At 49.4% G+C, this 70030-nt stretch overlaps 3 protein-coding genes across 8 annotated transcripts; 2 read left to right on the forward strand and 1 right to left on the reverse strand.

The window, feature by feature from the left end:
• The first annotated feature begins 567 nt into the window (after nt 1-567).
• Nucleotides 568-25201, forward strand: tubgcp6 (tubulin gamma complex component 6). Of its 3 annotated transcripts, none has more exons than XM_061229214.1 (25): nt 568-620; nt 1247-2082; nt 3518-3681; nt 5429-5642; nt 6948-7109; nt 7946-8067; nt 8186-8252; nt 8386-8495; nt 9336-9427; nt 10594-10733; nt 11299-11448; nt 11578-11659; nt 12260-12348; nt 12865-12980; nt 13717-13855; nt 14466-14549; nt 14705-16520; nt 16994-17128; nt 18823-18991; nt 19283-19424; nt 19609-19803; nt 20685-20811; nt 22052-22265; nt 23005-23198; nt 24672-25201. In XM_061229214.1, the coding sequence occupies exons 2-25, from the start codon at nt 1282-1284 to the stop codon at nt 24761-24763; spliced, it is 5616 nt and encodes a 1871-aa protein (XP_061085198.1). In that variant the 5' UTR covers nt 568-620; nt 1247-1281; the 3' UTR covers nt 24764-25201. The 3 variants fall into 3 exon arrangements, with proteins under 3 accessions (XP_061085198.1, XP_061085196.1, XP_061085197.1); XM_061229212.1 differs by having other exon boundaries at nt 583-779; XM_061229213.1 differs by lacking the exon at nt 568-620 and adding an exon at nt 638-955.
• A 128-nt stretch (nt 25202-25329) lies between these two features.
• Nucleotides 25330-48606, reverse strand: appl2 (adaptor protein, phosphotyrosine interaction, PH domain and leucine zipper containing 2). Of its 4 annotated transcripts, none has more exons than XM_061229893.1 (21): nt 48442-48606; nt 46924-47022; nt 44584-44643; nt 43712-43783; nt 40682-40769; nt 39926-39967; nt 39650-39708; nt 38755-38901; nt 37201-37283; nt 36569-36721; nt 35303-35491; nt 34346-34388; nt 33628-33684; nt 30941-31035; nt 30410-30565; nt 30100-30152; nt 29609-29783; nt 28844-28880; nt 28616-28756; nt 27914-27961; nt 25330-27377 (listed from the first exon to the last, which is right to left on the reverse strand). In XM_061229893.1, the coding sequence occupies exons 1-21, from the start codon at nt 48493-48495 to the stop codon at nt 27246-27248; spliced, it is 1983 nt and encodes a 660-aa protein (XP_061085877.1). In that variant the 5' UTR covers nt 48496-48606; the 3' UTR covers nt 25330-27245. The 4 variants fall into 4 exon arrangements, with proteins under 4 accessions (XP_061085877.1, XP_061085878.1, XP_061085879.1 ...); XM_061229894.1 differs by lacking the exon at nt 48442-48606 and adding an exon at nt 47131-47245; XM_061229895.1 differs by lacking the exons at nt 46924-47022; nt 48442-48606 and adding an exon at nt 45962-46019.
• A 1662-nt stretch (nt 48607-50268) lies between these two features.
• LOC133119357 (overexpressed in colon carcinoma 1 protein homolog) lies at nt 50269-57617 on the forward strand. The gene is made up of 5 exons (XM_061229898.1): nt 50269-50497; nt 53034-53058; nt 54099-54134; nt 54412-54491; nt 56717-57617. The coding sequence occupies exons 1-5, from the start codon at nt 50455-50457 to the stop codon at nt 56719-56721; spliced, it is 189 nt and encodes a 62-aa protein (XP_061085882.1). The 5' UTR covers nt 50269-50454; the 3' UTR covers nt 56722-57617.
• The last annotated feature ends 12413 nt before the right edge of the window (nt 57618-70030 follow it).

Here is a 70030-nt window from a genome sequence, read left to right on the forward strand (position 1 = left end):
CTCCGACAGTGTACATATTGAGTTTAAGATTGACAATTTTACTGTAAGCCAACAAACTTGGCAGTAAATATGGGTTTTTGTAAAAAAAATTCATTAAAAATGAATTGACACAAGGTGATGGAATGTGGCATTAAAATTGAAAGCCACACCAAACCTTAAACCAGCAGCCCAGTTTAACATTTTCCTTATGAATTGATTTAAATTGCCATTTGGAAAATTGGTAGTGAACTATAATTATAGGCCTATGATTGCAAATTTGCCATTAAAGTGTATGACAAATGTTACTCCCAATGGAAATGACCGCGGAGCTAGCACAGGAATTGTGAGGATATAAATAATAATACTCTGTGCCAATAGTGTCACCAACAAATGTGTAACTAGAGCCAATAAAATAAAATAAATGGGACTGCGCCCGGCTGCCTATTAATCGAAATACAACCTTTCACCGCTGAGCGCGAAAATTACGGCAGACGTTTGTCACACACGTGGGATCCGTTTTGTCCAATCAAGGATCAATGTTGTGAACGTTCTGACCAATGAGCTGGAATAAACTAGAATATAGGCGGAGCCGTAGTCAAGGAAGTGGCATTGGTTCTGGAACTGGTTTCAGCAATTTAGCGGTCAGTACGGTTTGCTAACGGTTTAACATGAAATAGTAAACCAATTATGAGCATATTATTTCGATGCCAGTATCGTAGTCGGAATAATGGAAAATGTTCACCGCAGTGATACGAGAAACGCCTCCAGGAGCGACGTTAACGTTAGCTTGAGCTGGTCAGGTAACGTTCGCTAGCTGGTTGTATACAGCTAACGGTAGCATGCTAGTTCATTCATTTATGAAGCTGAACCTCTTTATTTTGATGACAGAAATGTACAGTTTCTGTGTGCATTGAATATAGCTTACTTTTGGTTGAATGCGCCTTCAGCAAATTTCATCGAATCATCATGGCGTTAGGTAACTTGGCAAACCTTGCTAGCTATTGCAGTTTACTTGTAAACGTGCTGATACTCTTTTAGTGTAATGTCTGTGAAAGTAATAATTGATCAGTTAGCTAGCTCTTTATTTTAGTAACCTGAATTGAAACTAGTAACAAATTGTTTTACTTCGAGAACACCCTTGGCTTTTCGGCTGAGCAGACGGCTTTGCCTTTGACGTACTGTGAATTGACGTACAGTAAACCGTGTTAATGTCCCAGCTGTATGTACTGAAGTATAAGGAATAAAACAAAAACGTCTTCATCGCCAGGTGAGACTGACGTTGCAGACGGATACCCGAAGACCATGAATCGCGGTCCTGGTGTGCCCGCTTCCGCCAGCTGCAGCTACAGCAGCAGTAGCAGCATCACGGAACTACTGGGCGCGCTTTGCGACACTTTCGTTTCGGGAGTGTCGTGGACTTTGCCCGCCTTGCGCTCGGGTTCGGGCTCGGGCTCCGTCGAGCGGTTCCGGAGGGACTTGAGAAGACGGGCCTATGGCGTGCTGCTGTCCACGCTCTTTCAGGACGGCTCTCCGAAGGGGCTACCCGGCCCGCTCGCTTCCACTCCCCCCAGAAACAAAGTGCTGATGCTCTCCTTCAACCTGCGGGTCTCCGGGAGGCAGGAGGAGGCCGAGCGGCTGGAGGAGCTGCTGGGGGCGCTGGGGGACGGCCGGGGCTCAGGCCTGGCCGAGTTGAACTCCGTGCTGGAGCTCCTGGTCCAGCTGGCGGGCTCCGTTCCCCCTCCCCCCACCTCCTTCAGCCGGGACTACGGCCGGTGGGAGCGGCCGGTTACCCGCAGGCCTCCCGTCGGAAGCTACCTGAGCGCGGAGCTCCTGCGTCTGGAGGCCCGCACCTGGGCCCTGGTGACGGCGGAGGAGTCGGGCGCCATGGGGTGCCTGGGGGGGAGCCTGGGCCTCATGGACGCGCCGCCGGGGAGCGGCCTCCTATTCCTGGGGCGCCGCGGGGACGCGGAGGAGCGCTTCGAGAAGGAGACCCGCACGTCTCTGTTCGGGGCGCTGCAGCACAGCCGCACCTCAGACCTGGACGTCCGGCTGGACCTGCCCCCCGTTCCCAGCAACGCTGACGTCGCAGGCCTGGCCTTACGGGTCAGGAGCAGCTTCACATAATATTATGATTGTTGTTGTTGTTATAATAATGACTAATAATAATAATAATAAAAAGAATCATAATAATGAACTCATGCTTTTATTCAAAGTGACTTACAGTTGACTAAGCAGGGGCTAGGGGCCTTGCTCAAGCGCCCAACAGCTGTGCGGCCTGTAGCGTAGTAGTTAAGGTAAATGACTGGGACACACAAGGTTGGTGGTTCTAATCCCGGTGTAGTCACAATAAGATCCGCACAGCCGTTGGGCCCTTGAGCAATGCCCTTAACCCTGCATTGCTCCAGGGGCAAAGGAGGATAGGATTGTCTCCTGCTTAGTCTAATCAACTGTACGTCGCTCTGGATAAGAGCGTCTGCCAAATGCCAATAATGTAATGTAATGTAATGTGCGGATCTTACGGCTTCATCCGGCAACCAGGTCCCCGGCCCCTCGGGCCTGCACATTGGGCAGGCTTTACAGTGGCTCCTGTTCCACTGGAGCTTTGAGGATTGAGCCTTGTACTTGTCAAATAGTTTTGTTTCCTGTTTCTGTGTTTGAGACTGTCTCTATTAAAAGCTCTGTGCCAATAAAATTCAATTAAGAGGCGCATTTGAAACTTTTAAACGTGTGCTAAATCAATCCAATCAATCAATCAATCAATCAATCAATCAATCAATGGTTGGGTCCGGGTTCAGACCTGTGAACATTGCTTCTCCAGCACTCCTGGTCATCATCATCATTTTTCATCGTGTTTACTTGCCCGCCCTCCTCTGGTTATCCAAAATCAGGAGCACTAATTACGCGAGTGAAAAGAGAACCCAGGGCTGGATTCGGATTGGAGGGCCAGAGTTGATCCCTGTTCTACAGCGATTCAGTCAGGGCTGCCTGTAGCTTAGTGGCTAAGGTTCATGACCGTGACCTGGAAGGTTGGTGCTTCACCGCCCCAATGTAGCCACGATAAGGTCTGCCCTTGAGCAAGGCCCTTGCCCCCGCATTGCTCCAGCGTCGGTTTGGATAAAAACATCTGTTACATAACTCATTATTAAATGGTAAATGGTTGGCATTTATATAGCGTCGTTATCCACAGCCTACAATTGATGCTGGGGCGACATTGGCTCGGGTGGTAAGAGCGGTCGTCTGGCAGTCGGAGGGTTGCCGGTTCGATCCCGCCCCGGGTGTGTCAAAGTGTCCTTGAGCAAGAATCCTAAACCCCCCCCCCCCCCAAATGCTCCTGACGAGCTGGTCGGCGCCTCGCATGGCAGCCAATGTGCGTTGGTGCGTGAGTGCGTGTCTGAACGGGTGAATGAGAAGCATAAATTGCACAGCGCTTTGGATAAAGGCCCTATATAAATGCCTGCCGTTCATACGCGCACACCGACACACATTGGCTGCCATGCGTTTTGATTGCTGTTGCTGTTATTACGGTTTCTCCCCCCAGGTCCCGCCCGCTCTGGATCAGTCGGAGGACGAGGGCTTCCGGTCGGACTCGAACCCGACCCCGGACTCTCAGTCGGCGCCGAGCCCCGGGCCGGACCTGGACGTGTGGGAGGCGCTGCACGACTTCCAGCCCAGCCACCGCCGCTGCTGGGAGATGGTGGGCTGGTGAGCGTTTCGTATTCTTACTGAACGTTATTATTTTATGAATGCGCTGCAGGGGGGACTGCAGAGCGGCTTACGGGACGTTTGGGGTGACCTTGGCTCAGGAGGTGAGAGGCGTCGTCTCATTGGCTCCGGAGGTGAGAGGCGTCGTCTCATTGGCTCAGGAGGTGAGAGGCGTCGTCTCATTGGCTCAGGAGGTGAGAGCCGTCGTCCCATTGGCTCAGGCGGCAGGAGCAGTCGTCTGGCAGTCGGAGGGTTGCCGGTTCGATCCCGCCCTGTGTTTATCGAAGTGTCCCTGAGCAAGACACCTAACCTCTTTTACACAATGAAAAAAAACAATGGGATGGAAATGAAATAAAAAGATGTCACCTGGAATTGTGTAAAAGTATATTACGTGTCCACAGAAATGCCCCAAATAATGTGTGCAGGGCCAAATTAGGCCACTTCCCCCTCCTGCTGCCAGTAGAGAAAAGAGCACTCAAATTCTGGGCTCATTTGAATCAGGCCGACCCACACTGCCACCAGCACAAGGCTGACCCACACTGCTACCAGCACGAGGCTGACCCACACTGCTACCAGCACGAGGCTGACCCACACTGCTACCAGCACGAGGCTGACCCACACTGCTACCAGCACGAGGCTGACCCACACTGCTACCAGCACGAGGCTGACCCACACTGCTACCAGCACAAGGCTGAGCCACACTGCTACCAGCACGAGGCTGCCCACACTGCTACCAGCACGAGGCTGACCCACCCTGCTACCAGCACGAGGCTGACCCACCCTGCTACCAGCACGAGGCTGACCCACACTGCTCCCAGCACGAGGCTGACCCACACTGCTACCAGCACGAGGCTGACCCACACTGCTACCAGCACGAGGCACTGAAGAGCAACCAACTCTACCCAGAGAAAGACCCTCTGGGACAACTGGCCATCAAAAAACTATTTTTACCCAATATACAAGAAAATATTACAACCACAACATTGAAAAAATTGACAAAATCTACAAAAATCTGTACATTGACAATTTGCTTGAAGAAACTAAATTAAAAAACAAATTGGAAATTTACCGTACCCTAGGCCGAGATTACTCCCTGTCAGAATACCTCACGAAAGTTAAAAACCCAAAACAAAGGCACACGTTAACAATGTACAGACTCAGTGACCACAGCCCTGCTGTTGAAACTGGTCGCCACAAAAAGACCTGGCTGCCAAAAGAGTGTGCTCACTGCAACCTGGTAGAGGTGGAGGCCCACTTTCTACTTACCTGCCCCAAGTACCTCTTGATAAGAAATCAATATTTTCCCAAATTCATTGCCCACAATAAGCAATTTCAATGCCTATCAGATCCAAATAAATTAAAAATACTTCTGGGGGAAGAGGAAACAACAATAGAGGCGGCAGCTCTCTGCCTCTGCCTGCCATAATTTATGAGAGGGTATAAGAGAGGGTGCCGTAAATTAACCTGGATTTATGTGTGCGTGTGTGTTTGTATGTATGTGTGTTTTGGGGGGGTTGGGGGGTTGGGTTAGTCATGTTTATGTTTTTCTTTCTTGGGTGTGGAGGTTTGTTGTTTATCATTTATCTAGGTCAATGCTTTTGCAACACAAATGTACTTATGCAAATAAAGCACATTTGAATTTGGATTTGAATTCGAGAAGCATCAGTTGTACAGCGCTTCGGATAAAGGCCGGCCATTTCCCATTTTCGTTAATTGTTGTCTCTCTCTCTCTCTCTCCTCCCTCCAGCCCCCCCGGCAGTAAGGAGAAGCCCTTCCTAACGGAGGGCGGCAGGCAGGCGTTTGACCAGCTGTACAGGCTGGTGGAGAGGAACGTGCGGACCCTGAGCAGCGGCCCGGCCTCGCCCCCCATCCCCCCGCCCCGGGACTCGGAGAGCCTGCTGGTGGGGGACCTCCTGAACGTGCTCATGGGGGTGCCGTCCGCCACCTTCCCCCTCAACCCGGTACGCCCCGCCCCCCGGCCGATTACAGCTAGCCGGAAGCGACAGGTGGGGTTGAAAACGACGGGCTCTCGCAGAGGAATGACGAGTAGGGCCGGGGCGCGCGCTGTAATGCGTGGAGTTCGGGTTCGGGAATTGAGCTTTGTCGATTTCGTTTTTATAAATTTTTCAATTATTTTTATTATCATTTTTTTACTTTTTATCTCAGGACAGGAATAGGAGAGGTTAGTATTTTGTCACATGAATGTGAATATCTGGCTGAGTGCTTCAATGCTCAAAGCATATGGATGTGTGTGTGTGTGTGCGCGCATGTAAATACACTCACCGAGCACTTTTTGGTATTTATTACTTATTTTTTCCTTTTTACTGCTGCTATCCACTTAGAGTTATGATGCGTTGTGTGTTCAGAGATGCTCTTCTGCACACCAATGTGGTGTTATTTGTATGACTGTCACCTTCCTGTCAGCTTTGACCAGTCTGGACATTCTCCTCTGTGTCTCATTAACAAGGTGGTTCTGTCTGCAGAACTGCTGCTCACTGTATTTTTTCACTATTTTGCAAACTCTAGAGACTAGTGTGTGTGAAAATCCCGGGAGATCAGCAGTTTCTGTGATGCTCAAACCACCCTGTCTGCCACCAACAATCAATGCACGCTCAAAGTCAGTTAGATCACATTTTTTCCCCATTCTGATAGTTGATGTGAACATTAACTGAAGCTCCTGACCCGTATCTACATGATTGTCTGCATTGCACTGCTACCACACAATTGGCGGATTTGATAATCATGAATAAGTCGGTGTAATAAAGTAAAAAATCTTCCTAATAGAGTGCTCGGTGAGTGTAGATGTCCATGTGTATGTGATGCACTGAGTCTGTGTATGTACTCATTTGATTGTGTGTACACTCCGTGAACAATTTATTAGGAAGACCTGAACACCAGCTCTGCAATTTACCTCATATTCATAGTTTCATTTCAAATCAATTCTGCTGGTGTAAATTCGGGTTTTAAAATATACAGTTGACGCACAAACTCTCTGTACCAAGACATTGTATAGCTGTTGAGTAATTCAAGTTTATTGGTTGAAACGACATAGGCTGTGGCAATTAGAACCAGTTTTCAATGTCAGCGCATCCACAGAGAAGGGGGAGGGATAAACAGTGCTGTGGTTTGAGGGTTATTGTTGCTGCTGTTCCTCTCTTGACCGTTGGATGTCTGAAATGACCGATTGTACCCTTTAAGGACTGCAGAGCGTGTGAATCTGCAGCGAATGCCTGCAGTAACACGTGGCCCCTGTGTGTGCGTTCCAGACGTGTGCGCAGTTCGAGGTGAGGCCAGGGGTGTGTATTTCGGGAGCGTCCCCGGAGAGCTTGTCCCGGCTGCTGGGGGACCTGGCGCAGTACGGAACGCACTACCTGCGCCTGAGCCGCTTCTCCCTGCAGGGCGCCCAGAGACGAGGCCTGGTGTTTCAGGTACTGTCCCCAACTGCTCCACTGACCCTGCGCTACGCTAACGGCCGCTACTGCGCTACGCTACACTGGTGTTTCAGGTACTGTCCCCAACTGCTCCACTGACCCTGCGCTACGCTAACGGCCGCTACTGCGCTACGCTACACTGGTGTTTCAGGTACTGTCCCCAACTGCTTCACTGACCCTGCGCTACGCTAACGGCCGCTACTGCGCTACGCTACACTGGTGTTTCAGGTACTGTCCCCAACTGCTCCACTGACCCTGCGCTACGCTAACGGCCGCTACTGCGCTACGCTAACGGCCGCTACTGCGCTATGCTAACGGCCGCTACTGCGCTATGCTAAAGGCCGCTACTGCGCTACGCTAACGCCCGCTACTGCGCTACGCTACACTGGTGTTTCAGGTACTGTCCCCAACTGCTCCACTGACCCTGCGCTACGCTAACGGCCGCTACTGAGCTACGCTAATGCCCGCTACTGCGCTACGCTACACTGGTCTTCCAGGTACTGTCCCCAACTTCTCCACTGACACTGCGCTACGCTAACGCCCGCTACTACACTATACTAACGCCCGCTACTGCGCTACGCTACACTGGTCTTCCAGGTACTGTCGTTACTGCTCTACGCTAACCTTTCAGGTGATGTTAGCTACAGTGCTGTGCTAACACTGGTCTTTCAGATATCCCAGCCAAGAACAGGTGAAGAAAAATATTCTGAACATGAATATGTCTCGTCTCCTGGATGCCCCTTATTTTAAATGTGTGGACATGCTCAGAATATTATTTGGTAATGTCTGTCTCTCGCACAGCGTGAGCCGGTGATTATGTCTGTGTGTCATAGGCTTTCACAGGAGGCTTGATGAGGTACCTCCAGTACTACTGCGCCTGTGTGCTCTCCACCCCGAATACCCTCAGCCTGCTGACCATCTGCTTCCAGTTCCGCAAGCTGGGCAGCCAGCTCCGGTGAGCAGCTGTGCCGGTTCATTCCCCCTGTCAGGAGGGTCCACCCTGCTCTGTGTGCCACTAGTTACCCCTGCTCTGTGTGCCGCTCGTCACCCCTGCTCTGTGTGCCTCTGTGTAGGTACCTCTCTGAGCTGTGCTGTTTGGATGGGGCTTCTCCGGCAGCTGGCCAGGCTACCTTCCCTGTGGTGAGTACATTGTGTGTGTGAGAGTGTGTGAGAGTGTGTGAGAGTGTGTGAGAGTGTGTGAGAGTGTGTGAGAGTGTGTGAGAGTGTGTGAGAGTGTGTGAGAGATGCTGACAGCTGTGCGTCTCCCCTGCAGGGTGTGAAGCTGCTCTCGTACCTGTACAGTGAGGCTCAGAGCAACTGCAGCAATGAGAACTACCCTGTGCTGCTGTCCCTGCTAAAGAGCAGCTGTGATCCGTACACACGGTCAGTGAATGTCTGTGAGCCGTACGCATGGTCAGTGAATGTCTGAGCCGTACGCACGGTCAGTGAATGTCTGTGAGCCATACGCACAGGCACTGAATGTCTGTGAGCCGTACACACGGTCAGTGAAGGTCTGTGATCCGTACACGCGGTCAGTGAATGTCTGTGATCCGTACACACGGTCAGTGAATGTCTGTGAGCCATACGCACAGGCAGTGAATGTCTGTGAGCCGTACACACGGTCAGTGAATGTCTGTGAGCCGTACACACGGTCAGTGAATGTCTGTGAGCCGTACACGCGGTCAGTGAATGTCTGAGCCGTACGCACGGTCAGTGAATGTCTGTGAGCCGTACGCACGGTCAGTGAATGTCTGTGATCCGTACACACGGTCAGTGAATGTCTGTGATCCGTACACACGGTCAGTGAATGTCTGTGAGCCGTACACGTGGTCAGTGAATGTCTGTGAGCCGTACACACGATCAGTGAATGTCTGTGAGCCATACACGCGGTCAGTGAATGTCTGAGCCGTACGCATGGTCAGTGAATGTCTGTGAGCCGTTCACATGGTCAGTGCATCTGTCTGAGCAGTGCCCTCGGTCAGTGAATCGGTCTGTGAGCCACAAATTGAGTTGAGTTGGGCTCTTGCGTTGTTCATAACCTGGCATGTATTATCTGTACTTGCACGCGGTTTTCAGTGTGTTGAGTTTTGAATGGTGTTCTGAACACGGAATCGTTGGGAATGTTGAGTTTTGAATTGTGCGTTATGACCATGGCTCGGTTGAGTGTTGAATATTGCGAGTATTAAACGGAGCGTGCGTTTGACCGTTGGCTGCGCCCCTCAGGTTCGTGTCCGACTGGGTGTACAGCGGCGTGTTCCGGGACGTTTACGGAGAGTTCATGATCCAGGTCAACGAGGATCACCTTGGCTGCAGAGGTGAGGGCTCCAGCATCGCACTCCTGCTTCTGTTTCATCAGGGCGGCCTGTAGTGTAGTGGTTAAGGTAAAGGACTGGGACATGCAAGGTCGGTGGTTCGATCCCCGGTGTAGGCACAATAAGATCCACACAGCCCTTGAGCAAGGCCCTTAACCCTGCATTGCTCCACGGGAGGATCGTCTCCTGCTTAGTCTAATCAACTGCACGTCGCTCTGGATAAGAGCGCAGTGTCATGTAATGTAATGTAATCATCATGTAATCATGTAATGTAATCATTCCGTTCTGGCGACTGTTTATTTTCCCAGTCCGTTAATTACTGAGTAATTGCGGGTAATTGTAATTATTACGTGACTAATTTGAATTCAGAGGTAACTGCTGTGATACAGGCACAGTTTATGTGCCCGCTATCTGCCCGTTTCATCCAACTGACCACTGAAATCAAAATGGCTGCCTAATAATTATACAAGTAGCTGGCATTTACCTTGGCAATACTCGGTAATTAACGGGCTGTGAAACACAGCGTTGCCCTCATTTCCCATCTGTTTAAACCTCACCTTTCTCTCGTAGCTGTTCCTCCCTTCGGGAACCTCAAAGCTGTGCAATTTTTTTTTTTTTTTTTCTCCGTTCTCCCTCTCCCTCTCTCCCTCGCTCCTCTCCACCTCTGTCTCCTTCAAATTCAATTTCCAATTTCAGACCGCTTCATTTGCATGACAAGAGAAATATTATGTTCCCAGAGCACAAATACATTTACGGGCCAGCGCGCGCATACAGAAAAAATGCAAATGACATTAACTCGAGATTCAATAAGAATTTCTCCCCCCCCCTCCCTCTCTCCCTCTCTCACTCTCTCTACCTCTTCCCTCTCTCTCACTCTCTCTGCCTCTTCCCTCTCTCCCTCTCACTCTCTGCCTCTTCCCCCTCTCTCACTCTCTCTGCCTCTTCCCTCTCTCTTACTCTCTCTGCCTCTTCCCTCTCTCTCTCTCTGCCTCTTCCCTCTCTCACTCTCTGCCTCTTCCCTCTCTCCCTCTCTCTGCCTCTTCCCTCTCGCCCTCTCTCTTCCTTCTCTCTCTCTCCCTCTCTCCCCTCTCTTCTCTCTCTCTCTCTCTCTTCTCTCTCTCACTCTGCCTCTTCCCTTTCTCCCTCTCTCTTTTCTCTCTCTCTCTCAGATAAGCACTTCTGGTCTGAGGGGTACACCCTGATCTCGCGCAGCGTGGAGGAGAATGTTCCCGTGTTCCTCAGGCACCTCGCCAACGACGTCTACGTCTGCGGGAAGACCATCAACCTGCTGAAGATCTGCTGCCCCCAGGTCAGTCTTCACCGGACCAGCCCATTGGCCTGGCCGTCTTCACCAGACACGCCCATTGGCCAGGCCGTCTTCACCAGACACGCCCATTGGCCAGGCCATCTTCACCAGACACATTGATTAAAGAGTCCATTATGGGGGATTTTTTTCTGATTGGGCTTTCCATATTGAACAAACCACACCTTGCGTTTAGTTCAGTACACCTGTATGCTGACCTGTGTCTTGACTTGACTCCACAAACACACACCGGTGAATTCAACTGACCAAACTCAGTTTGTGAAGCCAATAAAGCTCTGTGTGAATTTGAATGTTGATCTTAGCAAGCCTGTACTTCTCTATGCTAGTGTTACGTGCTGATGTCACCTCATAGATGCTTTGCTATATCCTGTCGTCTGTGGTACACTGGTAATGTTCAGCTCCGTGTGGTCTGCTTCTATCACCTGAGCTCATGCTGAGCCGAGTGATGATATCGAAGTCCGCCTGCGCGGGAATAAAGTGCCGGCGGCTAACTAGCGCCGGCGGCTAACTAGCGCCGGCGGCCGACTAACGCTGTGCCCTCTTCGCACAGCACTACATCTGCCGGTCCGAGCTGCCCGTGCCGCGCATCGCCGTGACCGTCTCCCTGCGGGAGCTGGAGGAGGTGGAGAGGGACTGTGCTGTGTACCGCAGCCGAATGGGGCAGGTGGCCCGGCACAGCGTGGTCACCCGGGAGGAGCAGGTGCGCCCCCCTCGGCCCGCCCCGGTTCAGTCAGGGAGCCGTGAGATGTTTATCTCTTTTATGACTGTCTCTCTCTTTTGTTCTCTCCCCCTCTCTCTTTCTCTCCCCCTCTCTCCCCCTCTCGCTCAGGCGCAGCGTATGGAGCGTGCCCGGCAGGAGCTGATCAGTCAGGTCAGGGCGTCGACCGCCAAGACGCTGGAGAGCATTCGAGGTGAGCGGCTCTCCCAGCACGTCGTGATGCAGCTCCATCGAACAATCAACAATCACCGTACAAATCAACTCGCCAACAATAGGCGTACAAATCAACTGGCCAACAATCGCCGTACAAATCAACTGGCCAACAATAGGCGTACAAATCAACTCGCCAACAATCACCGTACAAATCAACTGGCCAACAATCGCCGTACAAATCAACTGGCCAACAATCGCCAAACAAATCAACTCCTCAACACCCAACCAATCAACAATCGCCTTAAACATCAACACCAAAAAAATCGCCACACAAATCAACTCCCAACTCATCATCAATCACTTTAAACATCAACACCCAAACAATCCCCATACAAATCAACTGCAACTAATAAACAATCACCAAAAATATCAACACCAACCAAAGACCGATCATCATAAGCACCAGCATCATCCATCATAAACATTAAGACAAAGCCATCAACAATCACCATTAAATATCAACACCAATGAACGATCATAAACATCAACACCAACCAATGTACCGTCATCATAAACGCATCAACGCCCAACCAATCAGCAATCGCTAACCAACGGGCATGTGTACTGTGCCGTGCCGCAGGTCTGCAGGTGTCCCAGCGCCTGGCTGAGGGGGCGAGGAAGAGGGAGCGCTTTGTGGAGCTGAAGCAGCAGCTGGAGATGGAGCAGGAGGTGATCAGTCCCCTGAATCTGACCCCGCCCGGCGGCCTTAATGCCAGTCCCCTGAATCTGACCCCGCCCAGCGGCCTTAACGCCCCCCTGAATCTGACCATCCCCCCCAGCGGCCTTAACGCCAGTCCCCTGAATCTGACCCCGCCCAGTGGCCTTAACGCCCCCCTGAATCTGACCATCCCCCCCAGCGGCCTTAACGCCAGTCCCCTGAATCTGACCATCCCCCCCAGCGGCCTTAACGCCAGTCCCCTGAATCTGATCCCCCCCCCCCAGCGGCCTTAACGCCAGTCCCCTGAATCTGACCATCCCCCCCAGCGGCCTTAACGCCAGTCCCCTGAATCTGACCATGTCCCCTGAATCTGACCCTGCCCAGTGGCCTTAACGCCGCCCTGAATCTGCCCCCCCCCCCAGCGGCCTTAACGCCAGTCCCCTGAATCTGACCATGCCCTCCAGCGGCCTTAACGCCATTCCCCTGAATCTGACCGTCCCTCCCGAATCTCCCGTGTGTCCCCACAGCGGCGTGGCACGGCCCAGCGGAAAGAGCAGGAGGACGAGTTTGGGTTCCTCCGTGAGCTGCAGGACCGGGAGAGGAGGCTGCAGGCCCTGCAGGAGGCCCAGGAGCGCAGAGCCAGGTCTGTCCACTGGGGCGGCGCTGTCCACCCCCGGTCATTACGGCCCTCGCATTACATTTTATTACATTCACGTTATTGGCAGACGCTCTTATCCAGAGCGACGTACAGTTGATTAGTCTAAGCCGGAGACTAAGCAGGAGACAGTGGTTAAGGTAAATGACTGGGATACGCAAGGTTGGTGGTTCTAATCCCGGTGTAGCCACAATAAGATCCGCACAGCCGTTGGGCCCTTGAGTAAGCTCCTTAACCCTGCATTGCTCCAGGGGAGGATTGTCTCCTGCTTAGTCTAATCAACTGTACGTCGCTCTGGATAAGAGCGTCTGCCAAATGCCATTAATGTAATGTAATGCAGTGAAATCACTTGTGTGGCTCATCACTGTTTATCGTGTCTCATCCCCCCTGTATGAGGCTGTCGATGCCTCCCTGTGCTTTTACGCGGCCCTAAATCCAGCTTGCAGTCTGTGACCGAACGGTGACTCACCGTCTGTGATTGGCGGTTTCCTCTCTTCAGGCTACACCTTTCCCTCCCTAACTCACCACCACGATTAGCCTTATATATGCCAAGGGTTCCGATTATATCTGTATGGTTGCACTAGAACTGTACTGTCCTCTCAGGTCCTCTTCGCACTTGTACTTGTGTTTGATCTGCACTTGGTTGTACGTCGCTCTGGATAAGAGCGCCTGCTACATGCCATGTAATGTAATGTAATGTAATGTAATGGTTTCGTGCTGGCAGGAAGGAGCTGATCGACCAGTACAGCCAGCTCACGGAGGAGGCGGCCAAGAGGGAGAGGCGGGCCCTGTGGCGGGTACAGCGGATGCGATTGCACCAGGACAGAGTCCGCTTGCTGCAAGAGGACCGGCGTCTCATTCAGGTCTGTGCTGCCAGCAGGCCTGGTTTGGGATTCAAAGACTTTTCTGCACTTTGCTGGGATTTTGGGACTCATTTTTGGGAAATGATATACTCTCGAAATGTCCAAACTTTCTGCTCTTTTTTTTTTCTTGTTGGCTCCATTGCGGCTGGAAGGATCGAGATCGCCGCAGAAATGTTTTTGAATCCGAAGCGTGATCGCGTGATTGGCCCAGTCCAGCTATGTGAATTTTTACTGCTACGAATGCGGTTTGTTCGTATTGCAGCAAAAGAATGTGAATGGTTGTCAGTGTTTGTTCATATTTTACCATGTCCGGGCTGTGGTGGTTGTAGCAGTTGGTTTGTGTGTGTCGAGACCCGCACTGAAGGTGAAATGGTAAGCTCAGTTTAAAAATAAATGTTCATAACTAGGACTATTATTGTGGTTCTAAACTACTCAGTAGTTTAAACTGGCAGTTGACAAGCTTCAGTAGTTTGGGCAAGCAATCTGGCCATTTAAACACTACAGGGAATTGAATGCTATAGTATTATAGTTATCAAATAATTTATGTAGCTGTTGGGTGACTTATGGCTGATTTGTAATGTTACCCCCCACACTGTGCCCCCTTCTCCAGGCTCTTCTGGAGCAGTATCCCCTCGGCCAGCCGGGACCCCCCACAGTCCCCCAAACTTCAGCCCGCACACAGCGGCCCTCCCAGGTCAGAGCGAACGCATTGGCAGCGTCTCGTTGCTGGGGGGATTTTGGGCTGCGGCGTGGCGCTCTGCTGTTTTAGGGGCCGTAGCCTCCGTCGCGTGCCCTTCAGCGCTGGGGCGGATGAGAGTGATGTAACCGTACGCTTTCTGATCTGCACAGGCGTCTGGGGAGGTGGTGCAGGACACACCCACCGGCCCCCAGGAGACACCCACCGGCCCCCAGGACACACCCACCGGCCCCCAGGAGACACCCACCGGCCTCCAGGCACCTCCCTCCCCCGCAGAAGAGGAGGCGCTGATCTCGGACGAGCTGGACATCAGGGACTTCCTGCCGAAGCCTGGACCAGCCCCCGACGAGCAGGAAGTGGACCGGGCGCTGCAGGACATTGGCTCGGACCTGCCTCAGGTCCCCGCCCTCGCCCAGGACTACGACTTCAGCGCCCCCTACGTCCCCCTCCAGGGCAGCCCCACCCTCCCCCACTCGACCCCCGCCGCCCCGCCCCTCGCCCCTGTCTGGGCCGGAGACCAGCCTCCCCCGGAGGGGGCGGCTCTGCCGGAGGCCAAGACGATTGGACGGCAGCCTGGGAAGGCCCTCCCCTCTCATACCCCCACCACGCAGGTTAACTTTGCCCCTGGGGGGGTCAATCCAGTTCCAGACCCCAGTGGACCAGTCGCGCCAATCACCGACACCCATATAAGGGTGGGTGAGCATGTTTCTAAGGTCACGACTCCTGTCCCCGCCCCCAGTGTTCATGGCCACGCCTCCGACGCCCATATAAGGGTGGGAGAGCATGTTTCTGAGGTCATGACTCCTGTCCCCGCCCCCAGTGTTCATGGCCACGCCTCCGACGCCCATATAAGGGTGGGAGAGCATGTTTCTGAGGTCACGACTCCTGTCCCCGCCCCCAGTGTTCATGGCCACGCCTCCGACGCCCATATAAGGGTGGGAGAGCATGTTTCTGAGGTCACGACTCCTGTCCCCGCCCCCAGTGTTCATGGCCACACCTCCGACGCCCATATAAGGGTGGGTGAGCACGTTTCTGAGGTCACGACTCCTGTCCCCGCCCCCAGTGTTCATGGCCACACTTCTGACGCCCATATAAGGGTGGGAGAGCATGTTTCTGAGGTCATAACTCATGTTCCCGCCCCCAATGTTCATGGCCACGCCTCCGACGCCCATATAAGGGTGGGTGAGCATGTTTCTGAGGTCATAACTCATGTTCCCGCCCCCAATGTTCATGGCCACGCCTCCGACGCCCATATAAGGGTGGGTGAGCATGTTTCTGAGGTCATAACTCATGTTCCCGCCCCCAATGTTCATGGCCACGCCTCCGACGCCCATATAAGGGTGGGTGAGCATGTTTCTGAGGTCATAACTCATGTTCCCGCCCCCAATGTTCATGGCCACGCCTCCGACGCCCATATAAGGGTGGGTGAGCATGTTTCTGAGGTCATAACTCATGTTCCCGCCCCCAATGTTCATGGCCACGCCTCCGACGCCCATATAAGGGTGGGAGAGCATGTTTCTGAGGTCATGACTCCTGTCCCCGCCCCCAGCATCCATGGCCATGCCTCCGACAGCAGCATAAAGGTTGGGGGTTTTGTGTCGGACGTGACCCCCTCCCGTCCCCGTTGGAGCAAGCACGGACACTCCTCTGACTCTGTCCTCAGGGTGGGGTGCGCGGTTTCTGGGGTGGAACCGCTCCCGTTGCCCCTCCCCGGTAGCGACTACGGACACTCCTCTGACTCTGCCCTCAGGGCGGGGTGCGTGGTTTCTGGGGTGGAACCGCTCCCGGTGCCCCTCCCCGGTAGCGACTACGGACACTCCTCTGACTCTGCCCTCAGGGCGGGGTGCGTGGTTTCTGGGGTGGAACCGCTCCCGGTGCCCCTCCCCGGTAGCGACTACGGACACTCCTCTGACTCTGCCCTGGGAGCGGGCTGTGTGGTGACCGGCAGCAGGGAGCTCAGAGGAGCAGGTACGGATATCACACCCGCCGCACTTCACCCAGGTCTGGTCATCACACCGTGCGGCTGTTTGGTTTCACCAGTTAAGAATTCCGCATTGAAAGATACAATACGTAAGATTTTTGTGTTAAAACATTGTTCCAAGACCACTGTAAATCCCTTCCCAGCATTGAAAAGGGCTCACTGACATGTTGAATCGCCCTCTGCCACCTGAAATTCGGGTTTCAAAATATGCAGTTAACAGGTCGGCACTCTGTACCCAAACATTGTACAGCTGTACAATAGTTCAAGCTCATGGGTTGACGATCGGTTCAAATTGCCACAGCTAATGGCGTTTCAAAGTCAGCGCTTTCACGGGAAGTCCCAAGTTATTCCTTGGAACTCTATCACATTTTTCAGTGCATTGTTTTCTCTCCAATCTTGGCCGTCCTTGTTTTTATGAGTTGGACGTGCTAAACACTGAAATGGCGACTCGGCGTTGCAGGACCGGAGGCCGGGCCCGAAGCAGGGGCCCACGTTGAGCCTGAGTGGCCGGTGGAAGGGGCGGAGCAGGACTACCTGGCCTCGCTGGCGTCTCAGTACGAAGTGGAGCGGTACCAGGACCCCTACGCCCTTCTGGGTGAGTGATATACGCGCTGGTGCTAATACCGGGACCCCTACGCCCTTCTGGGTGAGTGAACTACGTGCTAGTGCTAATAACCGGACCCCTACGCCCTTCTGGGTGAGTGATATACGTGCTAGTGCTAATACCAGGACCCCTACGCCCTTCTGGGTGAGTGAACTACGTGCTAGTGCTAATACCAGGACCCTTACGCCCTTCTGGGTGAGTGAACTACATGCTAGTGCTAATAACCGGACACCTACGCCCTTCTGGGTGCGTGAACTATGTGCTAGTGCTAATACCAGGACCCCTACACCCTTCTGGGTGAGTGAACTACGTGCTAGTGCTAATACCAGGACCCCTACGCCCTTCTGGGTGAGTGAACTACGTGCTAGTGCTAATAACCGGACACCTACGCCCTTCTGGGTGAGTGAACTACGTGCTAGTGCTAATACCAGGACCCCTACACCCTTCTGGGTGAGTGAACTACGTGCTAGTGCTAATACCAGGACCCCTACGCCCTTCTGGGTGAGTGATATACATGTTAGTGCTGGTGCTAACAGTTTAATTTAGTGAGAGTTGGGCACGTTCAGAGGGAGGAAGTGAATATGAGAGGTTAAACGGAACTGTCTCGACCTCGACCGTGTGTCGGGGAAGAGATATAAAAACATTGGGGAAAGTGCCAATGCCAAGTGAAGACAAGATAATTGCTGGTTTTCTGCTCTCCCTTTACCTGTGAGTCGGGTTTGGCCAATCGGTACCACTAATTACAAGAGGGAGAAGAAAACCAGGGCTGGATTTGAGGGCAAGCATTGATGCTCCCTGATCTACTAACTCAGGGGTCGGCAACCCTGGTCTTGGAGAGCCGCACGGTCTGCTGGCTTCCGTTGTTACTCAGCACTTAATTGTTCTATTGAAGTGGTCAATTACACAGTCAACTCGCCTCACCTGGTTTCTTGGGTGTGAATTGGTTGCTGGTATTCAGGGCGAAAAACAAAAACCAGCACACCCTGTGGCTCTCCAGGACCAGGGTTGCCGACCCCTGTACCAACTGGAGAGCGAATTCTCTAGAACACTGGAGAGGAAGGTAGAGTGTGGATGAGTGTGGAAGGTAAGGAGAGAGGGATGAGTGTGGAAGAGGAGAGGGATGAGTGTGGAAGAGGAGAGGGATGAGTGTGGGAGAGGAGAGGGATGTGAGGAAGAGGAGAGGAGAGCAGGATGAGTGTGGAAGAGGAGAGGAGAGCAGGATGAGTGGAAGAGAGAGGGATGAGTGTGGGAGAGGAGAGAGGGATGAGTGTGGAAGAGGAGAGGAGAGCGGGATAAGTGGAAGAGGAGAGGAGAGCGGGATAAGTGGAAGAGGAGAGGAGAGCGGGATTAGTGGAAGAGGAGAGTGGGATGAGTGGAAGAAGAGAGGGATGAGTGGAAGAGGAGAGGAGAGCGGGATGAGTGGGAGAGGAGAGCGGGATGAGTGGGAGAGGAGAGCGGGATGAGTGGGAGAGGAGAGAGGGATGAGTGGATGAGGAGAGAGGGATGAGAGTGGAAGAGGACAGGAGGGAGGGATGAGAGTGGAAGAGGACAGGAGAGAGGGATGAGTGGAAGAGGAGAGGAGAGAGGGATGAGAGTGGAAGAGGAGAGGAGAGAGGGATGAGAGTGGAAGAAGAGAGGAGAGAGGGATGAGAGTGGAAGGTGACTGTGTCCCCTCTCTGTCCCAGCCCTGGCCCCGGGCTCGCAGACCCTGCAGCAGGTGGTTCGTGGCCCCTACAGGCCCCCAGGGGTCCTGTCCCTAGACAAGGCCGCAGACGGCCCCGCCGTGGAGCTCAGCGAGATGGTGCCTCTGCCTGTCCTGATGAAGCTCTCCGTCACCACCCCCCTCATCACACAGTGAGTCGCCTGCACTGTTCCTGTGTGTGTGTGAGAGTGTGTTTGCCCGCACGTGTGCGTCTGCCAAATGTCATTAATGTTATTGAATTTTTTGAACAGTTGAAAATCAAAGCACACCGCTCTATGCATCTGTGGCGCAGGTTCCATTCATCGCCAACATAGAGCAACGGAAGGCTCGAGTCCGGCTCAGACCTGCCTGCAAAGTACCCAACGGATTTTAGACAAGTAACACATTTTACCTCTCTCTCTCTCTCTCTCTCTCTCCCTCTCCCTCTCCCTCTCTCTCTCTAGCGTGTCCCTGGTGAATAAAGCGGTGGTCGATTACTTCTTCGTGGAACTGGGTGTGGAGAGGCACTTCGAGGCACTCCGCCACTTTCTGCTGATGGAGGATGGGGAGTTCGCTCAGTCACTCAGCGACCTGCTGTTTGAGAAGGTGAGAGGGTGGAGTGGTGACCTTCAGACGGCTGTCAGTTATCAGACAGCTCTGAATGCGTTTCAGTTATCAGACCGCTCTGAATGCGTTTCAGTTATCAGACAGCTCTGAATGCGTTTCAGTTATCAGACAGCTCTGAATGCGTTTCAGTTATCAGACGGCTCTCTCTGTGCGTGTGTTGCAGCTGCGCAGTGGGCCGACTCCGGGGGAGCTGCTGACCCCTCTGGTGCTGAACTCCATCCTCAGCAAGGCCCTGCAGTACAGCCTGCACGGCGACATCGCCCTGGCCTCCAGCTTCTCCTTCGCGCTCCGCTTCGTCCCCGAAACCTTCCACCCCCTCGCCCCCGACGCCCTCAACTGCCTGGAGCTACGCTACAAGGTGCGGCATCGGAGAGAGAGGATTCAGAGTCTCCGAGGCCAGAGCCAGAGACTCATTGAGCAGGGATTTCGACCTGTAGTGTCATGGTTAAATGACTGGGACACGCAAGGTCGGTGGTTCTGATCCCAGTGTAGCCACAATATGATCCGCATAGCCATTGGGCCCTTGAGTAAGCTCCTTAACCCTGCATTGCTCTAGGGGAGGATTGTCTCCTGCTTAGTCTAATCAACTGTACGTTGCTCTGGATAAGAGCGTCTGCCAAATGCCAATAATGTAATGTAATGTGATCGATTCATTGAGCAGGGACTCATTGAGCCGGGATTCATTGAGGAGGGATTCATTGAGCAGGGACTCATTGAGCAGGGACTCATTGAGCAGGGACTCATTGAGCAGGGATTCATTGAGCAGGGACTCATAGAGCAGGGACTCATAGAGCAGGGATTCATTGAGCAGGGACTCATAGAGCAGGGACTCATGGAGCAGGGACTCATGGAGCAGGGACTCATTGAGCAGGGACTCATTGAGCAGGGACTCATTGAGCAGGGATTAATTGAGCAGGGATTCATTGAGCAGGGACTCATTGAGCAGGGACTCATTGAGCAGGGATTCATTGAGCAGGGACTCATAGAGCAGGGATTCATTGAGCAGGGATTCATAGAGCAGGGATTCGTAGAGCAGGGACTCATTGAGCAGGGATTCATAGAGCAGGGATTCGTAGAGGACACAAGACCCGTAGGGAATCAGACCTGTAGAGGACTGAGGACTCGTAGAGGGGGGAGGACCCGGCTCATAGAGGCGACTTTAGTAAAGCGGCAGAGAGTCGTTGCTGCTTTTGGCCGCCATCGCGGTGTGACGCCCTCCCTCTTTCCTCATCGTTGCAGGTGGACTGGCCTCTGAACATCATCATCACGGACAGCTGCATGAACAAGTACAACCGCCTTTTCTCCTTCCTGCTGCAGCTGAAGCACATGGTGTGGACCCTGCGCGACGTCTGGTTCCACCTGAAAGGTGCGTCTGCTTCAGGCCGGCCCCGACGCACACTAAAGGTTATGCCAATGGCAATTAGACGGGTCCCAGTGGTGTCCAGAAGGGGAACAGGATTAACCAGGGGTGTCCTCCTCAGTTGACATATCTTAAAGGCACAATAGGTCATTTCGGACAGTCAAGAGCGGAATAGCAGCAACAAACACGCTCAAACCACAACGCTCTTTATCCCCTCCCCCTTCTCTGTGAACGCGCTGACGTTGAAACGCCATTGGCTGTGGTAATTGGAACCAATTTTCAACCAATGAGCTTGAATTATTGTACAGTGCAATTGTGGTACACATTGCCGGCCCGCGTCAACTGCATATTTTTATACCCGAATTTAAAGACTATAGACACAGGCAGAGGGTGAGTCAACATGTCAGTGAGCCTTTTTCAATGATAGGAAGGGATTGACAATGGTCTTGCAACAATGCTTCAACACAAAAATCTTCCCCATTGTACCTTGGAACTGAATTTTTTAAAATGCTATTGGAGGAGAATTCCACCTTCCCATGAGCTTTCCCTTGTAGAATGACAGCTGTCCTCCTGATTTTAAAATGAGCTCTCAGCCAACTCTTTACCTGCGGCCATAACCCGCTGGGCCTGCTCCAGGCAGGCCTCCACGTCCTTCACCAAGTCAGCGGTGTGTAGGACGCGTCGTCCGACCCTGTCGGACCGTGCCGCCGCTCGTGTTTTGTCCTGGAAGGGCGAGTAACGCCACCTGCTCTCTGTCGTGGAACTTAAAATGGTTCCCTTTCTCTGCGCTGTGTATATATGTATCTATATATATGTATATATATGTATATGTGTGTGTGTGTATATATATATATGTGTGTGTATATATATATATGTGTGTGTATATATATATATATGTGTGTATATATATATGTGTGTGTATATATATATATGTGTATATATATATATGTGTATATATATATATGTGTGTATATATATATGTGTATATATATATATATATATATATATAAAAAACAAAGAACAGGCTTAGAATGAATGCTGTTGGTCCCTATTTTATTCACGTATACGGAAGCATACCGCATCTGTAGCACGATGATGGCAATACTCCCAGAACCAGGAAGTCTCTCAGACGGATACAGAAGTAAAAGGGGGAGGAGTCTACAAGGGAAGTGGTATTGTGATCCAGCGATACCTGTAGGACAGGAGGCACCCAGCATGACGTGAAAAGGTCTTCTCCACCTCTCAGCTTTGGTGAAGGGGGCGGGGAGCTCGGTGCAGTTCCGGCAGCTCCAGCTCTATCGGCACGAGATGCAGCACTTCGTGAAGGTGATCCAGGGCTACATCGCCGACCAGATCCTGCAGGTGTCCTGGAACGAGTTCACCCACAAGCTGGGCAACGTTCACGACCTGGACGCCATCCACCACACCCACGCCGACTACCTCAACCGGGCCATCTTCAGGTGGGTCTCACCACAGAGGGACACCACACACCCAATTTCACATTACATTAAGGTCATTTGGCAGACGCTCTTATCCAGAGCAACGTACAATCCTCCCCTGGAGGGGATCGAACCACCTACCTTGCACCTTAACCACTACGCTACAGGCCGCCAATTTGAGGTTTTGCCTAATTTTGCCTATTCGCACCTGAATATTGGTCTTTGCCCCAGTAGACTAATTTTACTCTTTATACGAATCCGAGCTCGTGAACTCTGCCCTGTACCCTCGCTGTTCTGAGCTGGCTGAATTGTTATGTATGGTTTTCAAATGCGGGTTGTGGTTTGGATTGTGCCCTCTGGGGACAATTACGATGGTCTATCAGACCTGAGGTCGAATATGTTATTGTTTTGGATTCATATGCTTCTCTCTGCTTTACTGAGCTGGAGTGAACTCAGAAAGGGCAAGACCCTGCCTTCGTGGCTCAGTCGCAGCTGGCAAGATCAATGGAGCGCGAAACAGTATTTCCATCCAAAACAATTACGTATTTGACCCAGGTCTGCCGTCGGTTGGTCTGCCGCCCTTCCACCAGACTTGTGAGAGGAGCTTGTTTATGTATGGTGACCGCTAACCGCCTGAAATGCGAGTGTATTGTGGTGAGCCGGGACCCATCGGTCGCCGCTGGGAGGGCATAGTTTCGGCAGGAGGGCAGGGCGGAGCTGGCGGGCGGGGTTTGAGCGTGCCGCCCCTCTCCCGCTCCAGGGGCCTGCTGACGGACAAGGCCGCGCCGGTGATGAACATCATCCACAGCATCTTCAGCCTCATCCTCAAGTTCCGGGCGCAGCTGATCGCACAGCCCTGGAGCCGCCAGCAGGGGGAGCTGGTGCACCCCAGCTTTGTGGCCCTGCAGCAGTTTTACAACACCTTCAAGTACTACTCCCACTTCCTCTTCAAAGGTAAGGTTTCCTTACAGACGGCGGCCATTTTGGGTCTTGGGAACACGGTGTTGTGCACTGGCACCCGGGTTAGCTGCCTCCTTGATAAATGTGTGAAACTGGAAACGCCTCAGAGAAGCTGCAAACACTGCCGCTCTCCACTATTCTCAGATCCAAGTGGCCAAAACCTGGGCCTCTTTTTGATCGCTTATATTCCACCTCCTTTGTCCTTTCCTTGCATCCTTTCCTTGCTCCTAACTCCAACCAGCAGAGGAGGCAAGGAAAGGAAAGGAAGCTAGAAAAGGAGGTTAAGATGGGGGAATTGAAGAAGCGTGAATTAGGCAAATGGGCTCCTTCACACGTCAGTTCGAAGCCACATCTGGCAGATGCTTGGCAGATGGGGAGAGGTGGATCCACAGGTTGATCATTTATACCTCGTGCATTTCGAAAAAGTACTTCCGCAAAGGATGCGATCGTGGTTCCTGGTTCAGCCTATGAGCTCCTCGATGAAACGTTTAACGGATAAGAATGTCCTAAAAGGTGGAGGACCTTGATCGATTTCTGAGACAAGGAAGGATAAAATAAGCGATTGGAATCAGCCCTCTCTCCACTATCTTAAGATTCCCTCTACTATATTAAGGTCCACTATATTCTTTGTAGAAATTTGTGTTCATTACTTTTAATTAATTAATTTCTGGGTTCATTCAGTTGCCAATAGACAGGCATTGCTGCCCCATCACCAGCAACTCTCAAGCTCAAGATGGCATAACAAGACAATGACAAAGTGGGTGAGATAATAGCAGCAAGCCTTATCGACTGGTTGGAGGCATTGCTCTGTATGTCCTGAATCGTCTGCGCTATCTTGGAAGTGGTCAGACTGGCAAGTGCCGTCGCAGAGTGTAGCCATTTAGAGGATTGGATTGTGTAAAAACCGCTCTCTCTCCCCTTCGTCTGTCGAGGGGGAATTCGTCAGCGTAGTTATAAACAGAAATGCTAACGATATTAGCAGTGTCAACCCGGTATCTCATTTAGCGTTTTCGCGGTTCATTTAGTAGCGGTCTCTGTAGCTGAATGGATGCTCTGTAGCTGAATGGATGCTCTGTAGCTGAATGGATGCTCTGCAGCTGAATCTCCATTTCAAATGCGTGGTTTCCGGTTAGACCACAGGTGTCAAACTCCAGTCCTGGAGGGGCTGTTGGTTTTCGGGTTGTTCTCCGAACCTGTGGTCCATTTCAGTCATCGACTGGCTAAAGAATCGACGCGCCTTGTTCTCGAGGCCTTAATTGACAGCTGATCGAAAGGAAACCACAAAAACCAGCAGACACTGCTTCCCCTTGGGAAATCAGTTTGACGCCCCTGAGTTAGACATTCCTTTTAGCCGTCTTGCTTTAAAAGTGTGGAAAATACGGTCTTCTGCGCTAGCATGCACTAGCCGTGCTGTCTGCAGGCGGGAGAGAGCGAGTATCTAATCGTCGGTCCTTTCTTCCCGTGCAGTGGTGACCAAGCTGGTGGACAGGGGCTACCAGCCCCACCTGGAGGACTTCCTGCTCCGCATCAACTTCAACAACTACTACAAAGAGACGTGAGCGGGGAAACGCCAAACACCCCTGGGCCGTTTCCCCGCGGGTGACCTCCAAGGTGCCACCCAGGACTTCCCAGCCCAGGACCGTGGACCGTGACGCTCTCCGTCCCGGACCGTTGCCCATCAGACCTGGGTCGAACGCGTAACCCGTTTTGTTTTCACTTACTCTTTCCACGCTTTACCGAGGTCGACCGGTGCATTGCAGCCTATGAAGTGCCCTCAAGTGCGGACCCCGCCTTCTGGACCTCCTTCGTCAGCGCAATTGAACCGAGATCAATCGAGCACGGAGGAGTTTCTGGATCCAAAACGACAGAATGACGTATTTGACCCTTGTCTGGTGCTCGTTAGCTTTGTTTCCGTGAGTCCGTCTGTGATTGTGGCTCTGCAATGCGACCCCCCCCCCCCACTTATCAGAATTCAATAAAAAACTATTTTTTCACAATTGTGGGCTCCCGGAGGTCTCTTCACCTTAAATTACCCCGCTTTCAGAGCGCAATTTTAGCCAGGCGAATATCACAAAACTCGGGGGTAACAACAGACCACAATGATACAAGGAAGCATACAATTCGAGAAAGGTCATGAAAGTTTTATTAAAGGTCATGAGATGAATGGTATGAGAAATACAAACTCCAGTCTATGTGTGTATGTGTGTGTGTGTGTGTGTGTATGTGTGTGTGTGTGTGTGTGTGTATGTGTGTGTGTGTGTGCGTGTGTGCGTGTATGTGTGTATGTGTGTATGTGACCAGGACTATGTTCACATGCTCTGCTGGTCCAGCCTCAGGAGTGCGTGTGTGTGTTCATCATGTACAGATGCGCATGAGTGTCATGAGTGTTTTTTGTCAGAATGTATATTGTGAGTGTGCACGCGGTTGTGCGCATGTTTGTTTGCGGACAGATGGCACACTGAACTGCCGTTGAACTTGTGTGTGTGTGTGTGTGTGTGTGAGTCCGTCAGTAGCCAAAGCAGCACTTGTGGGTCTTGCTTATGAGGACAGGTGCATCATGGGAAATAAATGACCAATGACCAATTAGCCACAGCTGCACCCTCAGTCTCACAGTGCAGATTTCACACCCTTCTACCTCTCCTGCTGGGATCCAATCAGAATTTGTCTTGACAATTAAAACCAAGACTTGGTTCTCCTCATGACGAAGCAGTTTGGAGAGTTTGGCGATCAGTGAAGCCATCTGGCCGAGCTGAGTTTGAAGGAGGAGTGGAGCGTGTGCATTTGTAATTTGATTTGAAGGTGAAATGTTGATCGAATGCAGGCTGACGTGTCTATCTCCGATTCACGACAGCCCTCGAGAAAACAAGACCCCGACAATCAACAACAAAATAGGGAAAATCTCCGAACAGTTTTCTCAAGGGCTGTTCTGGCCTTTTGGGTAAATTCCCCAAAAACAACAACACCCTTCCTACATTACTACACCCATCCATAAGAGCCCTTTCGACAAAATTTTAATTTACATACTTTCAGGTGCTGTTTCAGGTTCAAATAACTCTCCACAGACTTCCCATCTATCCCGAGAAGCATTTCCTGCCTCAAAGCATCTCTTGCCTCAAAGTCTCTCAAAGCAAACCGACCGACAGGTGGAGGTACAGCACCACGTTAAACTGAAAATGGCAGCCGCCGTATCGAGCACATGCACTGTAAACACAAGCCGCTAACCGCATCACACACGCGGAGAGAAAGACCAACGGACGCAAGGAACATTTAATTACCCACTTTTAGCGGTTTGTCAGAGAGAGGGCCTTCCGTCAGTCAGTGGTGGTCGACTGGAGTCCGGGAGCCGGTGAGCGGTGGCTCACGGTACGCGGTTAAGGGAAAGGTCTCGGTCTGAAATCTCATGACACCACGGCACACCGAGCCGGCTGATTCTCCCTCCACTGGCTCATCCTGTTTTATTTCACCAGGAAATGCCATGAATCAGGGAATTACTTTTTTTTTTTTTTTTTTTGCACCTCGTGAGATGTCTTTTGCTAGTTTCAGTTAAGAGCCGGTTTCAGAGCAGATGGCAATACATTCGGATTCCGACTCCCTTGCATAGCCTCTCTTTACTGAAAAGCGTTACTCGGTTAAAGCTTTACACATTCTGATGAAAAACTTAAAGCGCGACATTGCAAGGTCTTACTGAATGTTTTTTTTTTGGGGGGGGGGGGGGGCCCAACCCAACCACGGCACTCTGACCGTCGGGCTGCCTCGTTTACCCCTCGGTCCCGTCGAAAGAAAATGGAAAGTTTGCTCGTGCTGTGAGTTGAGCCCTTCGTCTACGCTCCTCCTCGCGGCGTGACGGAATCGTGTTCCCGCCGGTTGGGCGAAGGGTGTGCGGGGCTCCCCGGGGTAATCGCCTCCATGAAATGGAAATGGTGGAGCAGACCGGTCCCCCTGACCGCGAAAAGACAAGAGAGAACTGTGAAACGGGCTCTGCGGGAGCCCAGGACGGCCGAATGGGGGGGAGGGGGGAAACGAAAAGGCCCTGGAGTCCAGCTAGGCCTCGGACTCCAGGTCCTCCGGCCCCGCCCCGTTCTCTGCTCCGCCCGCCTCGTCGTCCAGGAGCAGGAACTTCCCGTCGTTGGTCAGAGGCATCGACTTTATCAGCTGGGCCAGAGCCACGGGGTCCTGAAACGGCACGCGGAATGGTCACAACCACACCTCTACAACCGTACCCCAACAACCGTACCCCTACAACCACACCTCCACAACTGTGCCCCAACAACTGTACCCCTACAACCACACCTCCACAACTGTGTCCCAACAGCCACACCTCTACAACCGTACCCCAACAACCACACCTCTACAACCGTACCCCAACAACCACACCTCTACTACCTTACCCCAACAGCCACACCTCTACAACTGTGCCCCAACAACTGTACCCCTACAACCACACCTCCACAACTGTGTCCCAACAGCCACACCTCTACAACCGTACCCCAACAACCACACCTCTACAACCGTACCCCAACAACCACACCTCTACAACCTTACCCCAACAGCCACACCTCTACAACCGTACCCCAACAACCACACCTCTACTACCGTACCCCAACAACCACACCTCTACTACCGTACCCCAACAACCACACCTCTACAACCGTACCCCTACAACCACACTGCTACAACCTCACTCCATGCCAGAGATTTTCAGTGGTTACCTTCTTTGCTTCTGTGATCTCCTTCCCCAGACTTATCGTGTAGCATATCTGTGGACATGAGACATTACATTACATTACATTCATAGCAGACCACTACATTCCACTGCAAAAACTGTCTTAAGTGGTTTGGTCCGATAATGGGTTTCAGATTTTTCCTTGAAATTTCCCTTCTTTTAAGTTGCTACTTGCTTGACATTGAGTCAAACTCGCCTCATTAGCAATATTTCCGTTTTCCTTACAAAAAAAGTAATAGAAGTACGGACATACTAAAAAATGTGAATAAAATACTTTATTTAGGGTTTCTGCTTTGTATCCAGCACAAACGATGTTGGGGAACAGAAACATCAATCCTGAGATTAATTTTGCAGCCTACTATCTTATCCAGAGCGAATTAACATGGGCCGTTAGCCCACCGACTCCAAATCTGGCCCTGGTTTTCTTTCCTCCTGTATAATTAGTACTGCCGATTGTCCAGGGGTGTCAAACTCCGGTCCTGGAGGGCCGCAGTGTCTGCTGCTTTTTGGTGTTTCAGCAAGAGAGCTGAAAGTCTTTAATTCGGTACAGAGTCCACACACCGTATTCTCAAGGCCTTAATTGGCTGCTGATCGAAATTAAACCACAAATCCCAGCATGCACTGCGGCCCACCAGGACTGGAGTGTCACTCCCGGGTAAAGGGAGGGCCGGGAAAGCAGCGGACACACCTTCTCCCCCTCCGTGTCGCTCTCGAAGACGAAGGCGGTGAAGGTGGACGGGCCCTCCTCCTCGTGGCCCTCCACCACCACGCCCATCAGCCGGCCGTTCTCCTGGTGCGCCGCGAACTGCCTCACGTCCCGCAGCCGGAACTGGGGGGGAGAGGAGAAGCCCGCAGGTCAGCGGCCCGGAGAGCCACGGCCAGCGCGGGGGCGCGTGCGGCTCGGCGAAACACTCACGGTTATTCTGATGGCCTCCGTCTGAGGGTCCATGAGCCTGAAATGGAAGAATGGCAGGACCGTCAGCTTGGCGAAAACTATACTGTTAAAGTATAACATTAAGACTTCTCGGTTTAAACCCATTTCACTGTCACAACAACGGCCCTGGTTCTGTTTTAGTTCAAATTGGGGAAGAAATGTCAAATGTAGTCCTTTAGACAACAGCGCCCTCTTCTGGAGAAATTGGATACTGACGCTGAACAAAACAACCCTTGTGTATTTTAGGTCATGCTGGTTCAGTTTGCTTTTGCTAGTTAAGTTGGTTTGATGCATTCCAGACCCCAGGACGTCTGTGAATGTGGATCAGACTCTAGCATGTCAGTAACTCAGGCTCCAGGCTGTCTGTAGGTCTGGATGTCAGTAACTGGGGCCCTGGATGTCAGTAACTCAGGCTCCAGGCTGTCTGTAGCTCTGGGTGTCAGTAACTGGGGCCCCAGGCTGTCTGTAGCTCTGGATGTCAGTAACTGGGGCCCCAGGCTGTCTGTAGCTCTGGATGTCAGTAACTGGGGCCCCAGGCTGTCTGTAGCTCTGGATGTCAGTAACTGGGGCCCCAGGCTGTCTGTAGCTGTGGATGTCAGTAACTCAGGCCCCAGGCTGTCTGTAGCTGTGGATGTCAGTAACTCAGGCCCCAGGCTGTCTGTAGCTCTGGATGTCAGTAACTCAGGCTCCAGGCTGTCTGTAGCTCTGGATGTCAGTAACTGTGGCTGTGGCCTCCGGGCAGCTCACCGCAGGCAGGAGCTGGAGACCAGCAGCAGGGACTGGTCGGTGCGGAAGATGTTGTGGATGGCGCGGGCAGCCAGGACCTGCCGCACGGCCTCGTAGATCACCTCCCGCGCGTGCCCCGCCCGCACCGCCACGGAGCCCAGGAAGCGCACGGCGAACGCCTGCTGCAGGAGGGGGTCTGAGAGGGGGGTGGGCGAGGGGGGTTACATCTGAACACGGGACGGCACTGCGGCAGCGCTGCAGGCAAGAACGGCTGAACGCTAATGCTAATGCTAACGCTAAACGACTTTATTTTGACTGGTTTGATCAATGTTTACCCATTTAATTTACTGTTTTTAGAATGAATATTATCCTGTGTTATTTTAGAATATAAAATTATTTTGACTGCTTTGCCTTTGTATACATTTTTTAAAAATTGTATATCTTTCTAGTATTTTCGTCATTTAGTTTTACGGAGGAAGTGAATTCTGAAATGAAGTAGGTCATGCGCTCACCGTCTGCATCAGAAGAGCAGTCCTCCTCCGTTTCCCCGAAAGGGTTTGTGCGCCTGTGAGGAGGAAGCACACCCGGGGTTCATTCACCAACCCACCACCCAACCCTCAACACACACACCCACCCCCAACCCTCAACACACCCACCCCCGACCCTGAACACACCCACCCCCAACCCTCAACACACACACACACACACACACACACACCCCTGACCCTCAACACACCCACCCCCAACCCTCAACACACCCGGGGGTTCATTAACCAGCCAACCCCCAACCCCCCAATTCACCAATCAACTCCCACCCCCCACCTTCCCCCCGCGCGGTTCTGGTCCAGCAGCTCGGAGGCGGGGAGTGCGATGTCGAACTGGATGGGGGTCCCAGGGGCGATGAGGTCCTCGGGCTGAGGGGTGGAGGGGGGCTTGGGGGCTGCCTCTGCGGCGGGGAACCGGGCGCCCGGCTTGGCCCTGCGGGGAGAGGCAGAGAGACACGGCCGTCTGGGGACTCCCTGGTGTATACTGCGACATTGGCTCAGGAGGTAAGAGCAGTCTTCTCATTGGCTCAGGAGGTAAGAGCGGTCGCCTGGCAGTCGGGAGGGTTGCCGGTTCGATCTCGCCCTGGGCGTGTCAAAGTGTCCCTGAGCAAGACGTCTAACTCCCAAATGCTCCTAACGAGCTGGTCGGTGCCTTGCATGGCAGCCTATCGCCGTTGGTGTGTGAGTGTGTGTATGAATGGGTGAATGAGAAGCATCAATTGTACATATGAATGCCAACGGCTTTCAGGGGAGCTGGACAGAGACACGGCGGTCAGGCGGATCCGCGGAAGGCCTTTCCGGAACTCACCGGTCGGGGTGCGGCGAGCCCTCCAGCCTCTTCTCGAAGCTGGTGATGGGCGTGACAGCCTGGATGGCCGTCTGGTTCAGCCGAATAGCCACCGCCTGAAAGGAGAGCCAATCATCACCCACCGTCCCCTCATCATACACCCATTACTCAGCGTGAGGCATATACTTCAGTTACCCTCAAAACACCGGTATGTACCCCTGTTACACATGTTCAGTTACACCGGTATGTACCCCTGTGTAATATACTGTCAGTTACACTGGTATGTATACCCAAGGTACAAAATCTGTCTAGGATTGGTACAGTATGTGCCCCCCTGGTACTTAACATAATGAAAAGAACAGGCCATTCAGCCCAGCAATGCTTGCCTTTTCCTACCACTAAAGTGTACCCGATGCTTAGCTTACCTAAAAGCTAGATATTATCCATCACCGTATCAAGCCTGGTCTTGAAAACGCCCGGTGCTTCTGCCTCCACTACATGTCCTGGCTAGCTGTTCCACACACTGGCATTAATACTGTCAGCTATACTGTGGAATGTACATTACATTACATTATTGGCATTTTGCAGAGCGACGTACAGTTGATTAGACTAAGCAGGAGACAATCCTCCCCTGGAGCAATGCAGGGTTGAGGGCCTTGCTCAAGGGCCCAACGGCTGTGCGGATCTTATTGTGGCTACACCGGGATTCGAACCACCAACCTTGCGTTTTCCCAGTCAACCTTAACCACTACGCTACAGGCCGCCCATACCCCCATGCAATGTAATGGTGTCTTATGTACCCCCGGTATGGACACCAGCTGATTCATGGGGCTGTCAGTAAGTTTATCAAAGATGCCAAGTTATGTCATTGACCTCATAAAGATTTAATGTTCGTGTGAAATCCTTTGCCACCCTTGTTATAAACCCTGTTGTCACTTGAGAAATGTACCCTTATAGATTGCACTCGAAACCCTGCCGTATACAAAAGTTCAGTCTCAATTGGACTGTAGAAATGTTTTTATGACTGTACAAGGAATGAATGAGCCAAATATGTAACAACATTTACAGTCATCATACCATAAACATGAAAGGATCACTCTTCTCTCACTTGACTGCTCTTTCCACCAATTGGTTCAGAGCGACTGCTCTTTCCACCGATTGGTTCAGAGCAACTGCTCTTTCCACCGATTGGTTCAGAGCGACTGCTCTTTCCACCGATTGGTTCAGAGCGACTGCTCTTTCCACCGATTGGTTCAGAGCGACCGCTCTTTCCACCGATTGGTTCAGAGCGACCGCTCTTTCCACCGATTGGTTCAGAGCGACCGCTCTTTCCACCGATTGGTTCAGAGCGACCGCTCTTTCCACCAATTGGTTCAGAGCGACCGCTCTTTCCACCGATTGGTTCAGAGCGACCGCTCTTTCCACCGGTTGGTTCAGAGCCGAGTGCTCTTTCCCCCGGCTGGTAAAGACAGGAGCAGAGAAGGGAGATAAAGAGCAGAGACAGAACTCATTTGTGAGATAGGAGCGGCGGAGATGAGCACGGACAGGGAGTGTGGATTGGGAAGAGCGCAGTAGACGTTAATCAGCTCCCCTTCCTGGCCATTCATCATTCCTAATCGCTCACGAGATTCCCATTCTCCCTCTCCACGACAACATGGCTCCCAGCATCGTGCCTGGAATAATCTCCTCCGTCAACACCCCAACCTGCCCCCCTCCACCTCCCTTTGACAGACGCTTCGGGTCGCACAAAAACAGGACTCCTGCACTCTTAAAGGTCTGCAATATTAAAAGCCCTTATCAAACCAATAACCTGTCATACTAGAAGGAGAAAACATATTCGCCCATCATCAGAAAAGTGATGGGTTTAATGCCGGAGTTTTCAACTTTTTCTGATCAAGAGACCCCTACTTGGGCTGAAAGGCATCGAGGTGACCTCCATCATGAGTTAAAAGGCTTATATTTAATGGGTTTCACATTTTTAAATATTTTCCAAATCTTTATATGTTTTTTAAATGTCTACAGTACCTCTATGGGCCCACCCATGGGAATGCGGACTCGAATCCAAATCCAGCCCTGGTTTTCTTTTCTCCCGGGTAATTTGTGTTACCGATTTTCCAGACTGTCTTTACGCCTGACTCCCAGGTGACCAGAGAAGGTGGAAAAGCAGCAGTTATTTGCCCTCGAGGCCCATGATTTATTGCCGAGTCACATCAGTGTGGCAGCCATTTTGTATTTTGTTTGGGAACACTGTCGTGTCCTTGCGGTATGGACTGGCAGTATTTATTGCTGAGTCACATCAGTGTGGCAGCCATTTTGTATTTCGTTTGGGAACACTGTCGTGTCCCTGCGGAATGGACTGGCAGTATTTATTGCTGAGTCACATCAGTGTGGCAGCCATTTTGAATTTTGTTTGGGAACACTGTCGTGTCCCTGCGGTATGGACTGGCAGTGTTTATTGCCGAGTCACATCAGTGTGGCAGCCATTTTGTATTTTGTTTGGGAACACTGTCGTGTCCCTGCAGTATGGACTGGCAGTGTTTATTGCAGAGTCACATCAGTGTGGCAGCCATTTTGTATTTTGTTTGGGAACACTGAAGAGCGTGTTGGTGAAACACCCGTGTGCGCCGCCGGGCTCTATGTTCGTGTCTCAGCTGCAGGGGTCTCGCGTTCCCGAGCGGACAAACTGCGGTAATCTACGGGAGACGCACCTCGGGGTTGTCAGTCAGGTAGATCTGCCGGGAGATGTTGTTCAGGGTGCATATCCACTGAAAAACAAACCGTGAATTTTGCCTTTAGTGAGAGAGCCTCACGAGGAATGGAAACATGACAACAAAGACAATACTGGGTAGGACTGGCACTTGGGAAATAAAGGAAGATTACAGGAATGAAACCAAGAAATGCAAATCAGTTGTATACTCCTGAAATGCTACCAATTCACAGTGTTAGCTATGCCGGTGTAGCTACATTTTAACTGATTTGATAACAAGAGGTGTGTGCTGTATAGCTCTTAATGTAGGTAAACATAAATTATGTGTGAATATTGCACAAACACTCATAGGCTATATTTTCAGGATCCACAACAAATAAACCTTGCCGGTTTATTTCTCAATGAGTCTTGATATGGAATTTTTAGTGTATGTACTATTATGGATACTGTTTTTCCATGTTGCCTACATTGCTGTTTACTAAGCAATAACCTCGTTACCAAATTAGTTGGTACAATTTAACAATGTGGGCAAGAGCCGCAATGTAGTGTCGCCTGCAAAATATTCAGTTTTTCTAATGTTAGTTATTTACTGTGTCTGTCAAATGGTATTGTTATCCAATACGGTTTGATTGTAGTTTTAGCCTTGCAGACATTAGTAGTATTCATGTCTTGGCAAAACAGGTGTGGCTCTTCTGTAAGTGTGAGGGACAACCCCATACCTCTTCATATTCTCTCTTGCTTTCTGCTTGAAGAATTATTGACCTGAAAGTCAAAAACATGAATTGACAAGAAAAAGTAATTAAACCTGTAATTAAAAACAAAGACCAAACAAAATATCATCAAAATAATCTCAATGATACATATACGTTGTGCTTTTCTAAATCCCACAGACACTTAATATCTGGTACATCACAAAATATGATAATAAAATAAAAAATACATTATAAAAATGTTATATTTAGAAAAATTTAAATATAACTATGCTTTCATACAATATTTAGTCAATATTTGAACATGAAAACATTGATGTGTTTGGCTGAACATATTTATTTAGATTTTGTCAACTGTCGGGAGGAGTCGGCATTCAGAAGTAACGTTTCAAACACAACAGCCTCCCGCCTGCGTCTTTTCCGCAGCTCTACTGAATCACAGAGGCCAGAGAGGCCTCCCAGCTGACCGGCACAGAAGCTGGCTTAATTGTAAGAGCCGGTAGAAAACTACTTCCTGGCTGTGACCCCATTTCAGCTCTGGGGAATTGTGGGAAATGAAGTTTTGGAGCAGTGGAGGGGGAGAATGGCCCACAAGGAGCTTTGCCTTGCAGAGAGTCTGAATAATTAACGAGAGGAGAGACAGACATTAACGCATGGATATTGGACTGGGAGTGGGAGACTGAATTAACAGGCTGTTGGCTAAAAAGGCCATTAGTTCTTCTGTGGGCCCCAAGCGTTTGGGTTGATAGTAAAAATGTGATATAGACCCATAAAGAGAGAATGCAAAGTGAAACAGATGGAAAATGGCTCTTCATGCAATAAAACTGTTTTACAACTTTTACTGGGATGTATTTTTTTGTATTCAGCTACGGTGTTAAGTTACATTTAATTGGCAATGCACCAAACGTTAAATTTAACTGGAAATGTTTTGGGGCGGGAGGGGAGGTCAGTGGCGGTTTACCGTACGTTTTACCAGAAGGAGCGGTGATCTGCAAGCAGTATCTCCTGTCCTCGCATTCGACAGCCATCACCGAGCTGTTGTCCAGATCCAGCACCATGCCCCCAGCCACGGCCCCGCGCGGCTGACACATGAGGTTCCCTCCCTGGGTGAAGAAGTAAAGCCGGTCCCAGGCTGTGGTCACCAGGCCCGTTTTACTGTAGGCCCAAAACACAGTAAACAAACAGTTAGAAGTCATCCGAAAGAGGCCGCCCCCCTCCAGTGCATTCAAAACGAACTCGCAACCTTTGGGAACGTCGGGAACATCCCAGATTCCTGTTTGATTAATGGGAATGTTGCCCCATGATGTTTTGCTCTTCAAAGCATTTCTTTTTTTAAAACTGGTTTGATCAAAGTTCCAGAAATGCAGCCTCACTGGTAACTTTCTCCAATCGTTACGGTTTAGTCTTTGAAAAACTGTCAATGAAAAATCTGAGTTTTCTCACGTCCCATGTGAATGAGCAATGACTCTTCAGATCCTTTTAATAACTTTTCAAGATGCCACCAGAAATATTGAATTTGCACGAGGGAAACTGTCCAGGTATGTTCCGGGGACCTAAAATCATTTTACCTGTGACTCCTGATCTGTCTGCAAAGCAAGGGAGTGATTCCACTTCAAAAGATCATTGGATTTACAAAAATAAATCCTCCTTAAATTACTCACGGCGAAGGGAGCTCAGATCAGTTGCACTGAAGTGGCAATACCCCTCTCCCAGCAGCTTTTAAGGCGGCAGTGAAGTATATGAGTAGATGCCACTTTCCATTCAGTACGAAAGGCAACCTGTCACGGCCCAGCAAAGTCCAAGTGCATTCCCACCCGCAAGAATCCGCCTACCAGACCCTCATCTGGAGGAAATGGCAGTTTTTTGGGATTTTTTTCCGATTGCGTCACACTTTTTCGAAGGGAAAAACGGCCAAAAATAATCGCGGCGTTACACGACCGGCGCAAAGCCGCCCTGTAGCCGTGGACACTCGCTGCTCAGCCTCGCTCTCTTCAACAAGCGACTGTTTTCCCCCGCGGCGGTTTAACAGCCCTCCCTCCTCCCGTGAAGCGGGTGATTATGGGAGATAAGTAGAATAAGTGGTTTAGAGACTCAGACGGGCTTTGTGTTTGCAGGGAAGCCGAGAGAGCGTGACCTTTTCCCACTGAAGCCTCTGGAAAAACCCACGCGCGCTCTCACCCGCCCCTCCCCCCCCCGCCCCCGTGGCCCGAGTGGCCGGATGAAGGTGCGTACTTCCTGATGTTGAGGTAGCCGGCCTTCTGTATGAGGGTGCGGTTGACGGGGTCGCGGTCGCGGTCGGGCATGTAGACCGTGTCGTCCGCCGAGAGCAGCTCCCTCTGGGACAGGCGCATGGCTTCAGCCTCCGAGTCCATCTGGGCCTGGATACTGGGGTGGGACAGACGGACGGACAGACAAAGCAAACTTACATATAATCTGCAATCTACAGCCCAATTCGCTAACCTACAGCCCAATCCGCTAACCTACAGCCCAATTCGCTAACCTACAGCCCAATCCGCTAACCTACAGCCCAATCCGCTAACATACAAAGTCCATTCCGCTAACGTACAGACCAGTCTGCTAACGTACAGGCCAGTCCACTAACGTACAGGCTAGTCTGCTAATGTACAGCCCAAACCGCTAACGTACAGCCCAGTCCGCTAACCTACAGCCCACACCGTGAACATACAAAGTCCATTCCGCTGAAATAAAGTCCAGTCCGCTAATGCGAAAAAGCATTGTGGTAATAGTAAGCAATTACAGATGTCTGTAGACATACATCACCCACCTTTCGAGGCTCTACAGCTGGAAACCAATAAATTAAGACCAGCTAGGTCCCAAGGCATGCTGTAGGGTACGGGCCCTACCTTTGGGACATGCTGGAGACTGAGGCGAGAAAGCTGTCCATCTTCTTTGAAACCAGATCCATGCCTTTCTTGAAGAAGTTCATCTGGGGGTGGACAGAGTGTGAGCCAGAGAACTGAGACTCGGAGGAGCCGACACACAGGGAAAAGACGGGGGCCGGTGTGGTTACATGTCTCGGGAAGGGGTGAGGGTGAAGGTGGAGCGGTGTTGGGATGGAAGTGAAGGTGTGCCGTCGGGGTTTAGTTGTCGGTTGAGGGACATGGATGTTGGAGGGCTACAGTAGTTTGGATGAACGACAGAAACTCTGACGGCCAAACAAAATCTGAATTTACAAGGCATCGGTGTTCGTACTCGCATTGTTATACGGTAGTTGTCATTTATGTTCTTGCTGTGGGCGGGCCTTAAAGGTGGAATAGTGCAGCCATTAGACAGCTCCTTTGTCTTGGCCATGGTGGAAACGTTGGAATCTGATTGACAGGTGTCTTTTTATACAGCATAACGATGTAACGAGTTGACACAGGTGTTTTGGGTTATTAGTTGAGATTAGGAGTGCTTCTTAATGGAAAACTAACTGGTCTGTGGGAGCCAGAATTATTGCTGATTGGTAGGGGATCAAATACTTATTTCATGCAAAATTACGATAATAAATGTATAACATTTATATGATGTTGTTATTGTGGATTATTTTGTGATATTCTGTCTCTCAATGTTAAAATGTACCTATGATCCTATGATTAAAATTCTACACAGTTCCATTCTTTGTAAGTGGGCAAACCTACAAAATCAGCAAGGGATCAAATAATTATTGTGTGGGTCGGGGGGTACGGGGGTGTAAAGGGGGGAGGCATGAGTGGGTGTAGGGGTTGATGGGTATGTGGGTGTAACAGTATAGCAGTATTGTACTGGGTGGAGGCAGAGTTGGGGCGTGTGGGTGGAGGCAGAGTTGGGCCGTGTGGGTGTAGCAGAGTTGGGGCGTGTGGGTGGAGGCAGAGTTGGGCTGTGTGGGTGGAGGCAGAGTTGGGCCGTGTGGGTGGAGCAGAGTTGGGGTGTGTGGGTGTAGCAGAGTTGGGCCGTGTGGGTGGAGCAGAGTTGGGCCGTGTGGGTGGAGGCAGAGTTGGGCCGTGTGGGTGGAGGCAGAGTTGGGCCGTGTGGGTGTAGCAGAGTTGGGGCATGTGGGTGGAGGCAGAGTTGGGCCGTGTGGGTGGAGCAGAGTTGGGCTGTGTGGGTGGAGGCAGAGTTGGGGTGTGTGGGTGGAGGCAGAGTTGGGCTGTGTGGGTGGAGGCAGAGTTGGGGTGTGTGGGTGTAGCAGAGTTGGGGCATGTGGGTGGAGGCAGAGTTGGGGTGTGTGGGTGTAGCAGAGTTGGGCCGTGTGGGTGGAGGCAGAGTTGGGCCGTGTGGGTGGAGGCAGGGTTGGGCCGTGTGGGTGTAGCAGAGTTGGGGTGTGTGGGTGGAGGCAGAGTTGGGCCGTGTGGGTGGAGCAGAGTTGGGCCGTGTGGGTGGAGCAGAGTTGGGCCGTGTGGGTGTAGCAGAGTTGGGGCATGTGGGTGGAGGCAGACCTGCGCCTGTGAGTACCCCAGCATGGGCTCCAGCATGGCGGCTCTCTTGCGGTGCTGCAGGGCGTTCAGGGCGCAGTAGTACTGCATGGAGGCCTGGTGCTGCTTCCTCCTGGTGTAGGCCACCTCCGCCACCACCTCTGCCTTCAGCTGCAGGGCAAGCAACCCGCAGGACTGAGGTTACACACACACACACACACACACACACACACAACCCGCAGGACTGCGGTTACACACACACACACTCACACACAACCCGCAGTACTGTGTTTAGACTAACACACACACACACACACACAACCCGCAGGACTGCGGCTACACATACACACAACCCGCAGGACTACAGTTACATACACACACACACACAACCCGCAGGACTGCGGTTATACACACTAACTAACACACACACACACACACACACACACACACTAACACACACACAACCCGCAGTACTGTGTTTACACACTAACACACACACACAACCCGCAGGACTGTGGTTACACTAACACTAATACACACACACACAACCCACAGTACTGCGTTTACACACACTAACACACACACACACACACACACACACACACACAGACACAACCCACAGTACTGGGTTTACACACACTAACACACACACAACCCACAGTACTATAGTAACACACACCCAAACGCACACACACAACCCACCAAGAGGGCGTAGCTACAGTGAGAGGCCTCACCACATGCTAGTGTTAACCAATCGACATGGTCTGGGCAACATAACAACAGCATCACACTAAAGCCGTAACACATTCCCTCAGGGATGAAATGCCACACTACTTCAGTATAGAACCTTCCCCAACACAATATAATGCCACAAGAACACTGTTGGTGTTGTACGGCTGTAGATGGTTGTTGGCGGTACCTTCTCATTCTCCCTCTTCTTGGGTAGTCTACTGTACTTCACCATAGAAGCTTCATGTTCTGCGGAAGGAAGAATTTCGTAAACACCCAGGTCTCGACCGTTCACTGGCAGTCAGACCGGTGGTTCTACGATCTTTGCAGGCTTTGGAAAAACGCCATTTTTCTCGTCTCCCACTGGCCCGTGAGTGAACCGTGAACCCTCTAAGTCTACGTTTATACATTGAACGGTACACTAAACTTGTAACGTAACTCAGGACTTTGAGACTGGTGTACGTACCGTCACTGGCGATGCCGAATATTTCTTTCAGCGTACTTATTTCTGAAATGTAAAAGCGCACAAAAGCAGACGTGTCGTTAAGGCGATTCTCATCATCCAGGCAGTGGCATGCAAGGCTGGCTGCAAGCAGGAGGTATTGAGGTGTTTCTTGTGTCATCTTAAAGCTTAGAGGCAGCATCCATAAAAGCGTATGAACCGGGTCATTTGGTGTTGTATATGATTTGGTATAATGTGATTTGGAGTGGGATGTGATTTGGTATAATGTGATTTGGAGTGGGATGTGATTTGGTATAATGTGATTTGGTGTGGAATAATGTGATTTGGTGTGGAATAATGTGATTTGGTGTGGAATAATGTGATTTGGTGTTGTATATGATTTGGTACAATGTGATTTGGTGTGGGATGTGATTTGGTGTGGTAAATGACTGGGTATAATGTAATTTGGTGTGGTATATGACTGGGTATAATGTCATTTGGTGTGGTATATGACTGGGTATAATGTCATTTGGTGTGGTATATGACTGGGTATAATGTGATTTGGTGTGGTATATGATTTGGTATAATGTGATTTGGTGTGGAATAATGTGATTTGGTGTGGTATATGATTGGGTATAATGTGATTGTGTGTGGTATATGACTGGGTATAATGTAATTTGGTGTGGTATATGATTGGGTATAATGTGATTTTGTGTGGGATGATGGGGTGTGGTATGGTGTGTGGCACTGTGTGGCACAGTGTGGTGTGTGCAGTCCTACCTGTGAGGTCCTTCTCTCTGAACTGAACCATGGGGAACACCATCCTGTTGGCCATCTGGGTGGTGAGCTCAGCATGGAGAGAGTTCAACTGACGGAGAGAGAACAGTACAGACTCAGCTTCTCATCATGTCCCTGTGCACAGTCAGACACACACTAGGTCTGGGCCAAATGAACCTGGATTCAAATGCTTCATTCAAATTATATGCTTTCCTGAGACTGCCTGGTGTATTGGAACCTATGAAACGCTCTTGAAAAGTGCAAACCCTGCCTTCTGGTCCTCTTGGTTGGCTCAGGTGCACCAGGTAAGATCAATCGAGCATAGAAAAGCATTTGAACCCAATTACTTATTCGAGCCAGACAAAGTATCATGCTGATGTGAAACTTTTACAGGATCGTTTGTACCCTGTGTAAATAATACTAAGAAAGCCATTTGATCACGACATTTACGCATTGCGGATTAGCCTACACTAATTGATTTCTGAACGGTTACAGGAAGTGTTGAATAGTGTTGGCCCACTTTAAGTGTAGCCTTTTACTTTATTTCTAAGAATAAAATTCTACAACAGAAGCCAAATAAGAAATAAAGTTCTGCCTCGAATACAAGCCTGCCCCAAATAAAGGCCTGTGCTTTGTGCAGCCTAAGTAAATAAAAGACCCCGGACACAATTTGAGGATTTACGGGTAGCTATATAGTAACGACATGTAGCCCCCCACCGTACAGTTAGCCACGATACCCCGGACGTTTGCCGTACACAGTGTGTCTATGCGCAACTTAAAATATATACAATCTTCGATTATTAAAGCTCCCAGATTCTGCCACGGTAAGCACTTTTAAAATTCTGAATAAAAGGGTGTCTCGGTGGCGCAGCCTGTAGAGCACTGACCGCATGCTCATTGCGAGCCGCGACGTCGGCGGTTCGAATCCGACCGTCCGACATTTGTCGCATGTCTTCTCCTCTCTCTCGCTCCCATTCTTCCTGTCTCTCTATACTATATACTGTCCAATAAAGCTGAAAAAGGCCTAAAAAAAATTTTTTAAATCGGAATAAAAGAAGGCCATCTTATCAGGAATAAAAAGTGGAGGTTCACCGCTTCAAAATGGCCCGATAATTGTTTTTTTTAAAAAGGTCAACAGAGGTCACCCACCCTCCAATAGCCAATGCTCAGGCGGATACAGTTGGGCAATTCAGTGCTGCTGTAAGGTAGGATATTGTGAGAAATGTCTCAAAGTGACAGACGGCAGCAAGTTAAACAATATCAAATATCCTACAAGCTATCCAGGATAACCATTGGCAGGAAGGTGAGAAAGCCTAATATGTAGGGCAGAGCATTTAGCAAGTGAAACGTCCTTTTTAGTGGCTTGCTGTAGGTCACGAGACCCAACGGAAAAGTGCAGGGAATTTTTATTCCCGCCAAAATACATTCTACTCACGCAGGCTCCGACAGCTATTTAATAACACTTTAACACTGCTGTGAATGACTGTTCGCTGTTAATACGGATACCATTTCACCACAAAGTTTACTTTGATTAGTTCCTTCACTGTGTATTTTAGTACAGGTAAAAGTGAATAAAAAGTGACAGATGATGTATTAAATAATGTAATTAAGATAATGGTAATAAATAAGCAAAAGTCAGGATTTTAAGAATGGAGAAAGCAATCAATAAAAGGTGGGTAAAACAAGTAAGCTCGTTGAACGGAATTAAATCAAAGCTTGTGTGCTGTAGTAGGAGTTCAGTAGCATTGTTAGATACAAACAAAACAGTGAGTCTCTTTTGCATTTGTATTGGACCCTCCGTAATCCGTCTCATTCCAGAATGAGAAACAGTAAAACGAGCCTGTTTTTTAGCTATTAAAAATAATATTGTGCGCAGTCCAGATATGCGGTTACGCGTGGTGTATGGCTGACACCATCCAGTGCAAAGGCTCGTAAATGTTGCAACCGGTTGCCTGCTCCTGTTCTTCGTGACTGGCCGGCTGACCAAAGACAAAGGGAATGCACGCTGCAGGAAGAGTCCATGTCACTCACATTTAAGGAGGGCCAACAAGCCCCCCACCGCCCCTCCCCGATTTCCCACCGAGTGTCCTGTCCGCTCCAGTAACCGTAGCGACCTTGGGAACGGACTGAGCCGGCCTGCGAGAGCCTGCGTTCTCACAGGGTTGCGGCAATGTTATAACGCCGACAGAACGTTCCGGTGACATTGAGAGAAATGTTTCTGTGTGTTAGCTGGGCTCCTGCTGTTTCGCAGATGGCTCTGACACCTGCCTCGCGGTTGGGCCTCTCCACAGAGACGCTGTTCTGCAACTAAGCCAAGCGTTGTATGACTGTAATATCTGCTCTTATTCATAACGAATCCCCCAGCAGCTGCAGTAGCAAACCCACTTATCAAGCCGGATCTTTTTACTGTAATATTCATGTTTAGTACCCTGTTTGGTGGGCCCAACCAGATGGCCAGTTCCTTAAAGGTACAATAGGTAAGATTTTTGTGTTAAAACATTGTTACAAGACCAGTGTAAATCCCTTCCTATCATTGAAAAAGGCTCACTGACATGTAGACTCACCCTCTGCTTGTGTTTATAGTCCTTACAATCGGGTTCCAAAATATACAGTTGAAGGCCCAACACTCTGTACCAAAACATTGTATAACTACAATAATTCAAGCTCATTGGTTGAAAATTGGTTTTAATTGCCACAGCCAATGGGGTTTCAACATCAGCGCGTTTATAGAGAAGGGGGAGGGATAACCAATGTTGTGGTTTGAGGGTGTTTGTTACTGCCATTCCTCTCTTGACCATGAGTCTGAAATTTCCTATTGTACCTTTAATCACTACAAACATCTAAACTGCTTCCCACTTTCTAGAATGATCCATCTGTCTGTGCTGTATATTTTCCCAGTAGTCCTCATATTCTGGAACAGTATAAGGTACGTTTTCGCAATCTGATTATTTAATTGAGAAATTACGTGAATGGCTCCCTTTCCCTGGGAGGGTAATATGCCCCGCTTAGTCTCCCTTCAGGCCGACCACTCACCTCCTCCACAGATTTAGCAAACTGCTCTAGTGTGCTGATGACCTCTTCATCTCCCCTGCCCAGGGTGAAGTTCTGCAGAGAGAGAGAGAGAGAGAAACTTCCCCAGGTCAGTCCAACCAAATTGTAGCCTTAAACCTTCCTACAGATAACAGATGTACTTGCTTATAACTCCAGCTATAAGATACGGAATGCTCCCGTTTTAAAGGTTTAACCCAGCCATACCACACAACCCAGGTGTAACCCAGCCAGACCACACAACCCAGGTTTAACCCAGCCAGACCACACAACCCAGGGGTAACCCAGCCAGACCACACAACCCAGGTTTAACCCAGCCAGACCACACAACCCAGGAACAGGAAGAATGGCGTTATTCAGATCCCAGCGGGAATTGTGAGGCAGTTTTCACATTTCAGCGGATAACTGGACAAGCCGAAAGGTCAGTTTATAGTTTGACAATGTGTGGAAATGATTGGATTTGATAGTAGGTTGCAATGACTTTCGTTTTCTACTGGAGTGACAGACGAATTGTCGTCATCGCCATTGTGCCCATCGCTGAAGCTTTAATTCCATCGAACATTGACCCTGTTGCTGTCATCGGCTAGCTGCCGCGTCTGGAGCTCGCGACTGACTCCACGTTCGATGATGCGTTCTTATCGTTTATGTGTCGATACTTTTTCATTACGTGCAACGGCGTTCAAAATGAAATTACGGATAATGGTATGTTGGTGACAATGCAGCGATATCCATCGGCAGACTAAATTGGCCTAAAGGTTGGGGGTGTCCGGAAATGTCTCCCAGCTCAGCGTCTCAGCCTCAGGGTGTCTGCAACGTGCCCGGCCTGGGTGTACATGCTCCTGTGGCTGCTCTCTCACCTGCTTCTCGTACTCCAGGAGCTGCTTGGACAGCTGTTCCGTGGCCAGCGCCATCTCGTTCTGCGCAGAACAGAAAAGCATTGTGGGTGATCACCGTCAAAGCCAGGGCTGTCAAACTCCAGTCCTGGAGGGCCGCAGTGCATGCTGGTATTTGTGGTTTCCTTTCAATCAGCAGCCAATTAAGGCCTTGAGAACAAGGTGTGTAGACTCTTTAGCAAATTAAAGACTTTGAAATGCATCTCTCATGCTGAAACGCACCAAACCTGCAGACACTGCGGCCCTCCAGGACTGGAGTTTGACACCCCTGGTCTAAGCTCCCAGGTCACGTCTACAGGGGGATACAGAGGATTTCAGGAAGTGGCGTTCTATCCGATAGTCTTGCAACAATAGGCTAATTCAATTTGGCTTCAACTAAGGCTAGGCTCCCCTGTCTTGTATTTGGCTATCTTTCCGTGGTTTTAAAACCCTGGTTTTATTTTCTCCCGGGTAATTGGTGCTACTGGTTGGCCACTGTCACTGTTTTCGCACCTGACTCCCAGGTAAAGGGAGGGTGGAAAACCATCAGTTCTCCGGCCCTTGACTCGTGAGTCGCTGATCCCTGGTCTAAATGTTTCATCCCTTACTGTGGCTAAAAAATGATGATGTCAACCTTTCCACAATTTAATTCCTCCATTATGATTAAAAGGACACCTAAAATCTCCCGTATCCCATCTGCCTCTCCTTATAGGCCCTGCGAACGCGATCCGTTACCTAGCAACCAGTGACGTCAAGCGGATGTCAAAACACCGCTTCGGGGCACAGGGCTAGCGGGTGGCCTCACCAGCGCACAGCCAAGAAAGGATTTATTGACCGATTCGCGCAGAAGTTAATTGACTTGGGCCATCAAAGCGTTCGCATCATCACAGGGCGATTTGGCGAAATGAATCATCTTTGAAACGTCAGGCGTTGGAGCCGGTTCACAACTGGCCAGCAGTAATATGCTCCGGACCCAATTACGTCTGTCTGTTCTGGCTCCACGGTGGTGGAATGACCTTCCTGTGGACGTCAGAACAGCGGAGTCTCTGACCACTTTCACTGGCAGACTACAAACTCACCTCTTCAGGCTGCACCTTTCCCTCCCTACCTCACCACCATGATTAGCCTTGTGCATGCCATAGATTATAATGGCACTTATATATAGTTATGTGTGTGTGTGTTAGTATGAAAGAACACATTTGAGATTTCCAAATATTCATTTTCCAAAAGATTATTACTGTAAGCAATTGATTACTTTTTACATTAAAACTTAATCATGGCTGTCTAAGATCAGAAGCAAGGAGCCAACCAAAGTCTACAGAAGAACTGTGGCAATTTCTCCAACATGCTTGGAACTACCTCCCTGCTAATTGTCTTAAGGCCTGGACACACCAAACTTACGGTCGGCCGTCGGCCGTCGGTGGCGCCCTGTCAGCCGAGTCTTTCCGGTGTGTCCCGCACGCCGACACTCTGTCGGCGTGTTTTGGAGGGCTCCGACGCCGATAGCGAGAGAACAAGGAAATTGCTGCAAACTGTTTGTTGTGAGCGAGACAATGGCTGCTTCTAGGTCCAACGCAATGCAAACGCATTCCCCGGTCTTCCGGTTTCCATTTTTTGAAAGACAAATACAGACTACCGCGACCTGCTGGTGTGGAGAGTTATTACCTCTCACGCAGGCGCAGAACGTACGTGCAACTCGGCCGTCGGCGGACCGTCGTTGCGGTGTGTTCGGCACAGCCAACATTAACGACGCGTATCGACGCGAGGCGATCTTTGTCGGCGCTCCGCGGCCGACCGTCGGTTTGGTGTGTCCGGGCCTTTAGCCAACGCTGTCCAGCAGTTCTATATCTCAGAGACGTGATACAGTTTTAACACCGAAGGGTGGTCACAAACAATATTGATTTGATTCCGTTTTTAACTATTCTGTAAAATGTAAAATGTATAGTACATTTATTTAGTATTATTCATTTAATTATTTTTTAAATAATCTTATCTGTGCAGAATGTTATACAGGTGCCTACGTCTTTTGCACAGTACTGTATATAGATATTGTTGTATTGTATTAGATATTGTATTGGTGTACTCGCAGTAAATCAGATATGGATCGGCTCGTTCTCGCAATGTTGTTGGCATGCCGTGGCAATGTCATTATAACATTGACAAAACATTCCAGTAACGTTGTGAGAACGTTTTAGTCGGGCTTTGTCCAGAACCGATCTTGAAGTTGCAGTGGTGGGACCGCCAGTCACAAAGCCGGTGGCCAGGCTGGAAGAAGCACTATGCGCCCCCGGTATAAATGCAGATCTTCGGCCTGCGCTTTCCTACCTGCGCTCCGTAGACCCTCTGCATGGACTGGAGCAGTTGATTTGTGTAGTCTGTAAGATTCCCCGCATCTTCCTCGTACACGCTGAGCAATGACCGGGTCTGTGGACGCAAACACACACACACACATAGTGCCGGTGCTTAAAGGAACATGCTTTCTGGGCGGTGGTAAGAGGTTGCACCGGTTTCATTCTTAAATTTGCAAGCTACCTGGTGGTTTGGGTGTGGTTTTAAGCTTTGAAGGCAAATGCTGTCAAAACACTGAACCACAGTGTAGTCGTGCTTAAAACGAAATGAAAGCCGGCGCCTCAACTAGCTGATTTGAACCTCTAACACAGGAACTAAATCGCAAAATTCACGGCCTTACAGCCCGCAAACAATATTTTGCAGTCACGTTAGCATTGGCATTCTACGGAGCGTATGCTATGTTCATGAACGTAATTGTGATCTGGAAGCCTGTCCAAAACGAATAAAGGCTAAACTATTGCTGTCAATTATGATGGAACGCGCGCTAAATTCCCTGTTATATTGTCGTGTTCCAGTATGACCGAGGGCAGGCCCTACAGGCTAATAACGGAATTCCCATATGACCATTTTAACACACCACAAATAAATCGTTTCTGCTAGGCTAACGGGGCTATTATGTTTGAATTGCCATGAAATTTCACTATAGGGCGGCGTAAGTCTTTGGAGGTTGATATTGGAAGAACTCTGAGATTACGTGTTTAATTTTGCGTTTTAGGCTATGTGTGAAGTTTGTCCGTAAACCACCTTTTGAAACCGCACAGTTGGGGGAAAAAAGGTGCCGTTTCTCTCGCGGACTCGCGCTAGCAAATGACAGTTCATGGCGCTGTCACTAGGCTATACGATACAGTCCTCGGTGTAAGAGACGGGCGGGTCTGTTTTATGGATTAAATCAAACAAACGAAAAACAGGTCCTCCTGCTCTCTTTGTGTGCGTATCGTGAAATGAGTGCTCATTTCAGTTTGCAGATGCGGGAAATGTGTAAACGCCACTTGTTTTGATCCGACACCATTTCAAAGCTTAAGGCTAACAGCATTTACGATTGGAACAGGCTGTATCACCCCACACCAAGCATCGCATCACTAAGCAATGCAGTTATTTTTCTATGAGGTTTCCATCAAACAGCACAGTTTCTGGACTATAGACATGAAGGAGACTGTAGCTGCTTAAAGGCTTATGTAAATAGTCTGCCATATATGCGGTATCTAGCCAACGCTGCCGTAATGACGTCTCAAAATTCATTTGCTTTTGTCCGTTTAATATTAATCCAAATCTCGGCCATGTGCAGTATTTACAAACAATGAAAATGTCCGCGGCTATAATATTATGTTCTGGTGGGGAAGCTAGAATCTTTTATTAGGCGGATTAGGCAGACAAGTTTTTTTTTGATCGTGTCCATTATGTCTAACGATAGCTCCATGGCTCGCCTACACCCCAGATTCCAGCCTAATTCTTAAGAATGTAAAAACAAAAGCATGTAAAAATGTATTAGGCTACCTGCGGGCTGTCCTGCAGAGCGTCTTCGAGAAGTAGTTTGTGGACGGCCGGCATCTTGTTCACAGGCAAAAGAAGAATATTGAATTATTTACAATATGGACTCGCTTTCCCAGAGAGCTCTGCAGTTGCGATGCTCGACTCGACAGACGAGACGGTCACTGCAGGCGCGGCAGAAAAGCACTGTGACCGAGCTCAGGTCGGACTTCTGTTATCGACTATTAACTTTGGATTGGATCAGAAAGCGTGTGTACATTAACAGTAACGATTTGCATGCAATAGCCATCATCTTTGCAATAGCCTACCCTCGAAAAATAGCGACTATTTTGCGAAGCGGTTTTCTAATAAATAGTAGGTTATTGCATGATTATAGCCGAACGATTAATTATGTGTGTTCATAATCATTTGCCGCCGTTGCTTATGACTGTCTCTGCCTAATTGTCTATAGTATCCGTAATATAGGATACACAGTTTCACACATTGACATTGAAACAATGTTGTACTGCTACGCTCAACAATATTTAGTTACATTCACGAAAATTCCCAGGATTATAGCCACTATAAAAAAATACATATATTTTATTTTCAAAGGAAATGTTTGTGTTTAGTCTAGCTGCACTGCCTGATGTCGGGGTCTGCAGAGCGCGAGGCTGTCAGTCAGTAGGCACAGTTGAACTGGCGATATGTTATTTTATTTGAACCTGAATTCGAGATTAAACACCATTATCTCAGTTGTGCTTTGCTACTTTTGATCCATTTTTCATTGGTGATTTTAATTTATCCTAGTCGGCCCCCCGACGTCGAACTCGTCTTTGTCCAGTAGAGGGCGCAATGCCCACAATTACGATTTGCGCTGTACACAAAGACGCGATAACACCCAGAATAATATAGTGTAAAAAAAGAAATGATCATAGTCTGGAGCTGGCACGAAGTCAGCACCCTCCGTTTCTGGGTATCAAACCCTAGTCTTCCCGGGAATTAAAGAGAATGGGCGTAAAATCACACGACTCAAATTGCGATGTACAATTTATTTGATGGAGGCTAATAAGAAAAGACCTGGACCGAATACATAATTGTTTAAGATTCAAATACTTTTCTGTGCTGGATTGATCTTGCCTGGTGCAAATGAGCCGGCCGAGTGGACCGGAAGTGCGGGTTTTGCACTTTTTGAGAGAGTTTCGGGTCGAATATTTGCAGGGGACTAGATGTAGGGCATAAAAGGTTATATTAACCATGCTTCAGAGTAGATTTCTCCTGTCTGTTTTTCCTGTACGGAACACCTGTGTGGTTCAGTATCTGTAACGTGTCTACACAGCTGGACACCCGTAAACTCTGCGTCAGTCACGGATCACCAAGGAGACGGACACATATTCCGGGGGAGCGGGAGAGTTTTTCCGCGAAATTGTGTAATCCGGGTCGGAAATTATCTTCCAAAAAGCGGGACACTTGTTTGGGTCCCGTCTCGGCTTCTAGAACATTCTTCCGGTGCGTTCTGTAAACGTGCGGGCTGTCAGGTGCGCACTAGTGCACGGCGCACTTATTTGGAGAGGTCCCATAAATTCACGTACTTCTCTTGTCAATGCAGAGGCCTGCTATTGGCTGAGCATCCCCCTCCCTTACCTGCAACTCGTTGCCTGGGAAACCCTGTTCGGGTGGAGGAAAAAAAGAGCAGTTAGCGGCCAAATTATCTCTCTCTCTCTCTCTCTCTCTCTCTCTCTCTCTCTCTCTCTCTCTCTCTTTCTCTGTCTGTCTCTCTCTCTCTGTCTCTCTCTCACCCCTTGTCATTCTCTCTTTCTCCCTAGCATGTTCTTTCCCCACCTGGTGCTCTCCCCCTCCCAACCTCCCTCCCTCCCCTCTTTTCCTCTGTACATGCATATTTCCTTTGACACTTCTCCGGGAGAAACAGAGGGAGCTGGCGAGAGTAGCTGCTAGGAAACTTCTGGAAAGGAAGATCCTTTCGGTCCTTCGTCTCCCTTGCCTCTTTCTCGATCCCTGTCAGCGGTCTTTCTGCGCGGCATGGGCTGCAGCAATTCATCCGTGAGCAGCACCTCTGGAGGGGGTGAGTGTGTGAGAGTGTGTGAGAGTGTGTGAGAGAGAGAGAGTGTGTGTGAGAGTGTGTGAGAGAGAGAGAGTGTGTGTGAGAGTGTGTGAGAGAGAGCGTGAGAGAGCGTGAGAGAGAGTGTGTGAGTGTGTGTGAGAGAGAGAGAGAGAGTGTGTGTGAGTGTGTGTATGTGTGTGTGTGTGTGTGAGAGAGAGTGTGTGTGAGAGAGTGAGTGTGAGAGTATGTGTGTGTGTGTGTGTGTGTGTGAGAGAGAGTGTGTGTGAGTGTGTGTGTGTGAGAGAGAGAGTGTGAGAGAGAGTGTGTGTGTGAGTGTGTGTGTATATGTGTGTGTGTGTGTGTGAGAGAGAGAGTGTGAGAGTGAGTGTAAGTGTAAGTGTGTGTGTGTGAGTGTGTGAGAGAGAGTGTGTGTGAGAGAGTGAGAGAGTGTGTGAGAGAGTGTGAGAGAGTATGAGAGAGAGAGTGTGTGTGAGAGAGAGAGAGAGAGAGAGAGAGAGAGTGTGTGTGTGTGTGTGTGTGAGAGATTTACTATGTGCATCTAAGATGACGTGTTTGGGACTATGCCTATCTGAGAGTAAATGTTTATATCTGAGAGTGTGTGTAGTTTTGAGTGTGCTAACGAGTGTGTGAGAGTATGTGATTTACTATGTGCATATAAGATGACATGTTTGGGAGAGCGTGTGCTGTGTGGTTTTGAGTGAGTTAGTGTGTGGGTGTGTGTGTGTGTGTGTGGGTGTGGTTTTGAGTGAGTTAGTGAGTGTGTGTGTGCTTTTGAGTGAGTTAGTGAGTGTGTGTGTTGGTTTGAGTGAGTTAGTGGGTGAGTGTGTGTGGTTTTGAGTGCGTGAGTGCGTGTGTGGTTTTGAGTGAGTTAGTGAGTGTGTGGTTTTGAGTGAGTTAGTGAGTGTGTGTGTGGTTTTGAGTGCGTGAGTGCGTGTGTGGTTTTGAGTGAGTTAGTGAGTGTGTGTGTGTGGTTTTGAGTGAGTTAGTGAGTGTGTGTGTGTGGTTTTGAGTGAGTTAGTGAGTGTGTGCTGTGTGGTTTTGAGTGAGTGTGTGTGTGGTTTTGAGTGAGTTAGTGAGTGTGCTGTGTGGTTTTGAGTGAGTTAGTGAGTGTGCTGTGTGGTTTTGAGTGAGTTAGTGAGTGTGCTGTGTGGTTTTGAGTGCGTGAGTGTGTGGTTTTGAGTGAGTTAGTGAGTGTGTGTGTGGTTTTGAGTGAGTTAGTGAGTGTGCTGTGTGGTTTTGAGTGAGTGAGTGAGTGTACTGTGTGGTTTTGAGTGAGTTAGTGAGTGTGTGTGTGGTTTTGAGTGAGATAGTGACTGTGTGCTGTGTGGTTTTGAGTGAGTTAGTGAGTGTGCTGTGTGGTTTTGAGTGAGTTAGTGAGTGTGTGTGGTTTTGAGTGAGTTAGTGAGTGTGCTGTGTGGTTTTGAGTGAGTTAGTGAGTGTGCTGTGTGGTTTTGAGTGAGTTAGTGAGTGTGCTGTGTGGTTTTGAGTGCGTGAGTGTGTGGTTTTGAGTGAGTTAGTGAGTGTGTGTGTGGTTTTGAGTGAGTTAGTGAGTGTGCTGTGTGGTTTTGAGTGAGTGAGTTAGTGAGTGTGTGCTGTGTGGTTTTGAGTGAGTTAGTGAGTGTGTGTGTGGTTTTGAGTGAGTTAGTGAGTGTGCTGTGTGGTTTTGAGTGAGTTAGTGAGTGTGTGTGTGTGGTTTTGAGTGAGATAGTGAGTGTGTGCTGTGTGGTTTTGAGTGAGTTAGTGAGTGTGTGTGGTTTTGAGTGAGTTAGTGAGTGTGTGCTGTGTGGTTTTGAGTGAGTTAGTGAGTGTGTGTGTGGTTTTGAGTGAGTTAGTGAGTGTGTGTGTGGTTTTGAGTGAGTTAGTGAGTATGTGCTGTGTGGTTTTGAGTGAGTTAGTGAGTGTCTCTCCCCGGTCTCTCCCCTGTCCCTCACCTTTCCTTATTTCTGTGCTCGCGGCGTGTGGATAAACAGCTGGCGGTCATGCCTGCGTAGCGACTGTAATCCTCCTCAGGAGGACCGGGTTTTGAGTGTTTGTGTTTGTGGGATGTGTGTGGTTGGTGTGGTGCTCATCAGAGGCCGGCGCGGGTGCTCATTAGCCTGCCGCTCGCGAAAATAACACCTGGGTCCTGCGCCCTCTGTTCCAGCCAGACATCAGAGCTCAGAGCAGAGAACCTGTCCAGCCAATCAGGACCCAGCGTTCTGCTTAATAGAATCGTGGGTAGGGAACTGGGCTTGTATCCCACCAGGCCTACATAATGGTAAACACTTTTCAACACTTTAGGTGCTTGTCTGCACCAGGCAAGATCAGTCGAGAACAGAGAAGTGTTTGAATCTTTAACTATTACATATTTCACCCAGGTCTGTATCCCATGGGTTCGATTCCCAGGAAGGCCGCTGTAATTGAGGAAAGTCTAATTAATTTGAATTTTAATTGAATTTGAGTGTGAGTGTCTGTGTGTGTGCGTGTGTGTGTGTGTGGCTGGCATGAAATAAATCCTGGTAAAACTTCCTTTTTTTTTTCCTCCTCCCTTCTGTAGCTCCTGCTGAAGCATCCAAAGATATGTGAGTATCTGAGTATATTCTAAAATTCTCTCTGGTGGAAGTAAAATTATAATAAATGAATACATTATTTTTAAAAAACATTCCAAAAACATGTACTCCTCGAAGTCTTAATGATGTTCTGAGTCAGGGCGGTGTGGCTATTCTTCTGTATTAGTTCCAGTTGATTAGCCGCAGAAATTCAGTCAATGGACCCAACCGGCAGTTCCCTGAGCGAGGATTAAAGTGTGAGTGTGTGTGTGCAGGTGTGTGTGCGTGTGTGTGTTTGTGTGCGCGGTTGTGTGTGTGTGCGTGTGTGTGTGAGCGTGTGTGTTTGTGTGCGCCTGTGGGTGTGTGTGTGTGTGTGTGCGTGCATGTGTTTGTGTGCGCGGGTGTGTGTGTGTGTGTGGGTGTGTGCGCGGGTGTGTGTGTGTGTGTGGGTGTGTGTGCGCGTGTGTGTTTGTGTGCGCGGCTGTGTGTGTGTGTTTGTGTGCGCCTGTGGGTGTGTGTGTGTGTGTGCGCGCATGTGTTTGTGTGCGCGGGTGTGTGTGTGGGTGTGTGTGCGCGTGTGTGTTTGTGTGCGCGGCTGTGTGTGTGTGTGTGTGTGTGTGTGTGTGCAGGTGTGTAGGTGTGTGTGTGTGAGAAACTGCCCCTATTCCTCTTCCAGTGCATTACTGCTCGCTCTTGGGAAATACGACGGCGCTCTTAGCCAGTCTGTGTCTCTCACACGCTCGGGCGGCTGGCGGGGTCGCGGGGTCGCTGCTCTGTCAGACCTGGGGAAGTGCGGAGGCAGGGCTGGTGTGACCCCTCTGGATGAATGGATTACAGCGGTAGCTGGAGGGTCCCGTAACCGCAGGTTTTGGGTCCCCTGTTTTGAAGCTCAGAGGCCTGCTCTTTCTGCTCCTTCTGTTCCTTCTGCTCCTTCTGCTGCTTTTCCTCTTTCTGCTCCTTCTGCTCTTTCTGCTCCTTTTCCTCTTTCTGCTCCTTCTGCTCTTTCTGCTCTCAGCGCAGTCTCTCGTGTTCTCTGTCAGTGTTTCCTCACTTGCCGTGTTTCTTTCACACAGAGCGGAGGAGCCCTTGCCAGACGACGAAAAGAGAAGGTACAGAATGTGGTATTCCTCTTCTCTTGTTTAAACAAAACGTTTCAGCCAGAGACCCTCCAAGCCACACAGTGCTACAGGAGTGCCAGTCATTATTTTACGCCCTACTGGCCACACTGTGCTACAGGAGACTATTTTACACCCTACAGGCCACACAGTACTAAGAAGCAGTTTCAGGAACCTTGTCAAGAACCATGTGTGTATTTGTGAAAGTATGTCAAAATTGTCTGACCTCTGACCTAAAGTCCATCATCCGGTGTTTTGCTCCCTCTCTCAGGAATTATGGCGGTGTGTATGTGGGTCTGCCGGCTGACCTGACCACTGTCGCTTCCAGCCAGTCCAAGCCCACTCACAATGGTACAGACCGGACAAAGAACTTCACAGCTTTGTACACTCCATTACAGTACAATCACACTCGTACTCAGACTATTACAGTACAACCACACCATTACTGTACAACCACACCTGTAATCAGACCATTACAGTACAACCACAGCATTACTGTACAATCTCACCTGTAATCAGACCATTACAGTACAACCACGGCATTACTGTACAATCACACTCGTACTCACACCATTACAGTACAACCACAACATTACTGTACAATCACACTCGTACTCACACCATTACAGTACAACCACAACATTACTGTACAATCACACTCGTACTCACACCATTACAGTACAACCACAACATTACTGTACAATCACACTCATACTCACACCATTACAGTGCAACCACAACATTACTGTACAATCACACTCGTACTCACACCATTACAGTACAACCACAACATTACTGTACAATCACACTCATACTCTCACCATTACAGTACAACCACAACATTACTGTACAATCACACTCGTACTCACACCATTACAGTACAACCATGACATTACAGTACAATAATACTCATAATGTGATGTGTGTGTAAATGGTCTCCAATCCTCACTCTGAGCCAAGTGTCATATGGACAAACTGCAGTCATTAAAGATCCCACGACACTCTTTGCAAAAAGATAAATTCCAAACCTGGCTCTTTAAAACTGCCGCCTAATCACCCCCTGATTTAACTGCCCAAAAATAGTTAGCTCTCTCTCCACCTCAGCTGGTGTGTGGTGAGCATTCTGGCACAAAATGGCCACCGTTGCATCACCCAGGTGGGTGCTCCACATCGGTGGTGTTTGAGGCTAGTTTCCCCCTCATCACTGCAAAGCGCTTTGAGTGTGAGAAAATCTATCTACCCTTCTAACCAGCTCTTTCCTACAGGAGCTGCCTTTCTTGCCTTATTTGCTGTTGCGTAACTGCACTGTATGAACCAACCTGCCCGGGGAAACTACACCTCTTTTCAGGAAAAAGCAAGCAGAAAGTGCAATGGTGAAGAAACGTACATGGTTTTGTCGTGAGAAGAATGTTCCTGTTATCTGGCTGCTTTCAGCGGTCTCGGTGAACAGTGTTGTAGCTGAATGTGACCGCAGGGCTTTCTCATTGGCCCTGATGTGCAGAGCCAAAGCAAACAGTGATTGAACATCCGCCTCTCAAAAGAGCCACTCTAGGCGTAATTCAAGACCACTCTATCGATATTTCTATTTTTGGCATCCGGTAACAAGTCCACTCTACAATGCAGATATTTTCCCACAATAAACACAGACCTCCAGTGTGTCTTCTAATTGGGTTACGTGATCAGCTGCGGTTTATGTAACCGTCCTGGCCAAAGGCGGCAGACAGACTTGGGAAAGGAAAATACACGCCAATAGACTTTCTCTGTTTCCCCGACCCGCAAACCTCTCCCTCCATCTCTCTCTCTCTCTCTCCCTCTCTCTCTCCTTCTCCCTCTCCCTCTCTCCCTCCGTCTCTCTCCCTCCCTCTCTCCCTCTCCGTCTCTCTCCCTCTCTCTCTCCCTCTCTCCTTCTCTCTCTCCCTCCCCCTCTCTCTCTCTCCCCCTCTCCCTCCCTCTCTCTCTCCCCCGGACTCTGTCTTGGCTCTCCGCTTAGTGTAAATTAACCAAGTTGCTTTGGACAGAAGCGTCTGCCAAATGACATGTAATGTAATGTTGAGAGCATTATCTTAATTCAACTGTACAGTGACTAACTGACATACAACACTGTGCAGAAGTCTTAGGCACCCTAGACTTTATTATATATGTTGTTTTTTTTTGTATAAAAGAACACGTTTGAGATTTCCAAATATTCATTTTCCAAAAGATTTAATTTAACAGAGACATTTTTGTATTTCATTTAAAAAAGTAACATATTACTGTAAGCAATTGATTACTTTTTACATAAAAACTTGATCAAGGCTGTCTGAGATCAGAAGCAAGGAGCCAACCAAAGTCTGCAGAAGAACTTTGGCAAGTTCTCCAACATGCTTGGAACAACCTCCCTGCTGATTGTCTTATAGAACTGCAGGACTGTGTTGGCTATCTCAGAGAAGTGATGCAGTTTTAACACCGAAGGGTGGTCACAAAGTTTTTAACTATTCTTATCTGTACCGAATGTTATACAGGTGCCTAAGACTTTTGCACAGCGCTGTATGTGTGGAAATGTAAGTGTACTCCCCATTTCTTTCCCTCTTGAACAGATTAGAGAACTAGAAAGCAGGAGCCGGTAATGGGTGACGATCATCCCGGGACAAAGGGCCGTGGGCAGCGGGAGGCACGGGCGGGGTTGGGTTAAACGCTACGAGGCGCTGACCCGGCTGGACGCCGCGGGACCGCCAGCCCCCCGGGGACAGTTTGGGGAAGGGGGGGAACGCGAGGAGGGGTCGGGCGCTCGGCTCCAGAGACGGCAAGGTCGGCTTGAAAGAACGTCAGAGGTCAAAGCCGAAGCCGTTTTCCTTCGGTTCGTCCGCCGAGAGCAAAACTTTGTCGTGCGGTGAGCAAAACTACGACACCACGACCCTGCGGGATTTTTCCCCAAATGCTTTGATTGGCCTTGATATGTTATGTACTCTGAGGTCTGACGCAGGCTTTGGCCCAATGCAGCGACACTGCCTCCTGCTGGTCAGGACGAGCACTGCAGCGCAATCGCATCCTTATTCCACAGCCCTCGGCCCCTTGGCCTGGACACGGACCCCACCCTCTCGCCGGAGGACCGACGATACACGATACGAGACCCCTCACGTACGCACGACTCGGGTTAGCCTGCGAGTGCCGATTATTTTTGGATTCAAGATTTCGTTATTCGCCGACGAATGGAAACGTCCGACCATGTTTTTTTTGTTGCTTGAGAACACTTGATACGGGTTTGTAGAAAAGAATGTCAGCTTAAATCGAAATTAACTTGTGAATTTTGCCGTCGTTGGTCTGTTTTTAAGTGAGAAGCAACGACACTGACGGTGGTGAAGGCCGAATGGGAATGCAGTCTTGTTTCTGTAGCTTCTGTGGCTCCGTAGCATTGTCGCAGTAATTCAGCATTTAAATGTTTTCTGTTTTCTGCGTGTTTGTACAATGGCAATAAACGTACACTTCATGTTTGCTTTATTCTGTCTGAAGTGCCTCGTTTTAATTTCGTCGGTTACGTTTTACATGTTTATCATCAACTTTATTTATACTGCACTTGACTGCATCAAAACACAAGTTACAAAGTGCTTCACAAAGTTAAAAACGAAAGTCTAATAAATTAATTGGGGAAAATGGAGCAAGATAAAAACACAGGAATGTAGGGGAAAAGCATTACCTAAAATAGTTAAAATACAGCAAAAAACGAATTCAGAAGGTAATATTAAAGTTATATTTCAATGTTTACTTTTAAATGTTATTTTTTCTGAAAGTCATACATGCCAGATTTATTGGCATCTGTATCAGTTATGAATATGAGAGTAAATGTATTGAAATATAAGTATATTGTTTTCCCATATGTTTGAACATAACATCGATTATTATATGTTATATTATTATATTGGTTATTATATTATTATTTTATTTATTTATTATTCACGGTGCCAATCATTATGGAGCCCACTGTATGTAATGGATATATGAAATATGCAAATATTAGTGCTACTACTGTTGTTGTAAATGTGCTTTATTTGTACATTTTACTTGCTTACTTCATTTTAAGTAGTCAAGTTTTTATGTAAGTAAACATGATGATTTAAAATGAAGTAATCAGGTTTAGGGTTTAGGTTTAGGGTGCTGGAGGCACATAGTCTGAGCCTGTTTCTACTGGAGGCATTTAATCCTCCATTAAACTCATGTGGTCAGGCTTCAGATGGAACAAAAACCCAAAACTGCACTGGCTCTCCAGGACCAGTGCTACCCTGACAGAAAAGGCTTGTGTTCAGCGTGGACTTAGGAACCACTGCTGATTCTCAGTATTTTGGTGGTTCATGAGAACTCTTAATCAGCCTGTCAAGAGCACAAGGCTTATGATTGTCTGGCTGATTTTTTTTAATATTATTTATTTATTTTTTTGGGGGCCTCTTCTCCCCGGTTTAGAGTGGTCGCCGGCGGTCTGCGGTCGCTCTTCATCAAATACCGAATCGTTCTGGATTCAAATACTTTTAAATGCTTTACTGCAGCGGTATTTTAATAATTAATAAGCACTCCATTGTTTACATCTCTGATCTCCTTCACCCATATTCTGTGCCCAGGTCACTGAGGTCTTCCGCCCAACTGCTCCTCTCTGTTCCTCGGTCTCGGCTAAAGCTAAAGGGTGACAGGGCTTTGCTGTGGCCGTACAGAGACTGTGGAACACACTGCCTCTCTCTATCAGGTCTGCACCATCCATATACACCTTCAAACCCCAGCTCAAAGCTCACTGCTTTTCCCTTGCTTTTAATTCCACTTTGCTTTTGCGAATACATAGTCTTTATGTATTATTATTGCATTCCTTTGGATTTAGTTTTTCCCTTTCCCTTTTTTTTTTTTACATATATAGTCATAAGAAATGTAGCCATTTTAAATGTGCTTTATAAATAAATATGACTTGACTATTTACAGTTGGTCCTGGGGGACTGCGGTGTTTGCTGGTTTTCGTTCCAACTGCAAGTCTGATTTTTCTTAATTTGGTGCTTTTCATGTTTAGATTGCATATTTACCATTTTAAGACATATTATGTCAGGTCTTTTTGTGCTCATTGTGCACACTATATGGCCAACAACTGCATAAAAAAAGGTCACAAAAATATTAAACAAACTCAATGGGCTCTTAATTGGGTCGTCAAACACATGCCTAAGTTCTTTCACAAGCTAATTCTTCCTTAAACTTAACACAGTGCAGGTTTGGCTCGTTCACTCTGTCTTTGAACTCTTCGTTATCCACCAGACCGTTAGATTTAGTATGCCTTCACCGTTAAAAAGCCATTGGTGACGAACTTAATGGAACGTTCATTTCAAATTCAAACAACTGTTTGCTGCCGACATAATTCGATGCGAACGTTTGCGGTCTGGTGTTGAGCAGTTAATTGTAGCCCATTTAAAATATGATTCGCCAAAGGAGGGGCCTACTCACGTTTCCACTGTTGAAGTGCGAACTGATAAATGATATACTATTATGTTACTGAAAAGCACCAGCGTCAACTCTGCGTTGCAGTTTTCTTGTTACACCACCAGGCGTCAGGCTTGTACAGCAGAAGGGGGCACTTGGGAAGCGTGCTGTAAATCGTCGAACTAGGCGTTGTGCTCAGTTACAGCGAATGAAAGTGATCCACAACGTCAACCTGTATTTCAGACATCCCATCACTTGCAGGAATTATTTTGACCTGAGTGGGCAAGTGCCCCCTGCATGTTACACATTTCCCCTACAATTTATATGACCTGGGGGGGATTCTCCCGCACAAGTTCGTCAATTCACAACATCAGGATAATGCAAATTACTCAACTAGATTTCTGCCTTTGGTGCAGGCCGCTGATTGGCCGAAGATTTCCGACTGCTCGCTGGGGTCGGGAATCCAGTTAGAAATTCCGGGAGACTCCCGGACCGGTAGGTGGGGAAGCCGGTATATTTTGAGGATTGAGGGATATCCTGCTGGTGGCAATTTCGGAGGTTGGTGGTCAGTAACGCTTAACCGTTCCCCTGGAAGCATCCGGCTCCAGACGGTGGCCAGAGGTCCCGTTGGGGTCTCCAGGAGGCGCAGCCTGTGAAGTTGCTCATTCCCAGCAAAGCCCTGGGTGCCCGAGTCCTGGCCATGCCATTGCCAGCTATGGCCAGAGGTCCACGGCAGCTCAGCCTGGCCAGGGAATGATGGGGTCTCAGCGCTCTCTAGCAGCCACTCCTAGTCAGACCTGGTGCATGGTGTGTGTGTGTGTGTGTGTGTGAGAGAGAGTGAGAGTGTGAGTGTGTGGTTGGTGGTGCGTCTGCAGTGTGAAAAGTGATTTTGGAGGAGGAGAGTTGGGACAAATGGAGCCGATCCCATGTAGGATGCAGGCTGATCTACTGACCTGCTGTGCAAAGAGCCCCACACAACACAATTTAACCACATTTGTATAGTTTTAGATGTCAAATCTCTTTTCAGTGTTATCCATGCTATCTCTCTCTCTCTCTCTCTCTCTCTCTCTCTCTCTCTCACACACACACACTCACACACACGCACACACACAGTGATGTCAGCATTCTTCTTTAGTGTGTGCGTCACACCCTGAACAATCAAAAAACAAATAAATCTTGTGAGGAACGGATTGGCTGTGCTGGTGTCTGCCGCTGGAGTAATGGCCCCAGGGGTCATCTGAACCTGACTGACCGTGTGAAGCCTGAACCCCACCCCAAAACAACCGCTCACCCCTCACCCCAACCGGCCCAGCACGCTGACCTGCTCTCTCTCTCTACTCTCCTTCTCTCTCCCTCTCTATATCTCCCTCTCTCTTCCCCTTTCTCTCTCCCTGCTCTCTCATTCTACTCTCCTTCTCTCTCCCTCTCTCTCTCCCCTCACATGTGCTCCTGATCAGGAGCGGAGTCGTATGCATGTGGTTATCATGAGTGTTCTTGTTCTCATGGCTGTTGTTGCTGCCGGTCCATTAGCTGTTGTCATGGCTGTTGTTGCTGCCCGGTCCATTAGCTGTTGTCATGGCTGTTGTTGCTGCCGGTCCATTGGCTGTTGTCATGCTTGAAGCTGTTACACCTGGCCTGCTGTTGCGCAATTGTGTCTCAGTTCTTGCGACCGCCAGTCCCTTCCATATCAAGGTTACCTCACATAACTAACCAATGGCAGTTAGGCTATATCTTATCGTAATAGGCTGTTCTCACACGTTCGTTTAGCACACGCAGGCCTACAAATCCAGCGAGTTGAAACGGGCCGAGCTTAAAAAAAAAAACCGAACATGTCAATAACATGGAGAAGCAACACGTTGCGCAACACGACGAGAGGTCATCCAGGCAGGAGCCGGATTTTGACGCTTTCCTCTGCCCGTAGTTATAAGGCTTGTTGTTGTTGCTGTCAGTGATCCCTGTTGTGGTTCTGGCTGCTCTTTCCACCCGGGAGCGCAGGGCAGAGTGCCGTGTTTGGGGCGCCCATGTGTCGTGTTTGTGCCGCTCTAATTAGATATGGGAGGTTTGCGAGCTCCTCCACTCTGTCCCTGGAGAGGCTGCAGACCTGAACTTTACTCACGATGTTCCTCCGACACACACACAGTGTGTGCTGTGAGTTTACCGTGCTGTCCAAGCTGCTTTGGAGTCGCTCCCTTTCTTTCCCCTCCCTCCCTCCCTCCCAATTTTCTCCCAATTTTGTGTCCAATTATACCCTGTTTTCTCCCAATCCCCCATGCACTGCTGAGGAAACACCGCTACAACCATGCCCCCCGGTGGCCAGAATGCGAACGACAGGCCTTCTTCAAACTGTGCCATCTGGACTTTGACATGGATGGATAGATGGATGGATGGATGGACACAATTTTTGCCCTTTGTTGTACGTCGCTCTGGATAAGAGCGTCTGCCAAATGCCATTAACGTAATGTAATGTAACGCCTGTTTTGGACCAATTGAAAATATAGCCTACATTGTGGCTGAAATGAGATGAAAAACCCCGTTACAGCGTCCTGTCCCTTTAAGGGAGGCTGGCGAGCACAGCTCTGACGGACCGCGGCGCTCAGCAGAACCGGAAAGCGCCGGAAAACGCGCGCCGCCCCCGCAGGTGAGGCCCAACAGGGCGGCGCTATTTTTAGCGGATGGCGGCGGTAATAAATTACAGGCAAATTCCTGCGGGGTAAAAAAAAAAAAAAAAAAAAAAACCCCGGCTGACACACTTCTGCAGCACGACCGGCGAGCTCTCGCCTTTTCCACCGGGCTGTTTTTTCTTTATCGTCCGCGATTAGCCCAAAAATAGTGCCGACTGGCTTCAGGGATGCCCTGCCAAAACCTCCCCCTTTTCTATTTAAGCAACCGAACATAAGGAATGCATCTCCCTCCTTTAATGTACAATGTAGAAACTCTTTATCCCTCCCCCCCAAGTCTTTTCCTTTCATTTCAAAACCAGCAGAGCTTGAAGGAGAGAATCGTTTATCCAGAATCCTCAGAATTTCTCCTCTTTTTTTTTTTCTGAACTGAATCGTGTATTTTTGTGTGTGGCTTCTTCTGTTTGTAGTTAATACCAGGAAACGGAGGATTACAGGCTATTCTGGGTTTGTTTTAGGCCTGATTGCAACCATTCCCCCCCATCTCTCTCCCCCCTCTCTCCCTCTATCTCTCTGTCTCTCTCCCCCCCTCTCTCTCCCTCTCCCCCCTCTCTCCCCTCTCTCTTTCTCCCCCTCTCTCTCCTCTCTCCCCTCTCTCTCTCCTCTCTCCCCTCTCCCTCCTCCCCTCTTTCCCTCCCTCTCTTCCCTTCCTCCCTCGTAGCTGTAACGCTGCCCTCATTGATGAAGCGTTCACTGAGGCCTTCACTGTACAAGCAGCGTCAACACTAACCCTTGAGTGGGGATGCTGCTGGAGAATGAGGTGTGAAGACAGTCTGGCCAATCAGCAGCGCCGATTACCCAGGAGAAAAATACGAATACCAGGGCTGGATTTGGATTAGAGGGCCAGCATTGATTATTCCTGTTTTAAAGACAAACTGAAATGGAAGTTAGAAGCTAGCAACACTAGCTTCTGTGATATGATGTACACGTGAGAGAAAATGATCTTTCATGCATGCAAACACACGGCACACACAAACACACAGCGCATTCACACACAAACACACAGAACACAAGCACAGCACACACACATGCAAACACACAGCACACACAGTGCACACATGCAAACACACAGCACACAACACACACATGCAAACACACAGCACACACACGTGCAAACACACAGCATGCACACATGCAAACACACAGCACACACGTGCAAACACACAGCACACACATGCAAACACACAGCACGCACACGTGCAAACACACAGCACACACACGTGCAAACACACAGCAAACACAGCACACAACACACACATGCATGCAAACACATGCATGCAAATACACACACGCGCACATGTGCATCAAGTTGTGGTATCGTCGATGGATTAATATTTAAACAACCAAAAATGGACATTTTGCAGACGGGTGCGGATTTCTGAGCAGTCTAAAAATGCAGCCTAATAAATCTAAAGGGAATGCTTTTGTGCCCCGCGCCCCCGCCCCCACACCACTCCCATTCTTCAGGTGGCTAACAACTCTCCCAAAACAGATTAATCAATAACGGGGAGTCTCAGAGGTGCAGCCAGTAGAGCTGCGCGAACCACAAGATCTGTTGAGCGCGGAAAAGTATTTGAATCGGAACCGTTGTGTATTTGACGGAGGTCTGTCCGTAACAGCGCATGCTGTAGCAGTTTGGTCGTCCTGGTACTGACCCTAGCCGTGACCCGGCCTGTGTTTCCGGCAGGTTCTCCGTGACAAAGGGAGGGGGGCGCTTATGTAATTCCCTCAGCGTGAGTTTTGGAGGAGGGGAGGAACAGGGGGAGGTGTGTTCCGTCCCGCCCCTGCCGTCCTGTCATTAAACCCCAGCTGCTTATCACCACGGTTACAGCGCCCATGGCGACGCACCTGGGTCCCCCCCCCCCCCCCCCCCCCCCCGCCTGCTCCAGCACCAATCGCCTTGGCATCTGACTGGAGGAGGACAGCCGGCTCGTTCCATTATATAACGCTCGTGAAACCGTGACGTCACTTCCACACGCAGGCGACGGACGACCCCCTCCTGTCCCAACTCGCCCCCCGATTGCCGTGGCCACGCAACGTCGCGCCCCGTTTAGCAGCAACACAGACCCCGCTCTCTACAGCGCTGGACTCAGACTCAGTGCCTACTGGTTTCTAGTCCAGCCTCAAAGCTTGATTTCAGAATGAGAAGTTGCTGGATTTGGACTGCAAGCTTGCACTTGTGTGTGTGTGTGTGGGGTTGGGGCTGCGTGTGTGTGTGGGGTGTGTATAAGGTTGGTGCTGTGTGTGTGTGTGTGTGTGTGTGTGTGTGTATGGGGTTGGGGCTGTGTGCGTGCATGTGTGTGGGGTTGTGTGTATTTGGCTCAGCACTCTACATGGAGAATAACATACAGCACTTGCCCCTGCGAAGGCCTCCTCACATATTATGTGGCACGGAAAAGTAGGTCAGAAAAACCGAGTGTAAATTCCTGCATTCCCAAATTCCCGCGTTCTCCCGCTCGGATCGCCCCACAGGCCCACCGCAGGGCTCGCACCAGGCCGGGCCCGGAGCCGGGAGCACTCTCAGCTGTCTCCCGTCCCAAAGCCGGGACGAGAGAGGAGTGAAAAGAAGGACGCGGGGAGCGGGTGGAGGAGGGGAGAGCGCATTCTTGTCCGATTAAGTCAAGAGCCAGAATCTCCCCCCAGAACACGGCCCTGCCTCCCTGTCTGCAGCCCCCCATCTGGGGGGGACCTGGACTGGGGGAGGGGATCCTTCACACCGCTCCACGTCCAGTCCAGTCCTCCAACCCTAACCAAGCACACCTCATTCAAAAGCTAGAGCAGGGCTGCCCAACCCTGTTCCTGGAGATCTACCGTCCTGTAGGCTATCACTCCAACCCTAACAAAGCACACCTCATTCAACAGCTAGAGCAGGGCTGCCCAACCCTGTTCTTGGAAGGTCTACCATCCTGTTGGTTTTCATTTCAACTCTCATTTGGCAAGCCTGACTTGATGCTAATTAGCAGCTCAACAAGATATCTAGCTGTCGACAGAGGCCTGCTTTGGCCTACTTGGGTTGGAGTGAAAGCTGACAGGATGGCAGAGAGTTGGAACTAAGTTGCTTACCACTGATTTATTGTATTTACCATGGTAACCTAACTCCATGAGAAACCAATAGAAGGCGCCGCTGTTCGTGCCTCTCTCAAGACCTCTGAGATAAGGGCCTTAGAATTTGTATCTTATTGTATTTTCATATAAATCTTGAGGTGTTGTCTGGAAATGTGCCTTCTCATGCACTTAAAGACCTAAATGCATTTAAATTACTTGATTTTTTGGCTGCTTGTCGTTTTGTTGGCCATTGCGGAATTTTCAAGCGAGCGTTTGACAAGAAACCTGAGGCTGAGCATGCGGCCGCCTCCATAGCCAAAGTCCAAAATCAAAATACAAAAAAACAAAAAGCAAAAAAAAAAAAAATAACACATTGCAAAAGAATCACATGAACAAAACTAAAGAGCTTGGCTTAAAAGTATCACACAAAACAGTCTTCAAAAAACAAAACATTCTCTCCTCAAACCTCAAACTGGAGAAACGGCCACCGTTATTTAGGTCCATAAGTATTTGGACAGTGGTACAAATTCTGTGCATTTCGCTCTGTGCTTCAGCCCGTTGTATTTGAACTTTAACCATGAATAATGAGGTTGAAGTGCCTTTTAATATGAGGGTGTTTATATCCTTATTGGGTTATCCGTGTAGGAATGTAATCCCTTTTTATCCGTTGTGTGTGCCCCATTTTAAAGGACCAAAAGTAATTGGACAGTTGGCTCATCAGTTGTTTCCGATTATTCTGGTGTAATTCCTTCCTTATTGCAGGTATAGGGAAGCTTTCAGTATCTAGTGTTTGTTATAGGCTTGTGTTTCCCTTTGGAGGTTGAGAAATACATTTAGCATTATTATTATTTTGTGTTTTATACTGCTGTAAACTGGCTTTATCTTTATTCACGGTAACACAGTATTGCCCATGTTCTTCACCCGACAAGACATCCGCATTATAAAACAAAATATTATTTTTCTAGAACTTTCCTCTTGTTGCTTCCTATTTCCTATTTCCTATTTCCTATTGATGCCTTTAGCTTTTCTCCCGTGGACTGGATCAGTACAGAATCTCTCTGTTCAGGTTACCTCGGTACTGATAATGAGATCACACACCCCGTATACGTTCACGTGACCCAGTTGAAGACAGGGCTCGAATTGGGCACTCCCGAAGGGTCATAACTGAGGAGCCGCTTAAATAGGGCCAGCGCTATAACCCCCCCCGCACAGTCCTCAGGTTATAGCGTCGTCCCGGTAACAACAGCACCCCCCCCAAATGCTTTCACGAGGACCGAAAGGGCCAAGTTAACGTGGCACGACCCCCCCCCCCCCCCACGCTTCAGTCAAAACCGCCGTGTCCTCATCTCAAAATGCCTCCTCTGTCAAAAAATAACTCATTGTTATTTTGTCAGCGTCTGAGAGTGGTGTCCCCCGTAGTCCATGAGAACTATCAGAAGGGTCAAAGAGGCACAGAGCCGTAAAATGGTGCTCAAAAAGTCCAAACCCCGCCTTCTGGTCCTCTTTGTTCAGTCAAATGGACCAGGCGAGATCAAACAGCAAAGTATTTGATGACTCCAGTTGCACACCGAGGACCGGGGTTCAATTCCCGGTCCTGCCAAAAGCCAAGTTTGGCCGGCTCTCGTGGAGCGGCATAATTGGCTCGCTGCTCCAGAGGGAGGGACTTAAAAGGGTTAGCTCCAAAAAGCACCTCGGGCGCCTCGGAATCACGGTCACAAGTATGAGACGAGACGGCTTGAAGAAGGCGTGTTGTTCTCCTTCGGGCCGCCGAGGGACGGGGTGTGAGTGGTGTATCTAGCACTAACTCTAATTGAATTAGATGTTACAATTGGCTCCCAAATTGAGAGAAAAAAGGGAAAAATCAGAAATAAATGTTTATAAAGAGAAGTATTTGAATTCAAAACAATGACATATTTGACCCCGTCATTTTCACAGACCTTCATCGTATACCAACCTCATGGCGATATCCAGGAAACTACTTGGACGGAATGTGAGGATGGCTCTGGGGATGATACAGGGTACATAGCCGTGGACAGTTATTGCTGCGATATTGTGTTCAGCTATTCTACTGGCTCTGGTATTCAGTTTGCCTTGGTGTCCTTAACCCTTTTACGGTGTGAGATCACAAATGAAATACGCGATTAGAATGTTCTTGACTGAACATTCTCAGGGAAAGAATGTTCTTAACTGAACATTCCAATTCTGACGTAACAGCCAATGCTGGTAAACTGAAAACAATGGAGTTCTAGAACACAATCTTTGAATTCTGAAGAAGAAGAAGAAGAAGAAGAAGAAGAAGGAAAAAAAAGAATTCCCAAAAACCTACTCTTCAAAGGGAGAGTAGAAGAACGGATCTACAGCTGACGATGGGCTCTGAGTAACACAGGCGAACGAGGCCCCAATCCGTTTTACGAGGCGGCTTGACAATCGCGGTTTTCCCATCTGCCCCATTTTATTTTTTGGCTTTTGAGGACTTTAAAGGCATGGACGGACAACTGCACGCATTAAATTTTGCTTGTGTCTATAAAACATGGGAAGCCGTCTGAAGTTGGCCCGTTTTTAATCTGCGCTCGTGGCCAGATTCCCGGCGCAGTGAAAGTAGCCGTATGGACAGAGCGCTTAAACAAAACCACATTCTGCCAGAGCAGGTTTAACGCTGAACACACACACAGAAAAAAACGCCTCCTGTAAAGATGAGGGCATGAGCACGGACATCTGGAAACCCTTTTCAAGACCACTCCCGGGGGGAGAAAACTCTGGAAATGCGGAGAATGTTAAATTGAGAATATCTCACATTTGGTTCCTGTTTCAAAATAGCCTCTCTTTTTTTTCTTCTTCTTTTAAAAAAAATAGTTTTCACTGAAAAAGGCTGGGGCCATTGTGTCTAAATACAGGGAAACAATGGACCATGGGACTGCTGTCTCTCTAGCCCCGAAATCCCCGTCTTTGAAGGGGAGGGTTAACTGTTCCCGGTGTGTGGTTTTCGTGGTCTTTTAGTTGAATTCAGTTGAACGCTGTGGTTTCAAATTGCATCGAGGACTGTAGAAACCCCACCTGTGAATGGTAGACCTTGTGAATGGCACCACACCAAAATGGTAGACTTGAGAGCCATTGCAGTCTTAGGTGTAAGAAGGTTAATTATCAAATTAGATACATTGTTAAGGGCGGCACGGATGGTGCAGTGGGTAGCACTGCCGCCTCACAGCAAGAAGGTCCTGGGTTCGAATCCCTGTCGGCTGGGGCCTCTCTGTGTGGAGTTTGCATGTTCTCCCCATGGGTTTCCTATGGGTACTCCGGTTTCCTCCCACAGTTCAAAGACATGCAGGTTAGGCTGATTGGAGAGTCTAAATTGCCCGTAGGTATGAGTGTGTGAGTGTGTGAGTGTGTAAGTGAATGGTGTGTGTGCCCTGCGATGGACTGGCGACCTGTCCAGGGTGTATTCCTGCCTTTCGCCCAATGTATGCTGGGATAGGCTCCAGCCCCCTGTGACCCTGTTCAGGATAAGCAGGTTAGGATAATGAATGAATGAATGATACATTGTTAATTTAATATTTACATTGTAGTTTGATCAATAGAGCCATGTATGGGGGGGGGGGGGGGGCAGCTCACTACGCTACAGGCTGCCCTACACCAGGCCTGAACCCCAAAATAGCAGGCACATGAGGTGAAAAAAAACTCCCCGATGGGAAGAAATCTCAGGAGGAACCTGGCAATTGAGAGGAACCCATCCTCCATTTCTAATGGTAACTGGATATAATATGATGAGTTATCCACTGTGGGGCAAAAAGGTTGAAAACCACCTGGTTTCACTACCTGGACCAAGGAGGGGAAGGGATTAGTGAAGCCAGGCGGTTATGTACAGGTTTGAGGGGAAAACTGCAGGCACTGCGACCTGCAGGACCTGGTGTTGAGCAGCACTGCAGTCAAGTATATCGCGTGGACGTTCCTACACATCCTCGCAATAGCTGTGAGTGCAGAACACGAGACCAGAACTCCGGAAATCTTTTAAAGATTATAAACAATAACGGCAAAATTGCTTATTACCATTGAGGTTCTCCTAAACACCAAACCGTAAAAAGAAAAAAAAAAGACATGATATAGTGACACGTACAGGCAATACAACAACTTCACAGAGAACAAATGTTTTTATATTTTAATTGATAAAAAGCTACAAGAAAGGGGCTACACACTGCCCAAGTGTAACCTGCTTGCTGGCAAACTGACTACAGAGGAGTGCAAACGTTTCATAATGTCAAACAACAGGTTTATTAAAATACCTCAGGCCTGACCTCACTCTCGTAGAAGACGCGGGGAGTCGCGCTTTAAACGGGAACAGATGCGACGAGGAAACTGGACGCACATTTTCACCCTCGGTCACGTAAACACACGCACCGACTTCGCAGGGCACCGGCTCACGTCATTCTTGCGATGTTAATTTAAGTGTTTATCTGGTCGGCAGGTCTAAGCGTACCGCGGTGTGACGTGAGGTCAGTGTTATCCAACTGCATTCCCATCAACACGGCCCTCTGGAGTGCGAAATGACATCTTAATCTCTCTTATTAGCCAATGGGAACACCACAATGTCACTAGCGAATCGGAACAAAGTCTTACTCTCTTCAGGATACCGTAACTTATTCCCCCGCTGAGACCACCGGCCAATCAGGGCACGGTGAACATCATACTCTTTACTTCTCAATGAAATCCTCAGCCAATCAGAACAGAATGAAGTCTCATTCCACCTTC

The sequence above is a fragment of the Conger conger genome, chromosome 19 (assembly GCF_963514075.1).
Source record: "Conger conger chromosome 19, fConCon1.1, whole genome shotgun sequence".
In the NCBI taxonomy this organism is placed as follows: domain Eukaryota; kingdom Metazoa; phylum Chordata; class Actinopteri; order Anguilliformes; family Congridae; genus Conger; species Conger conger.

Coding starts and splice junctions, on each gene's coding strand:
- LOC133119357 (XM_061229898.1), top strand. CDS start 50,455: ATGGGCTGCAGCAATTCATCCGTGAGCAGCACCTCTGGAGGGG. Junction 53,059..54,098: donor GCTGAAGCATCCAAAGATAT/GTGAGTATCTGA, acceptor TCTTTCACACAG/AGCGGAGGAGCCCTTGCCAG. Junction 54,135..54,411: donor CCAGACGACGAAAAGAGAAG/GTACAGAATGTG, acceptor TCCCTCTCTCAG/GAATTATGGCGGTGTGTATG.
- tubgcp6 (XM_061229212.1), top strand. CDS start 707: ATGGAAAATGTTCACCGCAGTGATACGAGAAACGCCTCCAGGAGCGAC. Junction 780..1,246: donor CGTTAGCTTGAGCTGGTCAG/GTAACGTTCGCT, acceptor CTTCATCGCCAG/GTGAGACTGACGTTGCAGAC. Junction 9,428..10,593: donor GGATCACCTTGGCTGCAGAG/GTGAGGGCTCCA, acceptor TCTCTCTCTCAG/ATAAGCACTTCTGGTCTGAG.
- appl2 (XM_061229893.1), bottom strand. CDS start 48,495: ATGCCGGCCGTCCACAAACTACTTCTCGAAGACGCTCTGCAGGACAGC. Junction 47,023..48,441: donor CTCTGCAGGACAGCCCGCAG/GTAGCCTAATAC, acceptor TTGCGTCCACAG/ACCCGGTCATTGCTCAGCGT. Junction 39,709..39,925: donor ATTCGGCATCGCCAGTGACG/GTACGTACACCA, acceptor TTCCTTCCGCAG/AACATGAAGCTTCTATGGTG.